The following is a 67,409-nucleotide window of genomic DNA, read 5'->3' on the forward strand; positions in this document are numbered from 1 at the left end:
GTTCTTCGAGTTTCCTAATTGCGGGTTTGTTTTGGACAGATTGCTCCCAGGTGCGGGTCAACCTCTTTAAAACCCATTTTTCGTTGTGCGCTTCTTCCGAGGGGTCATAATTGGTGCAAGCTTTTTGTCCTGCCTCTGTGGCATGGGAGATAAGGGTGTGGGTCCATTTGGCCATGTTGTCTTGGGACAAATGGGCGCGTTCTAAGTTTCCAAAAACGGCTGTAGAATGGATCCACAGGCTTCCAGCAAATGCTGTGGGGTGTTCGGTTTTCTTCTGCCTGCACTTATTCAGGCCTTCTACTGGGTCACCTCTGTTGTAACCGATCGTGTCTAGGATCGCCGTGTGCATCTCTGCAAGGGTGCCTCCTCCTACATTCTGTGGGTCGGGAAGGGCTGCTACAACTGAAGGGTCTAAGCTCAACACTGTGAGCTTCACTTGCTCACGCTCATCCAGGCCGTACATGGTCGCCTGCTGCTTCACTGTAGCAAAGAAGTGGTGGGGGTTTGAGGTGGGGAGGAATGGTGTGATCTTTTCACACACGCCCCGTAATTGGGTCACGGTTAAAGGGGTGGTGTAAAGGAGTTCCGCGTCTCCTTCCGATGTGACTGTGCGGTGGGTAGTGACTGGATTCATGGGTGCCTGATCTATCTGCTCTGTGGGGGGCTGGGGTGCTTTTCTCTTTTGGGGCTTTCCTTGCGCACATGTTCCCTGAACATACCTATGCGCAGTTTCATTTAATACTTGCCAGTCAGGGCCGTCTTGCTCATCTAATTGGGATCTAAAGGTGCTCTGAAACCCATTTTGCACTGAAAGCAAAGACTGCAGTTCCGCAATCTGCTTCCGGCACTTTGCGTGATCTAATGAGCTTTGTCTGTGCTCCGTGGTAGCAGCATGGAGTGCTCTTAACGCTGCCTTTAAATCGCTGCACTGCCTTTGCAATGCCTCTACCTGTTTCTCTGTCTCTTCTCTTACCAGGACTGCACGTTGTGTGTCCTGATAGGCCTTCTCATATTGGGGTTGGAAGCTGCTCAGATGCGCTAGACAAGACTGGTGTGACCGCTTGGCATCATCCACCTCTCCGTCCTTTGCTGCCAACTTCCTTCTTAAATCTATATTCTTCCTCTCGATCTCACTAACATCGACCTTGCTCATTCGATGTCTCTCTTCTACCTCTTTGCGGAGTGTCCGAACTACCTCCTCTGTGCCTCGCAATTGTGACAAAAGGACACGATTGCCATCGGCTTGCGAGCTTTCCCTAAGCTTTTCTTATGGATTTCTGACAGGTTCTCCCACCAAGTATGTCCCATACCCCCGGGTCCTGTTCCCTCATTATCACAGAATTCACTCCAAAGGGGCCATCCTTTCCCTTTGAGATATTTTCTGATCTCTTCTTCCCAAATGGGACACTGTCCTACTCTGTCTCCCCTTTGAGGGGGAGAGATGACTGGTGGTGATTTAACCTGGGGACCATCACACCTCAAGCAAGGGGCAAGGTTGAGAAGGCAGGGCCTTGGTGGATAACCTGAGCCAATACAGGAATTGAACCCACGCTGTTGGTCTCCCTCATCATAAACCAGCTGCCCAGCCAACTGTGCTAAACTGGCCTCCAACTTAATATGTGGACACTGATTCCTTACTTGGCATATGCCAAAATATTGCAACCCAAAACAGATACAAAAACCACACACTTGTGTTCATTTGTTCTTTTCAACATATATATTCATGACCTGGCCTTGCATATGCAGGGCATAGTTCCGATGTTTGAAGCTGACATAAAAATAGGAAAAATAGGAAACAATTGGGAGAATATTGTTATGGGCGAGGCTTTTCAGAACCCCAAAATGTATCATGGCGTTCAACCAACCTCACCCTTTAATGGATTTGTTGCTTTTCCGAGCACACGGCTTTTTCCCTAGGTGTGGGATTACAATTATGGACACGTGGGTTTTTTAAACACAAAACACTGTTTATTCCATGAATTCAACCTGCTCCTCCTGATACACATGAGTAAACTTTACCCACACAAGTAAATTCTTTAAAGACATCTGGCACCTTCTTAACAATTACTTCTTGAACAGGCTGTACAATCGTTTGCACCTCCTTCGCTTCCCTTGGGCTTTCCTTTACCACTCTACCAAACTTGTCTTATCATGTTTTACCACATCAGCCTTCCCAGTGCTTTTCTTCAACCACCAACACTGTGACTTTACATGGCCTGGTTTATTACAGTGAAAACATCTGAAACTTTTCATTTCTTTTCCACCCTCCTGGATTTCTTTTTTAATCTGAGGTACGCTCTCTTTATTGTCTCCCATCAGATCACCTTTACCGTTCCCACTTGAGTATTTCTCATGTCCCCAATTTCCAACCCTCACCGGCTGAAACTGATGTCAGAAACCAAGCTTTGATTTATGAACTAATTCATAATCATCTGCCATTTCTGCTGCTAACCTCGCAGTTTTAACCCTCTGTTCTTCCACATGAGTTCTCACTACATCAGGAATTGAATTTTAAACTCCTCCAAAAGTATAATTTCTCTGAGAGCATCATACGTTTGGTCTATTTTCAAAGCCCTTATTCACCTATCAAAATTACTCTGTTTGAGCCTTTCAAACTCCATGTACGTTTGACCAAATTCTTTCCTTAAATTTCTAAACCTTTGCCTGTAAGCTTCAGGCACTAGCTCATATGCACTTAAGATGGATTTTGTCACCTCCTCATACGTTCCAGATACCTCCTCTGGTAGTGATGCAAACACTTCACTAGCTCTACCTACTAGCTTTGTTTGAATCAGTAATACCCACATGTCCAGTGGCCATTTCATTTGTTTAGCTACCTTCTCAAATGAAATGAAAAAGGCTTCCACTTCCTTCTCGTCAAACCTTGGCAATGCTTGGACATATTTAAATAGATTCCCACCAAGCCTTCGACCAAGACGCTCTTTCTCACTGTCCTCATCACTATCATCCAACTGTACGTTTCACTTTACGTCTGCCAATTTTAACTGATTGTCATATTTCATGGCCATTTTCTGAAGTTCAAACTCCCTCTCTTTATCTTTTTGTTCTGCTAGGGTTATTCTTTCTTTTCTCCTTTCTTCTCTCTCCTTTTCTTTTTCCTCTCTCTCTCTTTTTTTCCCCTCTCTCTCTCTCTTTCTTTTTCCTCTCTCTCACTCTCGTATTCAAGCCGCTTTAATTCTTTCTGGTGTTCCATTTGTTTAATTTGCAACTGAATTTTTGCCATTTCCAATGAGTAAAACTCTATCTCAGGCAACTTTAAATGCTTAACCACTGCCATAATTACCTCATCTTTTTGCATTTTATCAGGTAATGTTAACTGCAATGTTTTTGCCAAATCTAACAGTCTGCGTTTCGTTTCGGCCCGTAAAGTACTACGTATGACATTCTCCACCCCCAAAAACTTCTGAGCCTCTGAAAGAGCCATTGTTCACAACACTCTCCCCACTTAAACTAAAATACCACACCGGAAAAGCAACAATCCTTCACTATCTTTAAGTTCACAAAAGCTAATCCAATAGATCGACTTTTATCCCCCTCGAGCCCCCAATTGTTATGGGCAAAGCTTTTCAGGACCCCAAACTGTATCATGGAGTTCAATCAACCTCACCCTTTAATGGATTTGTTGCTTTTCCGAGCACACGGCTTTTTCCCTAGGTGTGGGATTACAATTATGCAACGTGGGTTTTTTAAACACAAAACTCTGTTTATTCCATGAACTCAACTTAACATCTTAAATCAACATTGGATCTCTTAACACCCCTTACTTCAAAGATAACTCAGAAAATATTAAAACAGTAAATAATTCCTTAAAATGTTCCTTCAAACTTCCAAGAGACTTAATACCTTTAAACAGTATCACATCAGGTTAAAGGATATATATTTTTTCTGTAGAATGGCAGAGACTGTCGCAAACTGGCTTTCTACTTTTAAACTGCTCTCAGCAAAACCAGCCAGGCACTTTTTAGCTGCTCTCTGCAAAACCAAACTGCAAAACTTGCAGTTCTCTGGAAACACACAGACACTCCTTTTAAACTGAAACTAAAAACCTGCAAAACACAGACTGCAAAATGGCTGAACTGAGCTGAGCCCCACCCACTCTCTGACATCACTGTTTTCTTAAAGGTACATTGCTTACACATCCATTTTTTGAAGGCACTCTTGCATGACAATATTAACAGACTTCAGGAAGAATTTAATTAAAGCAAAATACTGCTGGAAATCTGAAACAAAATACAGAAAATGCTGGGAAAACTCAGCAGGTCTGGCAGCATCCATGTAGAGAGAAAAAGAGAGACTCAAAACGTTAACTCTGTTTCTCTCTTCAGAGATGCTGCCCAACCGGCTGAGCTTTTCCAGCATTTTCCGTTTTTATTTCAGGAAGAATTTGACTGACTTGCATACAGGTTAAATTTAATGCAGAAAAATGTAAAGCGATTCATTTTTGTCGGAAGAATGAGAAGACATTATAAATGGATTTGAACAATTTTAAATGAGGTGCAGAAATAGTCCTGGGTGTTGAAAGGACTGTTAGAAAGATATACGCGATCCTTGCCTTTCTAAATAGAGGCACGATGTTCAAAAGACGTTGTGCTAAACATTTATAGAGCATTGGTTAGGTTCCACAGGAGTATTTTTTTAAATATAAATTTAGAGTACCCAATTCATTTTTCCAATTAAGGAGCAATTTAGCGTGGCCAATCCACCTACTCTGCACATCTTTGGGTTGTGGGGGCGAAACCCACGCAAACATGGAGAGAATGTGCAAACTCCACACGGAGAATGTGCAAACTCCACACGGACAGTGACCCAGAGCTGGGATCGAACCTGGGACTTTGGCGCCAGGAGACTGCAGGGCTAACCACAGCACCACCGTGCTGATTGTTCCACATGAGTATTATGTCCAGTTCTTAGCAGCACACTAGTGGAATGCTCATGCCTTAGCTACTGTGCAGAGGAAATTTCCTCGAATGATACCAGGCATGAAAGACTCCTGTAACATGCAGAGAGTAGAGAATTGTTCGATAGAGGTGTTCAAAATCTTGAAAGGTTTTGAGAGAATCAAGAAGGAGCGACTATGTCTTGTGACAGAAAGTCAGGTAATCAGGGGACCCAGATATAAGGTGAATGGCAAAGAACCAGAGGTAACACGAAGAAAACAAAATGAGTTGTTATGACCTAGAATGCACTTCCTGAAATGGTGGTGCAGCAGCTAATAAAAATGAAAAGAGAATTAGATAAATATGATAACTGACATCTATTACGACAGTTGGAATGTCTCGTCCCTCGACTTTAAATTCAATTTCAGGGGGAAAAAAGGGAATTAACAGAATAAAGCCACAGCCAGTTATTTAAATAGGTTGCAGGGCAGATAAAGAGGCTCTGGAATGCAATGTATACAAACACTTCAGCACACAAATACAACTGGATGGAAAATCACAGGCTGAAGGGGTTGCCCATAAAATGATTTTTAACAACCGTTCAGCCCATTTCCAATCCTTCTGTGCCTACTTTGCAATGGCAGAACCAGTGCAGATCAACACAAAATTGGCCCATGAAGATTTTAGTGCAATAAGGTAAAAAAAGGACATGAGTTCAATTCATACATTCGCAGCACAACCCAAAGGTCCTTCGCAGAAAATGAAATATCTTCAGACATTCAGTCACTGTTGTCAGGAATGACAGCTCCCACAGCCAGCAATTTAGATAATGACCAGACTGAGGATAGATGGTAGGATAGTTCCCTTCTTTTCCCACCTCCCAAGTGACCGCAGCAAGATATATTTAAGATACATTTAAACAAAGGGTTTAACCGCTTGAGTGCAGTAACTTTCAAGACCTGACACAAGACACGGGCTCACAAGAAAAGATTATTACAAGAGATTTGGCATGTACTTAGATTTTGTAAAGAATCGAGCAATGTCATGTATATTATCAGACCTCGAGATGGTAATTGGAAATGCTGCAAGCCTAAGGATTCTATCTGGGTCTACTGATGACAATAGAGGTCGGAGGTTTCTGGTGATAAATTCACAGTGGTTTACATTCAAGAAAAAGCATATTTCTAGCTTTTTCAATTGAGGCTGTTTTGGTTGAATAAAGATATAATTCTGCATATAAAATATATCAGGCTCATTTCTCTGCCCATGGGTCAATTTCAAGGCAGAGTTATTGGCTAAGCAATTGTCACACAAAAGAGAATATTTGACAATCAACATCGCAGTTATGGATAAATTTCAAATATGTTTTGTTGCATTTCTATCTCTATGAGACTGGCAAGTGCACCAGGTAAATGACTACTCTGAGTCATTATAATTGAAATGGAGAGGGGCAGTCATCTATACCTGAGAAAAGCCATTTATAATTTCAGCGAATTTCCAGAGACATGCCCAGATATCAATCAGTTCCTGACTGTGCAGAAAACACAAAAGGAGATTACCTAATCTTCCCTGGAATATATCTTGAAAAGTTAAATTGTCTGCATTCCATGCTGCTTTTCAAAGAAAAATGCTCATCTTAATCATAGATTCATGGGCGTTTAACATGGGTGCAATACCAGACCATATTAGTGATGTTGGTTGAAGTATAAATTATATGGCGACTGCAGGATTTTGGATACATTGGATTATAAACATTTGGCAATTTATGGGTTAAAAGCCTGGGTGAGAGTGTGTTTGACTGCAGTAGTCATGTTTTTAAAAAGAAACATGTTTTGCAAGATCAGAAATCTTTTAGGAGCCAAAGGTGAAATTAATCATCCTAAAAGCCTGGGCTAATGCACTGTTGTTTAACTAAAGGGAACCCCTTGGGAGTTCATGAGCTGGATTCTCCGAGCCTCCGCGCCGAAATCGTGTTTGGCGCCGGGGCAGAGAGTGGGCATTCTCATGGAATCATGGCCAGTGCCGCTGAAACGATTCTCCGGTCCCCGGAGAATTGCTCACGAATTGCGCACGGCCTTCTCGGCGAGGGTAGGGGGCCATAGCAGAGGTCCCCGCCCGTGATTCATCGAGGGTAACAGGCCGAGTTTCCGACAGCGTGGTTCTAACCACGTATCGGCCGTCAGGAATCTTGGGTGGCGGCTCCGGACTCAGTCCGCGGCCGCCCTGGTGGGGGGCAGAGGGATCCTTCACCGGGGTGGGCCTCATCGACAGCCAGGCAAGCGATCGGGTGGCACAACCGCTGGCGCGATCTCGGGGGGGGAGCCTACATTTTTGTGCCGCTCTGCGGTGCGAGTGCGCAATGTCGCACGGGATGGCCGCAGCAGGCCCCCGCCATGCGCATGCGAGGACTCCCGACCAGAAGTGCAGGGTCCCGTATCAGCAGGCATTGCTGCGTGGAGTACTCTGGGGCCCTGATAGCCCCCTGCAGCATTACACGTGAGAACACCACCCACCAGGTACGCGGTACATACTCATGCGACTCGGCCAACGTTGTCTACCTCATACGCTGCAGGAAAGGATGTCCCGAAGCGTGATGCATTGGCGAGGCCATGCAGACGCTGCGACAACGAATGATTTAATCACCTGCTAATGCTCGTATTCCAAGCATTGTCTGGCAACTTTGAATCTGCCTATATGTATGTTTCTGGAACATACCTCTTCATTCACCTGAGGAAGGAGCAGCGCTCCGAAAGCTAGTGACATCGAAACAAACCTGTTGGACTTTAACCTGGTGTTGTAAGACTTCTTACTGTGCTCACCCCAGTCCAACGCCGGCACCTCCACATCATAGACAAAAAGGCTTTAACTGGAGGTCAGCAACCAAATGGAACAGGACACCTGCTCAGAGCAGCTTTGCATCTCTGTCCTAGATCTTGAGAAAGTGACCTAAATGCAGCAATGTCTCATATTTGCGAGTAAACAGTATAGTTCATTTTCCTGTAACCCAAGGACACAATAACGACTTGTTAATATTGTGCATATGCGTGACAGCTTGGCCAAGGGATATGTACAAAGCATTGGCATCGTAATGTCACCAGCAGCAACAATCAGAACAGTACACGCAGTATCTCCAAAAAGGCACTAAACTACAGGAACTTTAATATTAAAAAACGGAATCTTCCAGTCCAACAAAATCTGTTTAGTTTGCTACATGTTGAAGAACAATATTAAAATGTCAGCCCACGGAACAGCCTCTCTGGGAGGATGGTGGAAACGGTTAATAATGATTCATTCAGGGAATATTATTTTGGGATGCAGTGGCTGGGATTCTGTTGGCATGAAGGGGTCTCGCCCATAGGGCGGGGGAAGGCCTAATGGAATCAAAAGCCTTTCAGGCTAAGGTTAGGCCTTCCTCGTGGTATTGAGGACCCCACTGGCAGAGGTCTGACCCGCCACAAACTGCTGACCAATCACAAGCTGTTATTATTGAATCTAATTGATGTCCGACAGCCAATGGCCGGGAATCCTGTGCCAGCCTCCCCCCTTGACCAGGGAAAGTTTTGGCATCACGGAGAGACCGATGTGATTAATTGGGCCTGGCCACCATGTTTCCCGCTGTGACAAGGCTGCATTGAATCCAGTCCAACATACGAGTAATTCTGAAGCATAATGTGATAAAAATAGCATGCTTGAAAGGAACGAGCAACTTTGGATCTATCATCCCAAAGCTCTTCCTCACCTCATGTCTGATTTGATTTTAAACTAATTGCTAGAGATTGGGTGCTATTAGTATTCAATAATCCATTATTGTGCAGCACGGTAGCATTGTGGATAGCACAATTGCTTCACAGCTCCAGGGTCCCAGGTTCGATTCCCGGCTTGGGTCACTGTCTGTGCGGAGTCTGCACGTTCTCCCCATGTGTGCGTGTGTTTCTTCCGGGTGCTCCGGTTTCCTCCCACAGTCCAAAGATGTGCGGGTTAGGTGGATTGGCCATGCTAAATTGCCCATAGTGTCCAAAATTTCCCTTAGTGTTGGGTGGGGTTACTGGGTTACGGAGATAGGGTGGAGGTGTGGACCTTGGGTAGGGTGCTCTTTCCAAGAGCCGGTGCATACTCGATGGGCTGAATGGCCTCCTTCTGCACTGTAAATTCTATGAAATTCTATGAAATTATTGTATTATGTGATTACCACAATAGCAATAATGTAATAAAATGTCCCAAATCACTGCAATGGAGCATTATAAAACAACATTTGACACAGAACCACGTAAGGAGCTATTAGTTGACCAAAATCTTGGTCCGGGAGGTAGGTTTTAAGTAGTGCCTTAAAGGAGATAGGTGAGATGAAGAGGTGGAGAGGCAGGAGAAAGAGGTCAGGAGCTCAGGCCTACACAACTGAAGACAGGGCCACATTGCAGAAGTGACTGAAATTGGCTGCGCAAGAGGCTCGAATTAGAGGAGCTCAGATGTCCTGAAGGATTATGGGGTTGGAGAGGAGTACGGTGGTATCAAGGAACCATGAAAGTATTTGAAAACAAGAATGACAACATTAAGATGTTGCTTGGCTGGGACCTAATGTAGGTCAGCGGGCACAACGGTGATGGGTAAATGGGGTCTGCGGATGGCAGCTTTGGTATTAAAGGCTTGAATGAGTGTGTCAATGGCAGATGAGCTGGTATGCACGCTATCGCAATGGAAGAATGCAAACTAAAAGAACATTTTGCATGCCACCCACTGCACTCCTGTTGAATGTAACTAAAAAACAAAAAAGCTGGATATAGGAAATAAAAATAGAAAATTCCTGAAACGCTCACCAGGTCAGTTTGCATGGCTAGTGAGAACAAACAGGTTAACATGTGTTATTGTGCATTGAAATACAAACTTGTCCATTCTCTCTATCCATGCTTACTGAACTGCTGAGTGTTTCCAGCACGTTCTGCTTCTGAAACAGCTGAAGAAAGGTGAAGGTGGCACAGGCTGGAAATAGCCCGAAGGCAGTGGTTTGTGTTTTATGACTTCTGCAGTGGCACTTGCTGACTGGACGTGTTCTCAGGGGCAGTATCAACCCAGCAGGGAAGAAAGTGCACGCAGGGCAAAGCTTCAATCTTGACAGTCTCAGGCTCAGGGCTGCGGGAATGGCTGCTGAAGGCAATGGAAAATGAACAAAGGTTGCACAGTGGCTGGTGCCAGCTGATTGAGAGTCCAGGGACCTCACTGTGGCAAGAGTACAAGGAACCTTCTCCTACATTTGGTCTGCGTTACACCAGGCCCGAGTGTTCTTTCAGCAGCAAAAATGGTCCATTCCCCAGCATGGAAAGTTAAGATGAATACATGGTTATAGAAACACTGCTGTCACCCCCCATCCCCAAGAAAAAAAAACTATTAGTGGGTGAAAAATCATACAGGATTTTAAAACTCCTGTAAAACTTACTCCAAAACAGTAGTGACAAATCAAAGTGAATTGTGCTAGTGAATTGTATTGAAAAACTTGGAATATTTCAGAATTCTAATGGATTTCAGTTACTGTTGATAAAATAGTTGAATGATATTTAAAAGGCACTTGGTAATCCCTGATCCTGATACTTATAAATATAAATCCCACACTGACGCTAAAGCCAATGACTTTTCCCCCTTTTTTATATGTTCCTGATCTAAGTAAGTGCTGTGATTTGCAAAGTTTTCTTTGCGAATAAAGTTTTAAATAAATCGTTATGAAACGTTGAGGGGGGTGGGGGGGGGGGGGGGGGGGGGGGAAATGTCATTACTGGACCTAAAAAGTGTTTGCAACCTTACGTCCTGTGTTGCCAACGGCAAGTTTCCCACTCACATTGAGACAAAAATAGTGTTATTGAAAGAAATCTTTACATCTTTCCTGTTTGGCACAAGCGGAGCTCCCAAACTTGCGAAAGCAGACCAGCAACAAGTTCATTTCTGTGCTTGGAAATTCACAGCGACTTCCCGGGATACACAACTATACCAAAAAAGATTGGGAGGGAAAATTTTCCCTATCCGTGTGTATACATAGAAATATACATATATTTGCACATCAATTTTATGAGTCTCTCCCGAGTCTCCCCCCCCCCCCCCCCCCCCTTAAAAACAATTCTGCCAGTTTTCCATGAACTCTTTTCCGCATATTTTCTGCCTTGGCTGCTTGTGACGGGAGGGGTGGGTTTGCTTGCGGGATTCTCAAGGTGAACATTGAAATTAAGTGTGAAACGATATCAGGGAACAAGGGGGCTGGGCGTTGCTATATGTTTCATTCCAACCAAAAAGTTCAGCCTAGCGTGGCACTTTTTTTTCAACCAACCCCCTGAAAAAAAAATCCTTAATGGTTCAGTGACATCACTGGGAGAGGAGGGGGGTATTACATTTTTTTAAAACTCCTATTTATTTATTTCTTCCCCCATGCCTCGGTCCGCAGGTAGGACCCGTCCGGGGAACTGAACTGGCGAAGTTTTAGTTTGAGTCTGCCCAGCCTCTCTGAGCCCCACTGTTGCCCCGGTGCCTGGGTGTGAAAGCAACCCCGAAATCGCCGCCTTCTAACCCACCGCAGCCCTGTACAATGACCCTCTGACTCCCTGCTCCCTCAAGGTAAGAGATTCTCTTCAACTCATGTATCTACTTAGTTCGTGTGTCTCCCTCTCTTAAAAACATCAAAAAATGTTTTCTCCCCTTTTTTTGTTGTTGCGAATTTCCTTTGAGTAAAATGATTTTGAATGCGTTTGATTCCTCGCAAGGTTGCAACGCTTTGATCTCTTACAAACACTCTCAGTTGTTCTATCATGGGATTCGTTGCAATTTAACCCTGCGGAGATTTTAGTTTTTTTTTAAATTCGCTTGTAAGGCAACATTCATTTCAGCATTGTGGCTAAAATGAATGCATTTCCCCCTTCCAAAGTGTTCCGAAGGTTTATTAATGAATCATTCTGTGTGTGTGTGGGGGGGCGGGCGGGCAACCTCCTCTGATGACGAGTTGGTGGAGTTTAGCAAGTTAGTACACGCTCTAGTTTGTTTACGTCCTGTGCTGGAACTGGAGTAAAGAGAGAGAGATGTGACTACAATGCAATGACTTCCTCATCCCCCCCCCCCTTTCCTCGCTCGCCCAGTGTGGGAATGGAGTTGAATGTGCAGGAATTCCCCTCCCTTCTTCCCACTACCACCAGCAACCCCCCCGCCCCCCAGCAGAAGCTGGTCTATTGCTTGACATGAAGGTGTTGAGATTTCAATCTCTGAGTTGCACCAATGCATGCGGCGCTGGCAGATTGGCGAGCTGTGCAAGTTAAAAGTTAAATATTATCACAACCCTGCCCTCTGCCTTGAAGAAATCCCCTTTTGACCCCTTCTCCATTATCAAGCTTCAATTGGTCGTCAAAAAGAATTTGAGCACTCAGGAGTAGATGTGCCCTCTTTTGGTTTTGCCCGATCAGCAGGGGGCCCACCTGCTCCCACAGATCTCTAAAAAATATCAAAAGACGTTTGGCTGTTCTGTAGCGCCTCTCCCATCCTCCACCCTGCTTTACGGGCCCACGGAGCACTTTTGAAGTCGTGGAGAGAATCGCAGCAGCTCAATTTGCCCACAGCAAGGTCCCCGAAGCATCAATGATAATCATGAATGAAGAACTTGCCAGTTTCCACGGCCAGTGGAAGCCTCGAAGCACTTTACGGGTCAGTGCAGTTATTTTCGTACATTCCGCAGAATCCCTGCAGGGCAGACAGAGGCCAATCGGCCCATCGGGTCTGCAGCGACTCTCTGGGAGAGCACTACCTAGGCCCACTCCCCCACACTAGCCCCGTAACCCCAGTTAACCTGCACATCTTTAGACACTATGGTCAATCCACCTAACCTGCACATCTCTGGCCTTTTGAAATGTGGTCGGAAATGAGGCAGCCACTATGTGTGCACAGCAAGCTCCCACAAGCAGCATTGTGGTAATGACCAGACAATCTGTTCATGTGATGTGGGTCAAGGGTTAAATATTGGCCAGGACACTGAGAATAACTCCCCTGCTTCTCTTTGTAAAGTGCCATGGGGTATTTCACATCCATCTGGGCAGAAGCTAGGATCTCAGTTCACCTTGCACTGTTATGCCGAAGCCCTGGAGTAGGACTGGTTCCAAAACGAGGTGATTCAGAGATATTTATTGCCCATCCCTAATTGCCCTTCAGAAGGTGGTGATGGGCTGCCTTCTTGAACCGCTGCAGTCCATGTGGGGCAGGTACACCCATAGTGCTGTTAGATTGGGAATTCCAGGCTTTTGACCCAGCGACAGTGAGGGAGCAGGAATATAGTTGGAAGTCAGGATGGTGAGTGGCTTGGAGGAGAACTTAAGACGATGGTGTTTCCATGTATCTGCTGCCCTTGTCCTTATAGGTGATAGAGATTTGGGAAGTGCTGTGAAAGGAGCTTTGTTGAGTTGCTCCATCTTGGAGATGGGGTACACGGCTGCCACTGTGTGTCGCCAGTGGAGGGAGTGAGTGTTCAAAGTGGTGGATGGGGTTCATATCGAGCAGGCTGCCATGTCCCGAATGGAGTTGAGATTCTTGGGTGGTGTTGGTGTGACAGTCATCCGGCAAGTCGGTGAAGGATGAATGCTAAATGAGAAAAAGATTATAAGGGAGAAATACAATGAAAATCAGACTGCCAGTCAGGCAGATAAACGTTTATTAGTTAGGGGTAAAATACAAGTAGTCAAAATAAGAATAGAAAATAAAAATAGAGGATGATAAAGTGAGTCTTTTTAATTCAAAAATAATCTTTAAATGATCACCAGGCTTATCCGGGTAAGATTACTGACCTTGACAAGGACCACAATGTGGGAGTGGTAAACTCTAAAAACAATGGCTGCTGCCCCAGGAGCTGAGAAGTCCTTAGATACGCTCTGATTAAAAGGCAAACATTGAATTGAAGGCTAAAGTTCATTGTGGCTTCGCAGAACCAATATGCACTGGCGCTTTCAAAGCAGTTATGTTCCTCCTTCTGCAACTGGTTTCCAAGCACCGTGATGTATTGAAGCTGCTTGGGAATGGGGGGAAGAGCTAGGAAGACTGTGTTCACACTGCTGGGAACTTCCCTTTACCAGGCACAAGTGCGATCGGGACACAGATCAGTTTATTTTATTCTTTATACTTCATCGTTGCAGCAAAGTGGAAACTTTCACTGCAATGATCAATTTAGTGTATAAATGCACCCTGAATGTTAAAATGCCATTAGTTCTATAACAGGTTTTTGGATGATATGGAGATGCCGGCGTTGGGCTGGGGTGAGCACAGTAAGAAGTCTTACAACACCAGATTAAAGTCCAACAGGTTTGTTTCAAACACTAGCTTTCGGAGCACTGCTCCTGTTATGGGAGTCAGGATATACTGGAAGTTTACTCTGAAGCAGTCATGCTTTTGCGTTTGGTCTGATTCAGATATTAGTTTTGGACTGGTGAAAGAAAGTGGTACAAAAGGTTTGCACAGTGGTTAGCACTGCTGCTTCACAGACCCGGATTGAATTACGGCCTTGGGTTACTGTGTGGAGCCTGCATGTTCTCCCCGTGTCTGCGTGGGTTTCCGTCGAGTGCTCACGTTTCCTCCCACAGTCCAAAGATGCGCAAGTTAGGCGGATTGTCCATGGTCAATGGGCAGGGTTACGTGAATGGGGCAGGGGAGTGGTCCAGATAGGGTGCTGTTTCGGAGGGTCAGTGCAGACCCGATGGGCCAAATGGCCTCTTTCTGCACTGCCGGGATTCTACGATTCTAAGAAAATTATACAACACTTTCTCCCTACACCCTTTTACAGTGAACCATTTCAAGGAGCTACACAAATTGAATTTTTATGCAGAAATTTCTAGAGGAATAGAATTGAGGAGCAGGAATTAAATGTTAAACTTATTTAAACATCGGTTAGATCACTCTTAAAGTGCCGAATACAATTCTGATCTCTGTGTTACAAATATTATACAGAGGCACTGGATAAGGTGCAAAAGGTTTACAAGGATGATATCAGAACTGAGAGAACTTTCAATAAAGACCCTTTCCTCGAGAACAGAGAAGACTGAGAGGTGATTTAATAGAGGGGGTTAAAATTATGGACAGTTTTGATAAGGAAATGAAGATGTTTCCTTTCTCAGTGGCTGCAGTTCTGAGAATGACACCACTATTCAACAACAAATAGCCCTTTAGTTGGGCCATTTTGAACGGTTGTCCCGATCTCTACAGCCCCCCTTTTAGGACCCCCACTTTCAGGACACCTCCCCTTTATCCCTCCAACCTTTTCTCGGGCCTCCTCAGAGCCCCCTCACCCCTCATTTCATGGGCATAGCCCCCCAGACCCCAATCTTTGGCAGTGCCAATCTGGGCACCTTGGCACTGCCAGCCTTGCACTCTAGTAGTGCTAGCTGAGCACTACCCTTCCCTGTCCCCGACCACCTGGGGGCTCCAATGGCCTGTGAGACCTCCTGAGTTGCCATCAGGGCTGGTATACAATTGTGGAAACTAGTGCTAGACGGCGCTCGGTTGAGGCCTCAAAGGCGTGGCTGTTGCCTCCCGGGTGCTGGGTGAATAGAGTGTCCGGATATTTAATTAGTCCACTTGCTTATTTAAATATCCTAATCTGGATCACACCCAGTGTGGGCGTGATCCAGATTATGCCGGGTGATTGAGGATCGGTCTGGCGTGAAGCCCGATTTGGGCCTCTCCCGGGATTCAACCGTTGCTCCGACTCCACGTCGGGTGCAACGCATTCACCGAATCGCGCCCATTAACTCTCTTCCTCTCTCCACAGGTGCTGCCAGACCTGCTCAGTAATCCTAGTCTTTATTTTGCAATATATGTAAATCCAATAAAAAAAATTATAAGAACCTTCACTCAGAGTGGTTGGAATGTGGAACTTGTTATCAAAAAGAGTGATTGAGGCATATGGCATAGATGCATCAAAGGAGAAGCTAGGTGAGTGGAGGAGGACGAACGGAAATAGGATATCCAGATAGGGCTCGATGAAGTCAGGTGGAAGTAGGATCATGGAATATGAGCACCAGTTAGGCCTAGCGACTTGTCTCTGTGCTGATAGTTTATGTAATTGGGAAAAACGGATAAGGGTGAAGATATAATCAATATAAGGGGGCGTGATTCTCCGCTCCCGCGCCAGTTTGGAGAATTGCCTGGGTCGCCAAATTTTCCCACGACGCAGGTCCGACGCCCTCCCGCGATTCTCCCAAGCAGCGAGAACGGCCCCGTCGAGTTCCGCATGGCGCAGGCCGGAGAATCACCCGAGACACCCAAAATGGCAATTCTCCGGCACCCCTGCTATTCTCAGGCCCGGATGGGACGAGCTGCCAGCCCAAAACGGCAGCCGTCCACACCTGGTCGCCGTCCACACCTGGTCGCTGCCGGTGGGAACAGCGCGGGAACGCTGGGGGGGGGGGGGGGGGGGGCGGCCTGCGGGGGGGGGGGGGGGGGGGGGGGGGATCCTGCACCGGGGGGTGGGTGAAATGGGGTGTGCCCACGATCGGTGCCCACCGATCGTCGGGCCGTCCTCTCTAGACAGACCTCCTTTCTTCCACAGCCCCGCAAGATCCGTCTGACATCTTCTTGCGGGGTGGACTCGGAGAGGATGGCAACCACGCATGCGCGGGTCGTTGCCGGCCAACCCGCGCATGTACGGGTGACGCCAGTTATGCGGCGCCGGCCGCGTCATGTATGCGTCATGATAAATTCAAGTTATTGTTGCATTGCTGTTTGTGGGATGTCGCTGTGTGTAAATTGTGACATTGTAATGATGCACTTCAACAGTATTGGCGTGGTTTGAGCTTGCAAAATGTATCATATAAATATGTGTTTGTTTGAATAAGCAAGTATAAAGTGTGGTGTACTTTTATTTAAATATATACACTCAGGGCTCTCCTTCTGACTTCCAGCTGCCAGCAAAACTTCTGAAGTTAGGAAGGAAGTGTAGCCATCTGGGATGGCCTTTACGCGGCGCCAAGGCCTGGTGCGCGTAAATGACGCGCCGCCGCTCCTAGCCCATTATCGGGCCCTGAATCCGTCGGGATAGGGGTTGTTTCGCGCCGTCGTGAACCTCGACGGCGCGAACACTCTGCCTCCATTTCGGAGAATCCCGCCCCATGTCTTTCGAAAGGAGAGGTAAAATAGAGGGGCTGAGGCAGAGATTTGATGGGCCGAATGGCCCCCTTCTGCAGGGATTATATGATTATCAGTTTTCTAGTATCTGTAACGTAATAGGTGAAGTCTCTGCCACTTGTGGCAGTACATGGGGAGGAAGGCACATAACCACACAAGGCTACAGGAAGAACTTGAAAATAACGACAAGGGTTTTGAACACAACATGCCGGGAAAAGGAGAGCCAGTGAATGTTACTGCCCACTCAGATCATTATTCACTCATTGCTGTGGCCCTGTGCTCGCAGTCCAGTTTCGAAGGCAGAAGATCATTGCTTCAAGTGTCACTTTGGTGACATGAGTGAAAAATCTAGGCTGACCCCTCACAGTGACACTGATAGAGTACTGCACAGTCAGAGGTGGTATGTTGGAGCTGAGACATTAAACCGAGGCCCTGTCTGCCCTTTCAGGGATGGATGTAAAACATGCCTGCATTAACCCTGCATGGGACCTATCCAGCTGGGGATGATTGTTAGATGGATGAGTCCCATGCATGGTTATAACAATGCTGTGCCATTGTTTCAAAGAGTGTCCTGTCTAACATTTATCCCCTGACCACTATCTGTAACAAATGATGTGTCTCTTTGAACAAGTCTTTGATCATCTACCCGAACATCTTCTTCTGTGTCTAAGTGTCATATCTTATTTTGTAATGCCCCTTTGGAGAACTTGGTGAAAAGGAATGAGATAAATTCAAGTTATTGTTGCATTGCTGTTTGTGGGATGTTGCTGTGTGTAAATTGTGACATTGTAATGATGCACTTCAACAGTATTGGCGTGGTTTGAGCTTGCAAAATGTATCATATAAATATATGTTTGTTTGAATAAGCAAGTATAAAGTGTGGTGTACTTGTATTTAAATATATACACTCAGGGCTCTCCTTCTGACTTCCAGCTGCCAGCAAAACTTCTAAAGTTAGGAAGGAAGTGTAGCCATCTGGGATGGCCACTTACAAAGGATCCTGGGAAATATGGCCACCTGCAAAGGACCATGGCAAATATGGTCAACCCAGGACTCAGACGCTCAGAGCTTATGTATATTGGCAACTCAGATAACTAGGTGCTATCGAACCCCCAGCCCAGAACAACAGACCTGTACTCAGGTAACAGATACAGAAACAGACTCATCGGAGTCACTCCCTTTGCTCAGGGAGCCCAAAAAGCCAAGGACAATGACCGCTCAGGACATGCCCCGCCATCAAGGCACCCGCCCCTTTATTGGCCAAAATCGAAGGCAGTAATCGAAGCCTGCCGAATTATTGGGTCCAAATCTAAGGACCGCCCAAAAGAGTCCGAAACCCCAGAAGGATAAAGAGAGACACTGCCATGTGTTCAGTCCCTCTTGGCCCCGGCGCTCGGTCTCTCCCGGCCTATGCCCAACCAATTGTAGCATTACGACCAGAAGACAAGTTCAAGACCAACGATCGCTACCAGACGGATGAACCAGCAGAAACGAAGTCACTTCTCCAGACCCAGCCACGCAAGATCCGAACAAAGGCCTTGTTCCCCTGCATAAAGCCGGGTGCCTGAAATTAAGTACAGGTTGTTGTAGTGTTAGGTGTAATTTAGCTTGTAGTGTTTTATGTTGCATGTCGAAGTAATCCTTGTGTGTAAATAAACTATCATTGAACTTGAACTAACAAACTGGTTGCTGGGTCTTTGATCGATATCCGGTAAAACCTTGTGGTGGTATCATTTGATACCTGGCGACTCTGAAAAGCAATATCATCATTAATAACTGTCATATCAGTATCCAATTAAAAAGAGCAACATTATTGGTGTCTCCGGTGCGAATTGGCAAAAGAAGAAAGGACTTGTATTCATATAGTGCCTTTCATGACCTTCGGACATCCCAAATCATTTTACAGCCAATTGAGCACATTTTTTAAAGTAGCTGTAATTTGGGATCCAAATTTACACATGGTGAACTGCCACAAACACCCACATGATAATGGTCAGTTACTCTGATTCTTTTTTTGGTTGTTGATTGAGGGATAGGTATTGGCCAGGACATTAGGGATAACTCCCATGCTCTACTTCAAAATAGTGCCATGAACTCTGCTACCTTTTTCAAAATGTTGGTCAGGATTCTCCATTTCTGAGGCTAAGTGTTGACGCCAACGGAGAGTTCATGGACTTTTACGACAGAAAAACCATTACCGCACCTGGACCGATTCCACTACCGTTGAGGGGCTAGCACCGGTGCCGCGTGGAACACTCGATTCCACTGAAAAATGGTGCGGGACACGCCGGGTCTGTGATTGATACTCGGGAGGCTGACGAGCTGCAACCGCACATACACATTACACTCCCCATACACGCTTATCTCAGCCAACACGTTGGCACTGGTTGTGCTGGAGTGCGCTCATACAGCTGGTGAGTCATCTGGGGCCAGAAGGCACCCAGGGGGTTGCCCTGTGGGACAACTATATGACCCACGGCACCAGGTTCAAAGTGGTCTCTCAGTGGGTGCAGCTGCATGGCTGCCTTGCCGGCTGCGGCAATGGTGTTCAATGCCCGTCTATCCTGACCCCACAGCCCACCTCCCAGTATTCCCTCTACCCCTGGCAGAAGCCCCCCCGCCGCCGGCAGCACAACTGTCAGCAAACAATGGCGATGTTGGACACCTTCCGTTCCCCCTCTCTCTGCCTCAGCAGCCGCCACGCCGATTTCACGATTTTTAAAAGCAGAAGTGAATCACACCGTCGGGAACTCGGTCCATCGGAGGCGGAGAAGCGTGGAGGCCCTGGAGAGTACCGTCACGGGCCCGTCACTGATATACAAACCGTGTATACTGTACGTGCGGAGCGAAGCACATTGACCCCGTTTTCGAGGTGATGGAGAATCATGATTTGGCGACACATCGGCGTCTGTCGCGATATTGGTGTCGGAAGCTGTTCTCTGCCAAATCACATTTCCCAATTTTGCCGTTGGCTAACGGAGAATCCCGCCCGTTTTCACTCATGGAACATGAGCGTCTCTGGCTAAGCCAGCATTCATTGCCCGTTTCTAACTGCCTTTAAGAAAGTGGCGGTGAGCTGGCAACTTGAGCCGTTGCTTGCCCGTTTGATGTAGGGATACCCACTGAGCTGTTCGGGAGAGAGTTCCAGCAGTTTGACCCAGCGACAATGAAGGAACGGCGATATATTTCCAAGACAGTGAGTGCCTTGGTGGGCAACTTGCAGGTGATGGGTGTTCCCATGTGTCTGCTGCCCTTGTCCTTCTGGATAGTAAGAGAGCATGAGTTTGGAAGGTGATGTCGAAGGAGCCTCGGTAAGCTTTTGCTGCCACTGTGTGTTGGTGGTGGAGGGAGGGAATGTTTAATGTGGTGGATGGGGTATCAATAAAGCAGGCTGCTTTATCCAGATGGTGTCGAGCTTCTTGAGTGTTGTTGGAGCTGCACTCATGAAATGAAAATCGCTTATTGTCACGAGTAGGCTTCAATGAAGTTACTGTGAAAAGCCCCTAGTCGCCACATTCCGGCGCCTGTTCGGGGAGGCTGGTACAGGAATTGAACCGTGCTGCTGGCCTGCCTAGGTCTGCTTTAAAAGCCAGCGATTTAGCCCCGTGAGCTAAACCAGCCCCTTGTCATCCAGACAAGTGTAGAGTATTCCATTACACCCCTGACTTGTGCCTTGTAGATGGTGGACAGGCTTTGCGGAGTTAGGATGTGAGTTACTCGCTGCAGAATTCCCACCTAAGAAGACAAACGGAACCTCTGTTTAACATCTCATCGAAAAACCGCCAACAGTGCAGCACTCTTCCTCACTGGAAGGTTAACCTAGGTTTTTATCCTGGATTGGGATTTGAACCCACAATGTTCAGACACAAGTAAGGGTGACACCAACTGAGCTGTGGATAGATCCTCTGAAAATGGATTTTCATCATTAAAACCTTGATGCACGATCAATTACTATTAAAGACAAGGTAGTAACATAACTGAAGGCTTTAATGGACTAGATCTGTTCCCCAGCAGCTTCGGTACAGAATGTGGGCTGCTGGGACGGCACCGGTTCTTATACCCTGCCTGCCAGGGCGGAGCTACATACCAAACAACCAATGGTAAACTCCTAGGTTTACCCAATGGTCTACAGCCTCTCGGGTACTGCAATACCTGATAATACCACATTCACCCCCTGTTAAAAAAGAGTCCGGGGGGTTGGTGGCCAGTGGTTACAATTGCATTTAACATGGTATGATCAGATATGGAGGTACCGTGATACCTCCTTACAGGGTTGTCGAGAATATTTACAAGCGTGGAAGATATACACAGTGAGTGTTCATTTACAGTTACAGTTACAGTGAAGTAATCAGTCGGTCGGGTGGCCTGGTCGTTCTCCTGGATCGTCTCAGCCTCAGTGGTGATTCTGGTGGGGGTCCGGGCGTCTGCGACTCCGGGAGCCTGGCCTCGGCCTCAATGGCAGCTTCGTCACCCCTAGACGGCACTGGTGGGGCAAACGGTTGACACGAGAGGGGGGCGCCTGTAGGGGGCATCGGTGGGTGGGAAGGCCTAGGCAGGAGCGGCGGGAGGACTGACACCCTGTGAGGTGCTGTGGAGGGGGAGGGGGGTGGGGGTAATGGTTCGGGTGCGCGGCAGGTCCCGAAGGGAAACTGTATCTTGCCGGCCGTCATGGAACGCCACGTAGGCGTACTGGAGTTTAGCGTGCAGCAGGTGGACCCTCTCGACCAACAATTCCGACTCGTGCGCCCGCAAGTGCTTCCGGAGCAGGATGGGTCCGGGTGTTGCTAGCCAGGTTGGGAGCGTGGTCCCGGAGGAGGGCTTCCTGGGGAAGACAAGGAGACGTTCATGAGGTGTCTGGTTGGTAGTTGTACAGAGCAGCGACTGGATGGCATGGAGGGCCTCCGGGAGGACTTCTTGCCAGCGGGAGACTGGGTGATTCCTGGATCGTAGGGCCAGTAGAACGGTCTTCCAGACCATTCCGTTCTCTCTCTCTACCTGCCCGTTTCCCCGGGGGTTGTAACTGGTCGTCCTGCTTGAGGCAATGCCCCTGTTGAGCAGGAATTGACGCAGTTCGTCGCTCATAAAGGAGGACCCCCTATCGCTGTGTATGTACGCGGGGAAACCGAACAGTGTAAAGATACCCTGGAGGGCTTTGATGACGGTGGTTGCGGTCATATCTGGGCAGGGGATGGCGAATGGGAACCGGGAGTACTTATCAATCACGTTCAGGAAGTACGTGTTGTGGTGGGTGGAGGGGAGGGAGTCTTTGAAGTCCATGCTGAGGTGCTCAAAGGGACAGGAAGCCTTTATCAGGTGCGCCCTCTCTGGCCGGTAGAAGTGCGGTTTGCACTCCGCACAGATTTGGAAGTCCCTGGTGGCTGTCCTGACCTCCTCGATGGAGTAGGGCAGGTTGCGGGTCTTAATGAAGTGGAAAAAACGAGTGACCCCCGGGTGGCAGAGGTCCTCGTGGAGGGCTCGGAGGCGGTCCACATGTGCGGTGGCACATGTGCCGCGGGACAGGGCATCAGGAGGCTCGTTTCGCTTCCCGGGACGATACAAGATCTCGTAGTTGTAGGTGGAGAGTTCTATCCTCCACCGCAAGATCTTGTCGTTTTTTATCTTGCCCCACTGTGCATTATCACACATGAACGCCACCGACCGTTGGTCAGTGAGGAGAGTGAATCTTCTGCCGGCCAGGTAATGCCTCCAATGTCGCACAACTTCTACTATGGCTTGTGCCTCTTTTTCGACAAAGGAATGGTGAATTTCTGAAGCATGGAGGGTACGGGAGAAGAAGGCCACGGGTCTGCCCGCTTGGTTGAAGGTGGCAGCCAGAGCTACGTCGGACGCATTGCTCTCGACCTGGAAGGGGAGGGACTCATAGATGGCGCGCATCGTGGCCTTTGCAATGTCTGGGGAAGGTTGTGGATTGGATTAGGGGTCGGGCTTTGTCTGCATAGCTAGGGACCCACTGGGCGTAATAACTGAAAAACCCGAGGCAGTGCTTCAGGGCCTTGGGGCAGTGAGGGAGGAGGAACTCCATAAGGGGGCGCATGCGTTCAGGGTCGGGGCCTATAACTCCGTTTCGCACTACGTAGCCGAGAATGGCTAGACGGTCGGACGCATTTATCCTTATTGTACGTTAGGTTAAGGATCTTTGCGGTCTGGAGGAATTTTTGGAGGTTGGTGTCGTGATCCTGCTGGTCGTGGCCGCAGATGGTGACGTTATCAAGATACGGGAACGTTGCACATAAGCCGCACCGGTCAACCATTCGGTCCATCTCGCGTTGGAAGACCGAGACCCCGTTAGTGACACCAAAGGGAACCCTTAAAAAATGATAGAGCCGCCCATCTGCTTCGAAGGCAGTGTATTTGCGGTCACTAGTACAGAGGGGTAGCTGATGGTAAGTGGACTTTAGATCCACCATGGAGAAGACCTTATATTGCGCGATCCTGTTTACCAGGTCGGATATGCGGGGGAGAGGGTACGCGTCCAGCTGCGTAAACCTGTTGATGGTCTGACTGTAGTCAATGACCATCCCATGTTTCTCCCCGGTCTTTACCACCACTACTTGAGCTCTCCAGGGGCTGTTACTGGCTTCAATGACCTCTTCCCTCAGTAGCCTTTGGACCTCTGACCTGATGAAGGTCCAGTCCTGGGCACTGTACCGTCTGCTCCTGGTGGCGACGGGTTTGCAATCCGGGGTGAGGTTCGCAAACAGGGAAGGCGGGTCGACCTTAAGGGTCGCGAGGCCGCAGACAGTAAGGGGGGGTATAGGGCCGCCGAATTTGAAGGTCAGGCTTTGCAAGTTACATTGGAAGTCCAACCCCAGGAGTGTAGCCGCGCAGAGGTGCGGCAGGACATAAAGGCGGAAATTGTTGAATTTCCTGCCTTGGACAGTGAGGTTTGCTAGGCAGAACCCCTTTATCTCCACCGAGTGTGACCCAGAGGCCAGAGAGATTCTTTGGTTTACAGGGTGGGTAACAAGTGAACAGCGCCTTACCGTGTTGGGGTGTATAAAGCTTTCCATGCTCCCAGAGTCGATCAGGCAGGACGTCTCGTGGCCGTTGATGAAGACCGTCGTTGTTGCTGTTGCGAGTGTCCGAGGTCGATTTTGGTCCAGAGTCACCGAGGCCAGATGAAGTAGTTGCGGGTTTTGATCGGGCAGCGTGTAGTCGGCCGTACTGGGGTCCTGGGGCCCCATCCAAGATGGCGCCTTCCATGGGTCGCACATGGTGGTCGGGGATGGACAAAATGGCGGCTGAGGTGGACAAAATGGCGGCGCCCATCCATCCAGCGTGGTGTCCGAGGGGCAAAATGGCCACGCTTGTGGGTCACACGTGGCCCTAGGATAGGGGGGGTGGCGGTGAGTGCTGGCCGCCTGGGGCCCGAAGAGAAGGTTGCTGCGCCGTTCCGGAGTCGCTGGAGACCGAGGCCACGGCTCGTGCATGGCAGACCCCCACAAAATGGCCCTTCTTGCCGCACCCTTTGCAGGTGGAGGTGCGGGTCGGGCAGCTCTGGCGGGGGTGCTTCGCCTGCCCGCAGAAGAAACAGCGGGGCCCGACGGAGTTCGCGGGCCGTCTTACAGCGCAGGCCCGCTGGGAAGGTCTGTGGGGCTGCCGCTGCGGGATGCCATGCAGTCCAGGGGGCCGCCACGCGGTCGGGCGCGTAGGATTGTGCGTTTCTGGAGGCAACATCCATGGACCCTGCCAGGGCCCGTGCCTCTCTAAGTCCCAGGGTGTCTTTTTCTAAGAGCCGCTGGTGGATCTCTGAGGAGCTTATACCTGCTACGAAGGCATCCCGGATTAAGAGTTCCGTGTGCTCGCTCCCCGAAACTTGCGGGCAGCCACAGTTTCTGACCAGCACCAGTAGCGCGCGGTAGAACTCCTCCAACGATTCCCCGGGGCTTTGCCGTCTAGTTGCAAGCAGGTGACGTGCGTAGACCTGATTTACAGGGCGGGTATCATATCCTTTTAACAGTTCGATCGCAGCATCGAAGTCCTCCGCCTCCTCGATGAGGGTGTAGATCCCAGGGCTTACTCTCGAGTGTAGGAGATGCAGTTTCTGTTCTCCTGAGGGGGTGCCTCCGGCCGTCTCGAGGTAGCATTTGAAACACGCCAGCCAGTGCGTAAATATCGCAGCCGAGTTCTCCGCGTGGGGGCTGAGTTGTAGACACTCCAGCTTGATTCGGCGATCCATCCTTTCAGCTTAAGAGTAGTCTATTAAATTGATGCACGATCAATTACTATTAAAGACGAGGTAGTAACATAACTGAAGGCTTTAATAGACTAGAACTGTTCCCCAGCAGCTTCGGTACAGAATGAGAGCTGCTGGGACAGCACCGGTTCTTATACCCCGCCTGTCAGGGCGGAGGTACATACCAAACAGCCAATGGTAAACTCCTAGGTTTACCCAATGGTCTGTAGCCTCTCGGGTACTGCAATACCTGATAATACCACAAACCTTCAGTGAGAGCTTCTTAAATTTGAGTTTAAAGGTTTAAAAGTTGGCTTTACAGTGGGTGGAGTTAGACTGCAGCTCACTCAGTGCATACCCAGTGCCAGACCATTTGGGTCTGCAACCATTGCAACGGTTCAAACCCAGAGAAGTTACATTCTTACTGAAAACTGCTTTGCAACAACACAAGGTCTACACCAGTAGAAAGGAGAATAATGTGTGTGGTTATGAAAGGATGCTGGAAATTTGGATTCATTAATTATTCCTACCTAAAAACCTACTCCATATTGAAAGTCTCTATCATCTGCGTTAATTTATTTATTGGTGGATTACAGCTCCTCCCTCTCTACTGTAATCTCATTGAATCATGGAATTTACAGTGCAGAAGGAGGCCATTCGGCCCATCAAGTCTGCATGGGCCCTTGGAAAGAGCACCCTACTTAAGCCCACACCTCCACCTTATTCCCGTAACCCAGTAACCCCATCTAATCTTTTTGGACACCAAGGGCAATTTAGCATGGCCAATCCACCTAACCCGCACATCTTTGGACTGTGCGAGGAAACAGGAGCACCCGAAGGAAACCCACGCAGACACGGGGAGAAAGTGCAGACTCCATACAGGCAATGACCCAAGCCAGGAATCGAACCTGGGACCCTGGAGCTGTGAAGCAACAGTGCTAATCACTGTGCTACCGTGCCATCCACGACACTCGACATTTTAAGATTACAGGTGAATTTTTGATGTGCAGAGACACGCAACTGATTGCAAAAGAAGATGTTTACTTCATTTGGCTGGATCTTGCGCAATCAATGAAGTTGTGCGCTTATTATTTAATTATCTCTATGCATTCTTAAATATCTGATTGAGGAGATAGAGTCTTCCTGCCTTCATTGGCTGAATGCATGCTATTTTCTTATTACTTTTCACACGCTCTTCTGAAAGTTCTGTGTTCAGCATCCAATAGGCACTCAGTCAGGATTTAAAAAAAAAGGCCCAAAATCTGAAAATGCTGAAGTAAAGATGAGAGATATGCTGGCAGCTGGTTAATCAGCATCTGAAGGTGAAGGATATAAGATACTGCTTTGTGTGTGAGCCTACTTCACATCTAGAACAGTACATGTGGAACGCTGATGTAATCCCAAAGGGACAAATCAGAACATGCTCAAGTGAGTATAGCTCTTGCATTCCTGGGCAAGCCCTGACTTTTCTTGCTTCAGGGACTGCTCCTCCTGGACTGTGCTACTCGCGATGAAAGTTCACACCTGAAGGGTTATGTTTTTAATCACTCTGCTGACGTGGATCCGCCGGCTCTTCGTTTCCAAGTGTTTTCCGTATTTGACTCCAATGTTCACTTTCCTTGTGCCCTCTTATGTGGCAGAAAAAGTGACACGGTAAGCTCTTTTTAAAAGTTTTCAGCTTCAAACAGTTGCACCGCTCTTGTTTCTGAGTCAGAAACTTGTGGTTTCAAACTCCATTCCAGGATCCGAGCACATAATCTAGGCTGACACCTCAGCGCAGTATTGAGAGAGTGCTCCTGCACTGTCAGAGTTGGTTTTTCAATATTAAACCAAGGTCACACTTACCTGTTCAGGGAGATGTACAAGATCCCGTGGGGAGATTTGAAAATGGAGGGAGTTCTTGTGGTATCATGGACAAAAGTCAATCTTCAGTCAACATCATATGATATAGAAGCCCTGGAAAAGGCTCAAGGCTGATCCCACGTTCAAAGCTTTTGGTCATCAGAGAGAACAAAATAAGCATTGACCTTGTTGTGTTTTCATGGAAGTATTTAAAATAATTAAGGGATTAGATTATGACCTGAGTTTCATGTTGCTGGTCAGCGAGGTTTTAGAATCATAGAATAGAATAGAGCGTGACATAGCACAAATGGGCTTCAATTTAGCATCATTTAACAGTTAGCACAGTTGCTTCACAGCATCAAGCACCTAGGTTTGAATCCTGGCTTGGGTCAATGTCTGTGCGGAGTCTGCATATTCTCCCATGTCTGCGTGGGTTTCCTCCGGGTGCTCCGATTTCCTTCCACAAGCCCCGAAAGACGTGCTTGTTAGGTGAATTGGACGTTCTGAATTCTCCCTCAGTGTACCCGAACAGGCACCGGAGTGTGGCGATTAGGGGATTTTCACAGTAACTTCATTGCAGTGTTAATGTAAGCCTACTTGTGACAATAAAGATTATTATTATTCCTGCTGGGTTCCCAGCCTACCCCGACTCATCGTGATTTTATGCTAGGGTCAGCAAGGCCTCCACACAGCCACCTGCCCTTATTCTCGAAGCGCCAAGCCCCTTTCTGACTTCAGGTGCCCCCCCCCCTCTCCCCCCCCTCCCCCCCCCACCCCACCCCCCCCCGCCCCCCTCCCCGCCCCCCCTCCCTCCACAACCTTAAGATCTGGTGGCCACGTGACCTCCCTCCCCTCCCGGCCTCTCGCCCGACTGCCAATCCTCCACTATCCACCTGTGCCGTACTGGGACCGGTGTTCTTCCAAACTGCCTAACTAGGGAAGTAGAGAGGGGTTTAAACTAAATAGAGGAGGTGGGGCTGGCACTGGAGAGGGGATATGTAGGTTCACAAAACAAAAGGATATGGCAGAATTGTAAGGCAGCTATTTAGGTAATGATACCCAGACAGGAAGGGACAGAGTGACAAACATAAAAAACAGCAACAAATAGGATCAAAGAGGGAAATAATGGGGGGGGGGGGGGGGGGGAAACAAAATTAATGACTTTTCAATACATGTAGTATTCAGCACAAAATAAATGAATTAACTGCTCAAATTGAGGTTGATCTTATAGCCATTGGTTATAAGGAGATCAAAACTGGGAACCAAATATTCAAGGTATGTGACTTTTTATAAGGACAGGCAGGAAGGACAGGTGGTTGGGAGCTTCATTAAAGAAGATGGAGTAAGTATAATAGCAAGTCTTGGATCGGAAAATATTGAATCCATGTGAGTGACAATATGATATAAAAAGGGGAAGAAGATACGGGTGGGATTAATCTATAGGCCCTCTAAAAGTAGCTAAAAGGGCAGAGAATATATCAGGAGATAATGAGGGCATTGAGAAAAGACAGTACATTAACCATGAGTGGCTTTAATCTCCATTTGGATTGGGAAAATCAAATTGATAGAGGTAGCCATGAGGAAAAATCCATTGAGTGTATTCAGGACAGCTTCCAAGAACAAATATGTTGTGGATCCAACCAGGAATCAGGCCGTTTTGCATCTGGTAACGTTAATAAGGCGGGTTTAATAAACAATCTCAAAGTAAAAGATTCCCTAGGAAACAGTGATCATAACATAGTAGAATTTTGCATTCAGCTTGAGAATGAGAAACTTGGGTCAGAAATAACTGTGCTAAACTTAAATAAGCTAATTAAAAATGAATCAGGACAGAGTTGGCTGGAATGGACTGGGACTGGGAAAGGAGTTTAGCAGTGAAGATGGTTGATCAGCAATGGCAGACATTTTGGAAAATAGTTCATGACTTACAACAAGATATATCCCAGTGAATATTCTAGGAAGGGAATAAACCAACTACGGTTAACTGAGTGTTAATCTAAAAAAAACATTAAATGTGACAAAGATTAATGGTAATCAGAGTTTTGGAAAAGTTTTAAAAACCAACAAAAGACGACCAAAACAATAATAAAGAGGGAGAAAATAAACTATGAGGGTAAACTAGCAAGTAATATAAAAATGGACAGTAACAGCTTCTTTAAATACGTAAAAAGAAAGAAAGAGGCCAAAGTGAACATAGGCCCCTTAAAGAATGAGACTGGGAACCAGGAAATAACACAGGAGTTAAATAAATAATTAACATCATGGAATCATAGAATAGAATCATAGAATTTACAGTGCAGAAGGAGGCCATTTGGCCCATCGAGTCTGCACAAGCCCTTACAAAGAGCACCCTACTGAAGCCCACGTATCCCTGTAACAGTAGCCCCCACTTAACATTTTTTGGACATTAAGGGCAATTTAACACGGCCAATCCACCTAACCCGTACATCTTTGGACTGTGGGAGGAAACCGGAGCACCCGGCGGAAACCCACACAGATGCGGGAAGAATGTGCAGACTCAGCGCCAAGAGCATCAGTGCTAACCAGTGCGCCACCGTGCCACCATGCAGAGTATTATAAAAGAAACATTTGGAAGGTATTAACAGCATGGACAAATCCAGCATGAATTTATGAAAGGCAAATCATGCTCAACAAATCTACTGGTGCTTTTTGAGGGTGTAACTAGTAGAGTAGATAAGGGAGAGCCAGTGGATGTGCTGTATTTGGACTTTCAGAAGGCTTTTGATAAAGTCCCTCAGAAGAGGCTAGTGAGCAGAACTAAAGCACATGGGATAGGGGGTAATGAATTAGCATGGATCAAGAATTGCTTTACAGACAGGAAACAGAGTGGGAATTAATTGTTCTTTTCTAAGTGACAGGCAGTGACTAGTGGGGTACCACACAAGTGCTTAGACCCCAGCTGTTCACGATATATATATATATAAATGACCCGGATGAGGGAGCCATATGTAACATTTCCAGCGGAATTGTGAAGGGGTGCAAGGAGGTTTCAAGGTGATTTAAACAAGTTGAGTGAGTGGGAAAACACACGGTGGATGCAGTACAACATGGCTAAAGTGAAATTATATACTTTGGGGTGAAAGACAGAAGAGAAATGGTGATATATTGGGAAGTGTGGATATACAAAGGGATCTGGGTGTCCTTATACGCCAGTCAATTAAAGTGAAGAGGCAGGTGCAGCAAGCAATTCGGAAAGCAAATGGCCTTCATTGCGAGAGGATTTGAGTTCAGAAATAGGGATGTCTTACTGAAATTATACAGGGCCGAGGTGAGACCACACCCAGAGTATTATGTGCTGTTTTGGTTTCCCTCCCTAAGATAGGATATGCTTGCCATTGGGAGAGTACAGCAGAGCTTCACTACGCTGATACCAGGGTTGGCAGGACTGTCCTATGAGGAGAGATTGGCACTTCTGGGCCTGTATTCACTAGAATTTAGAAGGATGAGAGGAGTTCTGATTGAAAAATATTAAAATTCTAAAAGGGCTGGACAGACTAGATGCAGGGAAGATGTTTTCACTGTTTGAGGAATCGAGAACCATGGAACACAGTATCAGGATACAAGGTGGACCATTTAGGACGGAGATGAGGAAAGATTTCTTCACTCAAAGGGTAGCGAACCTGTGGGATTCTCGAGCACAAAAGGCTGTGGAGGCCAAATCACGGAATATATTCAAGAATGAGATAGGTAATATTTGAGCTTTTAATGGCATCAAGGGGTATGGGGAGAAAGCGGGAAAATAGCATTGAGATAGAGGATTAGCCATGATCATATTGAATGGCGGAGCAGGCTCGAAGGGCTGAATGGTCTACTCCTGCTCCTCCTTTATATGTTTCGAACACACTAACAACATTGCAAAAATACTAAATAATCAAGGAGAGGAGGAAATAAATACAATAACTATCACTAGAGAAAAAGTACTAGGGAAACTAATGGGGATAAAAGCCGATACGTCCACTGGACCTGATGGGTTGCATCCTAGGATATTAAAGGAAGTGGCTACAGAGATAGTGGATGTACTGGTTGTAATCTTCTACATTCTGGAAAAGTCCCAGAGGAGTGGAAAACTGCCTATATATCTCCCTTATACAAAAAGGGAGGGAGACAAAAAACAGGTAACTATAGGCCAGTTGGCTTAACATATGTAATTGGGAAAATGTTAGAATGCATAATAAAGTATGTAATAGGAACATTTAGAAAAATATTATATAATCAAGCAGAGTCAGCATGGGTTCATGAAGGGGAAATCATGCCGTACACTTTTATTAGAAGTCTTTGAGGTGGTAACGAGCAGGATAGGGGACCCAGTAGATGTAATAAACTTGGATTTCCAAAAGTGCTCGATAAGATACCGAATAAAAGGCTACTTAATAAGATGAGTCCATGGTGTTGGGGGTTGTATATTAACATGGGTCAAGGATTGGCTAACTAGTAGAAGACTTGGGACAACAGGGGATTTTCCGGATGGCAACCTGTAACTAATGGAGTGCCACAGGGATCAGTGCTGGGGCCATAATTATTTACAATATATTAATGACTTGGACGAGGAGTGAATGTACTGTTGCCAAGTTTGTGGATGACACAAAAATAGGTGGGAAGACAAGAGGTGAGGATGTCACAGTCTATAGAGGAATATAAGTGAGTGGACAAAAACTTGCAGATGGAATATAATGTTGGAAAAACTCATATAAACCAACAAAAATGTCCCCGAGAGCTGGGCCTCGAGGGGCACCCAGAGAAGCACATTTGGTGTGATTGAAACTGAACTCAACTGCACGCGTTGCTGATTGATAAGAGCAATTAATATAGATTCAAAGCATGGTGGCGTGTCTGGATTCAAACAGCATCGTTTGTGGTGCAAATGTCGATGACTTCCTTGAGCAACACAAGGGGCTGGTTTAGCACAGTGGGCTAAATAGCTGGCTTGAAATGCAGAACAATGCCAGCAGCATGGGTACAATTCCCGTACTGGCCTCCCCGAACAGGTACCAGAATGTGGCTACTCAGGGCTTTTCATAGTAACTTCATTGAAGCCTACTTGTGACAATAAGCGATTATTATTAAGTGAAAAACTTAATTCTGGCTGCATCCCAGAATAGCTCCATTCAATTTAGTGGAGTCCACAACCTTGGGACTTAACACGGGCAAATCTAATACAGTTACTGACTGAGTATGTGGCCCAACAAATTTCCTTGAGTTCTGATTACTAACCCATTTGAATGAAACTTCTCTATGAGGCTCCTCCACATCAACAGCATCTCTGGGCAGATCACGAACTGAAGACAACCAAGTTCCTTTGGTCCCATCACATTTGAAGTTATATTTTTAAATAAGGTAAAGACATTATCATAGTTAAAGACTAGAAATAATACGATTAAATGAGAATGCAGTCCCATAATCTTTATCTACCATTTTAAATCTTTATCTACCACTGGGGTGACACGGTGGTTAGCACTGCTGCCTCACAGCACCAGGGACCCGGGTTCAGTTCCAGCCATAGGTCACCGTCTGTGTGGAGTTTTCACTTTCCCCCTCGTGTCTGCGTGGGTTTCCTCCGGTTTCCTCCCACAGTCCAAAGATGTGCAGGTGAGGTGGACTTGCTAGGCTAAATTGCTCTTTAGTGTCTGGGATATGTAGATGAGGTGGGATTATGATGTTCCGGGGATAGGGTGGGAGAGTGGGTCTAGATTGGGTGCTCTTTCAGAGGATCGGTGCAGACCCGGTGGGTTGAGTCGCCTCCTCCTGCACGATAGGAATTCGATGGTTATAAAAGCCATTACCTACTTAACCTGAATTGGTTAATGCCTGTATTAAAACAAGAGATGGATGATTGCCTTTTGAATGGATTAAACACCTATCTGCTAATATGAGCAGTAATATTTGTTAGCCTTATTTTTAACAGTGGGACAGTACTTCGAGCATAAAGCATTCGTCTCCCATTTTATGTGCCCTTGCTTTTTATGCTAAATTACTTTTGGGCTGATTAACTTAGTCTTCCCGGTCTACTGAACGCTAAGGGCAGTCATGTTCACAACCATGGCAAGTATCCCATCATCTCAGCAATCTAAAAGCATTTATTCAAAGTTCTCCACACTTTCGTAGCACATCCCTTTCTGATTGGAATAGCCAGGTGGGAGGTGTATTCGCTGTGTGTGTGTGTGTGCTCCATTCAGAAATGCACAGGCGGAGATCTCTCCAGAACTATGGTACAGAGTGTTCAGTAGCTGTATTTCTTAACACTACCAAATATTATCTCAGTAGCCGATGGACATTTACCAGATTTGATGATTTAATGCATGCAACAATGACTTGTATTCATATCGTGCCGTAACCGCCAAAACATCCCGGACCACTGCATTATGAACCAAAATTTGACAGCGAGACACATGGCACACGGCCATATTAGGGCATTTGCCAAAAAACCTGGTCAGGGGCAGGTTTTGAGGAACATCTTAAAGGAAGAAAGAGAGGTCAACAGTACGAGCTTGGGGCTGGCAGGCAGCTGTAGATACCGCCACCAATGATAGGGCAATTAAATAAGTGCTGCACGAGGGGTTGGAATTATAAATTGCACATTGAGGATTAAAAGGAAAATATCACAAATGCTGGTAACATAAAATAAAAACAGAAAATGCTGGAAAAACGCAGCAGGTCTGGCAGCATCTGTGGAAAGAGGAAAGGAGTTAATGTTTCGAGTCCAATGTGACTCTTCTTCAGAGTTAAAGAGAGAGAGAAATATGATGGATTTTATTTTGTTTAAGTGGAGCAGCTGCTGTAAAATAGGTCACGGGCCAGTGGGAGCTCAGGAGAGATTTGACAAAGATGTCATTGTCACAAGACAAAAGCAGTGATACGGTTGTGGGACTGGAAGAGATTACAAAGAGACAATAGGAGACATGGATATTCGCTTATCCCATTCCTTCCTTTTCATGGAATGTGGGTGGTAAATTGTTCCTTTAGGTATCATTCACACCTCATCTACATTTTGTTAAACTTTGCCTGACAACATCACCCCTTTTGTGATTTAATCACTCCTGCGTTCCACCCTATCACAGACCTGTCCATTTGTTCTTTCCATCCCGCCCCCATTTCTCGGCCATGGCACTTGATTGAAACCTGTCCTCCCTCTAACGTTTTCCCAGTTCTGAAGATGGCCACCATCCCGAAACATTGGGTGGGAGTATCCATGCCCCCTGCGGTGTGTTTCGTCGAGGCGGCCCACCATTGGCTGGCAGTAGAATCTTCTGCTCCCATCACTGTCACCGGGGTTGCCCGTTTTATAGACCAACCTCCCCCGGCTGTCGGGATACCCGCGGAGGGTGTTTGCCGTCAGCGGGACCAGAAAATCCCACCAGAGGGAACAGCTGGAGAATTTTAGCCATTGATTCTGCGTGCGGTCTACCGGCCACGTGGCACCAAAAAGACAGCACAGCGCTCTGGCAGATGCCTGGAGATTCCTCTTCCAGGACCTACCTGACTCGCCATTCCTCCCGCGATCAAACGTGATCTTGCGAGATGCCGCGATCTGAAAGCCGCCCATTGTGGGTGGGATCACTACTTTGCAAATCTGCATATTAGAGTGAGACAGCTAGTCTCATGATCTGTCTGAGGTGTTGAGGTCTAACCCCTTCGCCTTGGAGACCTCAGGCGAGCGTTGTTCAATACTGGTCTCCACAAATGGAGACCTGATAGAATGGGACTTATGGGGGTCTGCCAGGGGATTGCCTTGCGCTGTGGGCAGGGTGGCACCCTGGTACTGCTGGTGCCACCCAGGCACCTTGGCGCTGCCAGCCTGGCACCCTGGTGGTGTCAGGCCGGCACTGAAGGGTGACCACGTGGCACTGGCAGGGATATTGCAAGGTTGGCAGTGCCAAGCCGGCACCTTTCCTGCGACGGGGATCAGACCCGGAGGTGTCCAGTGCAGGTGCTGTAGTGTGTGGGAGGGGGGTCAAGAGCAGAGCTCCTCCGTGCAGGAAACGGGACTAAGTGTGGCCTCGGCGGCCCCAAATAGAACCAGAGTCCCGGTAGATAGCGTGGTGTTTCTCGACACTGCGAGCGCACCTGTTGCAGGACCCTGGTTCCCATTCAGTTAGATCACGGCCTCTGATTCTCTCTCTACACCTGATGCATCTACCGAGTCTTTCCAGCACTTTCTGCTTTTATTTCAGAATTCCAGCATCCACGCTAATTTGCTTTTGATAGAAAAGTTTGTTCCAGAAAGTTTTTTTCCTCTGCTTTTGGATACTCGCTTCGGGCCTCTGCTGACTTTATTCCAAATAGGGTGACCACCTTTGATGCAATAAAATAAGGGACACTTTGGTCATGGGGCTGGAGGGGGTTCTGATGCTGGTGACCATAAGATTGGGAAGGGTCATCGTAAGAGGGTGGTAGAGGTGACCATGAATTTGGGGGTTCATAAGAGTCGGTGGGAGTTGAGCATATGCCCCCTGGTGGCCGACAGGGTAAACAGTCCAAATAAGGGACCGTCCCTGAAAATCCAGACAGTTGTTGACCCCTGGGTTCTTTTGACTCTCCAACCTCGCTTCAGTTGCTTGGTGACCGTTGCTTCTTCCTCTGTCACTCAGGCTCTGTTAAATTCGTGTTGTTATTACTTGACAGCAGCTCAAGGGTAAAAAGTCTCATTCAGCAAAATGAACATGCTGTAATCAGTCTGGTACAGAATGTCCTCCTAGTGGGTGCGGGTTATGCAGAGGTTCCAGGAAACGTTGGAAGAGGAGGAAGTTTTAAAAACAAAATCTTGCAGCAGCTATAGGGCATGGCAGGATTTAGCCAAATCTATTAATGATTCTTCTCGTTAGGCAGTAGATCAGTTTTCTAACGAAAATAGTTTCATGTTTCTGTGTTGCAACTGGGATTGCAACAGGGGCGGCCATGGTGGCACAGTGGTTAGCACTGCTCCCTCATGGCACCAGGGACCTGGGCTCGATTCCAGTTTTGGGTAACTATCTGTGTGGTGTTTGCACGTTCTCCCCATGGCTGTGGGGTTTCCTCTGGGTGCTCCGGTTTCTTCTCACAGTCTAAAGATGTGCAGGTTAGGTGGATTGGCCATGCAAAATTGCCCCTTAGTGTCCCTTAGGTCAAGTGGGTTTACAGAGAGAGTGCAAGGGTGTGGGCTTGGTAGGGTGCTCTTTTGTGAGGGTCGGTGCAGTCTCGATGGTCAAATGGCCTCCTCCTGCACTGTAGAGATTCTATGATTGCCTTTATGTATAATTATATATGTGTTAAATTTTTATGTCTATATACATTTAAATTGCGAAGAACAGCTGGGGAATAAAATATCCATTATATATATATACATATACACACACAAACTTCTGTTTGCAAATACGATTTGAGCTGTAATAATAATAGTCTTTATTAGTGTCACAAGTAGGCTTACATAAAGTTACTGTGAAAAGCCCCTAGTCACCACATTCCTGCACCTGTTCGGGTACACAGAGGGTGAATTCAGAATGTCAAATTACCAAACAGCACGTCTTCCGGGACATGTGGGAGGAAACCGGAGCACCCGGAGGAAATCCACGCAGACACGGGGAGGACGCACAGACTCCGCATAGACAGTGACCCAAGCCGGGAATCAAACCCGGGTCCCTGGCGCTGCAAAGCAGCAGTGCTAACCACTGTGCTACCATACAAAACTACATTGAAGAATTTTTGTCAGGGTTCAATTATTGATTTTTTTTTTTTAAATCATTTGCTGTGCGTGGACATCACCGGCAGAGCCAGCATTTAATTCCCTCCCTAATTACTCTTACCCGATTGGTTGTTCGGCCATTTCACTGGGCACTAATACAAAAGCTGGAAACGTGAAATAAAAATAGTGAATGCTGGGAGTTGTCAGTAAGTTGGGTGGCACTTGTGAAGAGAGAAACAGAGTTAACGTTTTAAATCGATGTTCTGCTGCGTGTTTGCTGCATTTTCTGCTTTGATTTCAGAGGGAGGGCAGTTAAGAGTCAGTCCACGTTGCTGCAGACAGGAGTCACAATAGACCAGGTTAAATAAGGACTGCCAATTTCCCTTTTTCCAAGGTCATAAGTGAACCAAATGGATTCACATTTGCAACCACCGGTAGTTCCATGGTTCCCAATGCAGTACAGTCGTGTCTCAAATCCAGCTAGCCAAAAATTGAAATTGTCCACCGCGTTGTTTTTAGGATGGCCATGAATCAATTTTAATTGAGTAAAATAAAATAAAACTTACTTGGATAATTGGTTTGAGTGCTGCATTGGCCTGATGTGGCGCCTGACTTGTGCGCCAGTCTATTCCCGCTCTTCGTGTGACCCTTGAGCTCACCTGATCCGGGTTGACCTGAACTACCCATGACCCTAACCGCAGACTCGAAATCTGCCCTGATCTGAAATGTGGCACTGCCTCGTTCCTGAGGTCCCCTGTTTGAGACACTGCATTATCCTTTTTATTCCAGATTTTATTTATTAACTGAATTTGAATTTCACAAACGCCACTGTGGAATTTAAACTCATGTCTTGGGATCATTAATGCAGGCCGCTGGATGACTGGTGCAGTAACATCCCGACTGTACGGCCATTCCCAATAGCAATAGCAAATTTGAGGCCGCAGTCTATGGCTGGGGTTAAGCTAGATTTAAAGCAAAGGCAAATTGATGTCAGACAGCCCCCTGGAAGTGGATCTGATATCTCTGGGCTTTCCTGCCCTCAGTAGTCTGAGCTTACCTGCACTTCTCTGTTGAAAAAACACTTTTCATTGATACACAAGTGGCTATACAAGTGCAACCTAAGAGCATCGCACATTTATTAAGGTTTGTTTCCTTAAGTGCGATTTTTCCTCTATCGCCAATAACGCTCTAAGTAAGTTGGCTATCCGCCTGTATTTGTGTGTGAAGTGATTACCAGCTTAACGTGCCCCATACACTGGCATGCACACTATATTGACATGACCACATGCTTTGTCGCACTTTAAATACAGCATGCAATCACTTGAAGCGATGAATATTGTTGAACACACTTCAAAAGTTTTGTTTTGAGGCAACATTTTGGAAAATCAATCATTTGTTTTTATTAGATTTACATTTCTGTGAGTATTATCTTCCAATCATGTCGCACTAACTTTCCTCACACAGATTTTTGTTACAAGGATGCTTGTTCTGCTGCTCACTATTCCAGTTTACAGGGTTGAATTAGTGAAAGTAGAGAAAAGGAAAGATAGTTAGAACATTCCTTCGAGCCAATGAAGTACTTTGAAGTGTGGCCACTGCTGTAATGTAGGAAAGATTTATTATGAATTAAACGTTCCACAAGTATATGGCAAACGTATCTCAGTAAAGTATAATGCATACACCCCCCATTATACATGGAACTTAATGCAGTGGAGAGAGGAGAGCTAAATGCCTACAAATATCTAGGGCACCAATCTACTCCTAATGTAAAGGTTTATGAGTTCATTGTGAATGATGAGGAGTAGACCTCATTTATGTACAGCCAAATAACATTTTTGCCAATGGTGTGGCCAGTCATGCTGGTGAAAACTATGGTAGTAAAACTTGCCTGACCAGGTCGAGCCAAGCCACTCCAGAACTCACACATGTTAAAAAGAGTCAAGGTCAAGAAAGGGCTTACTGAAGTCAGCCGCTCCAGTATTCTAGTTCTTCAAACCTAGCTAACATTGTACTCTGTATTCTGAATGCCCTGATGCGATTTGAATTTGCTTTTTGCATTTAGGTTTATACCCTCTAGGCTTGACATAGTTTTAAATAATATTCTGGATTCAAAACAGCTATCATGATCATAAAATATTTGCATTTAATAAGTGTTTTATGGTGTCATCAGAATATCTCATGGTGCTTTATCAGGCAAATCACTGGATACATAATGACCAATTCAGTTCAATAGTAACTTCTGACTGCCAAGATCCGAGATTTAGGAGCAGGAGTAGGCCATTCAGCCCCCTTGAGTCTGTTCCAGTTTGGTCATTGGCTGCTCTGTCCTTCAACCTTCCCTAGTCACTAACTTACAGAAACAAATTTACAGGTAATAGCTTTGCCCCATACCCATTCATGTCAGATTAGACACTGGAATGCAAGTTATGTTTCAGTAATCATGAGCCCTGCTGCTTTGACTCCCCCCACCATCCTCAAACCCCTCCCCCCAACCTGATGCTTGGACTCACCCCCCCCCCCCCCCGCCAACCCTCCAACCCCCTGACCCTCAGACCCCACCCCCAAACCTCTGACTTCTCCTGTTCCTCCAAATCCCCCCCAACAAACTTATGACCACCCCTGACCCTCTGACCTCACCAACCTATCCACCTTGCCACCGTACCCACCCTAACCATTCTACCACTTACCCTATCCACCATGCCACTCATCCATCCTACCCACCTGCCACTTACCCACCATGCCACCTGCCACCCTACCCACCCTGGCATCTACTACCTTACCACTCTGCCACTTACACGCTTCCCTCGCTCACACTCATTCACTCACACATTGAAAATGTCCCAAAGCTTTCCAATGTGTTAATGAATGAAGACTCTCCAGGATACACAGCTAGCAGAAACACAGCCCGGCGCTGTGCAAAACAAAAGAGCAATCCGACAGTAATTACTATTCCTTGGCTCATCATTCCTGAGGACTTGTGCTCAGAATAGCATGCAGTATTCCAAATGGGTCTGGCTAAGGCTCAGAATAGCTGAAGTGTAAGGTTTTCCTCTTTGTATTCCAGTTCTCTGAAATGAAACTTTAGTGTTGCACTTTGGAAAGGCCATCCTTTTGCTTGTCATATGAGGAGTGGTTGATGACTCTGGGTCTCTACTGGTTGGAGTTTAGAAATATATGGAGAGAACTTATTGAAACCTACAGGATACTGAGAAGCCTAGATAGAGCGGACGTAGAGAGGATGTTTCCACTTGTAGGAAAAACTAGAACCCGCGGGCACAGCCTCAGACTGAAGGGATAGTCCTTTAAAACTGAGATGAAGAGGAATTTTGTCAGCCAGAGGGTGGTGAATCTGTGGAACTCTTTGCCGCAGAAGGCTGTGGAGGCCAAATCACTGAGTGTCTTTTAAAACAGAAATTGACAGGTTCTTGATTAATAAGGGGATCAGGGTTTATGGGGATGAGAAAAATATCAGCCATGATTGAATGGCGGAGCAGACTCAATGGGCCGGATGGCCTAATTCTGCTCTTATGCTTTATGGTCTTATGATGAAAGCGAAGTCCCACTTGCCCTTTTGGGGGAATGAAAAAGATCCACGTGGCATGGTTTGAAGAAGAGCAGGGAAGTTCTCCTAATGCCCTGACCAATATTTGGGCCTTAACCAAACCAACAAAACAATTTAATTGATCATGAGATCAGGTGCACACGTGCAAATTATCTGCCATGTTTTTTCTACTTTCCAGCAGTTAATCATTGGCCTCAAAGTATTTTGGAATGTTCAAAGGTTGTGCTATACACAGGCAGGTTTTTATTCTCCCCGAAGTGGAGAATCATTCTGCACACAAGAATACCCTACAAACCAGGTTGAGATAAGCAAGCAGCTAAATTGGTTCTGGTGCTGTTGGTTAAGAGAGGAGTATTGGGCAGTTCATTGTGAAAACTCTCGGCTTTTCTTTGAACAGGGTCACAGAATCTTTGAGTGATTTGACAACGGACGAGTAGCTGTGTGGGGCGCACTGCTCAGCATGATTAGGGAGCTCATCTGTAACTATGTAAATGTGGGGACCCAATGCAGGGATCCCACTACTTAAAAAAAAAATTGCATTGACATAGCACCTATCTTGACCTCGATCTTCCCAAGTGCATTAGAATCAATGAAGTAATGTTGGAAATGTAGGAGCCAATTTCTGCACAGCAAGCTCCCACAAACATTAATATGATAATGTCCAGATAAGCTGCTTTTGTGATGATTATATCCACCAGAGAGAGCAGATAGGACTTTTATCCTAACAAAAATGTGTCAAAGTAAAAGCACCTTGAGTAATTCAGCTGGACAGGAGTTCAGGTTGACATGTCACCTGGAGGATGGCACCTCTGACAATGCGGCACTCCTTCAATACTGCATTGGAATGTATCGACTGGTTGTGAAATGCTGAACAATCGATGAAGTCAGTGATTGTGCAATGGCTTAGAGATGGGCTGCACCTTAGTCTACATTTTTTGAAATCCTTACATTCCTGAACATTCATTGTAAGTTTTTATCAGGGCCCATCAGGTAACCTGGGTTGTAGTCATAACATATGACTAAACATATTCAGAAGCCCTGGGATGGGACTTATACTTACAGCCCTTTGGCTGAGATGTGAACCTGTTACCAACTGAGCAAAGCTGACCAGCCCAAGCCACAGTTCTGTTAAATTTCAATCTATTCCTTCATTGCTATTGGGTCAAAACGCAGGAAGCTCCTATCTAAAATTAATAGAGCGAGTAACTTCACCACTTAGCTAATCAGACGTTAAACTCTGTCATGGAGGGCAGTTCTCTTTGAGATGGAATTTCTGCCTGCCCCTCAACATCAGTCCCAACCCTGAATATTTTCAGCAGGAGGTGAATAGTCGGAGGTGGGGGAAAACTCAGCAATGTTGGTGAAACAGTGGCAGACTCCCCCACAAGAGGAGAGGATTGCTTTTTTAGATTGCCTTTCAGGAATCTGGCAACATTTAGAGAAATACTTATTAAAGACTGAAGGAGTCCATGCCTGGGATCTGAGTACAGCATTGAGAAGGAATAAATACATTTCAGGCAAAGATTCATTGTGGGCCAGGGCAGCACAGGGCAGTGGTTAGCACAGCTGCCTCAAGGTCCCGGGTTCGAACCCAGCTCTGGGTCACTGTCCGTGTGGAGTTTGCACATTCTTCTCGTGTCTTCATGGGTCTTAGCTCCACAACCCAAAGATGTGCAGGCTAGGTGGATTGACCACGCTAAATTGCCCCTCAAAAAAAAAGATTCCTTTTTGGCAAGATTCCTGCCAATAGATTTTTACTTTCTTGAATTTTTAGAAATTAATTTACGGGATCCCTACTTGCTTTGGGAAGGTGGTGAAGAGCTGCCTTCTTGAACCATTGCAGTTCCTGAGGTATAGGTATATCTACAGTGCTGTTAGGGAGGGAGTACCACAGATTGGATTACAGAAGATTTTGGAAAAGGTGACCTTTCGACTAAGGTAAATTAAAAAGAAATTGTTTGGAAATAATTTCTGAAGCCATCAGATGGGACAGTCATAAAAGCAAATTACTGCATCTGCTGGAATCTGAAACAACAACATCAAATATTGGACAACCTCAGCAGGTGTGACATGTGGATGCTGGAATCTGAAAAAAAAGAGGCAGACACTTCTTTTGTAACATTTTGGATAAAATGGGGAGTTGGTAATGGTGAAGTGAGATCCCTTTGTGGGGAGGGGAAAGAAAGGGAGGGAGGGAGGAGTAAACCCGGACAGGGCAGGCGCAGAAAGGATGCGGCCCTGTAAGGGAGCGCCTGGAGCGAGGGGACACAGGTGAGAAATAAGGGGTTTCCCAGGTGACACTGATTTGAGAAGAAAGTGCTTCTCTCTGAGGCTCGTGAATCGTTGAAACTTTCTTTCCCAAAGAGAGGTGGAAGCCCACGGTGAATATTTTTAAGGCAGAGATAGATATATACAAGGGAGTCAAAGGTTATTGAGGATCGGCAGAATGTGCGGTTGACGCCAATATCAGATCAGCCTTGATCTTACTGAACAATCAGTCACAAGGGGCCGAATGGTCCACTCCTGTTTGTAATTTATATGTATAAAAGTAAAGTTTTAGGTTAACTCAAGGAAGGCAAACTAGGCCCAATGCAATAAGATGCTGAAGGAGATGAGAGAGGGAAATGACAAGGCCTTAAAAATATATGTGGCAATTCTATTTGAGTATGGGCCTGTGACAGAGCACTGCAGAGTAACTAACTGGCAAAATTTAAAATAATATAGACGGAGTAATATGGTAATTACAGGCTGATTAGCTTAAACACTGTGGTAGGGAATATTTGAGCGGTTATAATAATAAATCAAATAACCACAAATCTAGATAAGAAGTGAATAGAACAAGCCAGCATGGATTTGAAGAGACTTGTGAAATACGAACCTCACAAAATTTGTTCAGCAGGTAACAAATATAAATTTGGGAAATGAAGTGATTGTCAGTATCGTACACGGACATTTGGAATGCCTTCATCAGTGTGCGACATGGGAGATTACTAACGATAAACAGGTGGTAGGATAGCAAATAATTGGGTTGAAGGGAGAAAACATGAGGAAATGTAATTATGGATCATTGCCTTATAGGAGTAGCACTTAATACAGAATCCTATAACAGATGTGTTTATTAATTTGCAAGGATGCAACAGGAAAGATAGAAGCAGACTGCTTCCAGTTTCCAGTAGTTGAGGGGTCAAGAACGAGTGTCCATTGATAGAACTGAGGGCACTTTACACAAAGGGCTGAATTCCACAGCCTCCCACCAATGTATTTGAAGGTGGGGAGGGGTACACGTAAAATAAAGCAGCTGGCCAACTTAGCGCCCTCTCGCCCACCCCCGCCATGTCACCATATGACGGGAGTGGGTAAGGTGTCGGGCAGCCTGCCCACCCTTACGCCTTTTGAGGCTGATAAGTGATCAATTAACCGCTGCTTTAAGGTCTCAATCTGCCTCTGCTGTCATTTTCTAGTTTGTTTGCGACGGCAGGGGAGTGGCTAGATGTCTGACAGCTTTCATAGGACAGGCTGCTGGCAGGCAGGAAGGGGAGGGGAGTACTTTTTTTGAGGGTCCCCTGTTCCCATTGGGAGGAACCCCCTCCCCCACCTCAAGATCATGCCCCTCATTGCCAGCAGCTCTCTGGGGTCGGATTTCCTGTCCCTGAGGGGTAGAAGTCACACTCTTAATGAACTAACACTGCCTCAAAGGTATTACCACTACTGGGCAGCTGAATTTCTGGTTGGCGGACTTTCCAACATGTGGGAAGGGGGCAGCGGGGGAGGGGGGATACGGAGGGCCGCTGGAGGGGGGTTAGTGTGGGTAAACCGTACCTGCCCATAAAAGTAGCGCAAACAGTTTTGAGGCTGTGGAAATCATTTCCAGGGTCGGTGGTTGAGGTCAGGATTAGCTTGAATAGGTGAGTGAAGTAAAAGGGGTGTAAGGAATTCGGCAACCAAGTGGATAAGTGGGAATTGAACTCTGTAGAAGGAGGATTGGATTGGATTTGTTTATTGTCATGTGTACCGAGGTAGAGTGAAAAGTATTTTTCTGCGAGCAGCTGAATAGGTCATCAAGCACATGAAAATACATAATATTGCAACACCAAGTACACAATGTAAATACATAGACACTGGCATCGGGTGAAGCATACAGGAGTGTAGGATTAATAAGGTCAGTCCATAAGAGGGTCATTTAGGAGTCTGGTAACAGTGGGGAAGACGCTGTTTTTGAGTCTGTTTGTGCGTGTTCTCAGACTTCTGTATCTCCTGCCCGATGGAAGAAGTTGGAAGAGTGAGTAAGCCGGGTGGGAGGGGTCTTTAATTATGCTGCCCGCTTTCCCCAGGCAGCGGGAGGTGTAGATGGAGTCAATGGATGGGAGGCAGGTTCGTGTGATGGACTGGGCGGTGTTCACGACTCTCTGAAATTTCTTGCGGTCTTGGGCCGTGCAGTTGCCATACCCAGGCTGTGATGCAGCCCGATAGGATGCTTTCTATGGTAATGGTGACATGGACTTTATAGGGTAAAGTGGTACATTTCTACATGAGTTACTTTACTGTCTTTGTGCTGTATAGGTTCAATACAATATTTCCCGATAACAAACGTCTTTGTTGTCCTTGTATCCTTGTAGATACTGGCCTTTCAAGATGGAGAATTCTGAGCACATTAGCATGATCTCCCAAGTTGCGAGACGACGTGTCGTGTCAAAGGACGGCCACAACAATGTGAAAATTGATCAAGTGGATGGCTGGGCCTTCCTTTACCTACAGGATCTTTGGACAACCGTTATTGACATGAAATGGCGTTACAAGCTAACTCTCTTCACAGCAACATTTGTGATAACATGGTTCCTTTTTGGGATTCTTTGGTATGCCATAGCATTTGTGCACGGAGATTTAGAGTTACTGCACCCCCCAGCTAACCACACACCCTGCGTGGTGAACATTGAAACCCTAACAGGGGCGTTCCTGTTTTCCCTGGAATCCCAGACAACCATTGGCTATGGCTTCCGCTGCATCACAGAGGAGTGCCCGTTTGCCATTATCCTGCTAATCGTTCAGTTGGTCATTACCACCTTAGCAGAGATCTTTGTCACCGGTACTTTTCTGGCAAAGATCGCAAGACCAAAAAAGCGTTCGGAGACTATCAGGTTTAGCTACCACGCTGCTATCGCCATACACAATAACAAGCTTTGCCTCATGATCCGTGTGGCAAACATGAGGAAAAGTCTTCTGCTTCAGTGCCAGCTTTCTGGGAAGTTCCTGCATAACCACATCACCGAGGAAGGCGAGACCATCAAACTCAGACAGGCAAATGTGAATTTCCGGGTGGACACTGGCTCTGAGAGCCCCTTCCTCACCTTCCCCTTGACTTTTCATCATATTATTGATGAAAAAAGTCCACTGAACAGATACGCATCAGCAACTCTAAGGGATAAAGACTTTGAGCTAGTTGTCATTTTAAATGCCACAGTGGAGTCCACAGGTTCTGCCTGCCAGATCAGAACCTCATATGTGCCAGAGGAGATACTTTGGGGCTATGAATTTGTGCCTCTTATGTCACTGTCCCCTGGTGGGAAATATCTGGTTGACTTCAGTTTCTTTGACAAGCTTAGGAAGAGCTCAAACCCTTACTTTGCCTCTGAAGTACTGAGGTATGGAGACATTGATAAGCTAAAACTTGAAGAAAAATATCGAGAGGACGAACAAAACAAATTGTTCAGTAGAATCCAAACTGTTCAGAGCAATGTCTAGCAAAACATTTATACAGGATATAATATGAATAATACCAGTGTCCCTTGGAAATTTCATATTCAATAAACATCTGGTACATAATAGGCCTTCGGTGAAGCAATTAGCATATTCGTCCAAAGAGTGCATTTAGTCATAGCCAATATCAGGAAATTCCTAATCACCTTATGTGACAAGAACAACATTAGTAATAATGTTACGGAAAAATATATTCTTTTTATTTGATTGCTCACTCTATCAAAACATAATGATACAACGGATCCAACAGTATCTTCAGATGTTGCTCTGGATCCTGCTGCTCAGAACCCTTCTCCCTTATTCCTGCTAAGTTACAAATATGCCATCCTACTTATTGTCTTCTTCCTCCTTACACCCTTGCTGTGTTTATGCCATAGCTCTTCACGTTGTCTCATCCTCCAATATATTCTTTCCAAGGACCCCAAAACTGTATAACCACATTCCACCCTCAATCGGACGTTCATTTTACATTCTACCAGCTTTTAAAATCCAGGGTAGGCGTTGCCTAACTCAGTGCTGTCCAATCGAAATTGTTGACTAGCCAGTCTATTCCTCACTTTTTTAGCTACTAATCAGAACTGTCATTTGCCACATCTAGATTCTTCATCATTCACATCATACAACTCATAGTTAATGTATTGGATCACACTGACCTAACCACAATGTCTTAATTTACCTGGTCATTCCTTACTTACTCCGTTCAATCTTAATGGGGGTCCTTTACTATAATGTGTAGCCCAATATTTCTCAATTGGTAGAATATAAATATGATTTATGTACCTGAATACGAGATGTTTAAAAAAATGTTTAATCTCATAGAAATATGGTGACATGTTGGTGGGACGCATATTTGTCGAAGTCTTGTATTGATCTTGATAAACAACTGATGCGACTAATTAGAATATCCTGTTAGTGGCAAGTCACATTGTTATTAAATGGAAAATATTTTACAGTTCCTTTGATATGTATGGTTATTGTTTATTTTTACTTACTCCAACTTGAGAGATTTATTTAAATTACACTTCATGCTTTCACCTATTTATGCCAATGCCTAATAAACTGAATAATTAATTGTAAATATATGGAGCATTATTCTCTGTGGACTACAATAGAAATTGAAGCCTATTTGTATATCAAGTTCTGATTTAAATGTCATCTTACATTGCTTTCAAAAGGAATAGGAGAAAATGTGTTCTGTGTTTTGTCATCGCGAGAAGCAATGCTTTGGTTTTGGTGTGTTTGTATATATCATTGTTTGCATGCTCAATGCAGGGCTCTTACTTTGTAATATAATTGATCTGATTTAGAAGTCGCATTAGAGGAGGAATTCGAATTTAGGGTACCAATATGAAATTGGCTGGGCTGCTCATAATACAGTGATTTGGAGATGCCGGCGTTGGACTGGGGTGGGCACAGTAAGAAGTCTTACAACACCAGGTTAAAGTCCAACAGGTTTATTTGGAATCACGGGCTTTCGGAGCGTAGCTCCTTCATCAGGTGAGTGAAGAGGTAGGTTGCACAAACACAGCATATATAGCCAAAGCCAATGATACAAGATGATACTTTAAATGCGAGTCTTTGCAGGTAATTAAGTCTTTACAGGTCCAGACGGTGCGACTGGAGAGAGGGATAATCACAGGTTAAAGAGGTGCGAATTGTCTCAAGCCAGGACAGTTGGTAGGATTTTGCAAGCGCAGGCCAGATGGTGGGGGGTTTAATCTAGTCAGACATGAATCCACCGTCCCAGTTGAGGCCGTACTCATGTGCGCGGAACTTGATTCTGCTCGTTGATTCTGCATTGTTGCACGTCCTGAAGGCCGCCTTGGAGGACGCTTACCCGAAGATCAGAGGCTGAATGCCCTGGACTGCTGAAGCGTTCCCCGAATGGAAGGGAACATTCCTGCCTGGCGATTGTCACAGGATGTCCGTTCACGCGATGTCCGTTCATCCATTGTCGCAGCATCTGCATGGTCTCGCCAATGTATCATGTCTCGGGACATCAGACCATTGTTTGCTCCGAAAGCTCAATATACAATGGTCCTGGTTCCACTGGTTTGTTTCTATTGACCACAATCAGGCGAGGTGTTTAATGTGGACAGGTCAAGCCAATATCATTCGGTTTTTAAAATAAATTTAGAGTACCCAATTCATTTTTTCCAATTAAGGGGCAATTTAGCGTGGCCAATCCACCTACCGTGCACATCTTTGGGTTGTGGGGTGAAACCCACGCAAACACGGGGAGAATGTGCAAACTCCACATGGACAGTGACCCAGAGCCGGGATCGAACCTGGGACCTCGGCGCCGTGAGGCAGAGTGCTATCCACTGCGCCACCGTGCTGCCCTTAGTTTTTGACTATAGATGGTCAAACTGACTAATTTGCTTTTGATGTATATTAAAAATTCCATTTCAATGCTGCAGCATGGGATGTGTATCCACTGTGTACTGCTATTGTTGGCCTTTGCAAAATGTACAGGCACTTTTTAAGTGTCCATTACATTGCTCTCACAGTAGAAGGTGGAAATGCTGAGGATGTGCTGCTACAGTGGAGTAGTTACTGTATGCAAGTGCGAGCAAGAGATGGAAGCATCTGTATTCCTGTCCAGCGAGCCATTGAATTGATTTCGCAGTTTCTGCTCAGAGAAATCAGAGGTCAAATGAGTTTATATTTTAAAATATAAGTTATTGAAGCAGGGATTTTCGCAATAGTACAAAGATATCAAGCGCAGATGTGCCCTAGCCCCTGTGAGTATTGGTGTTGCAAAGGCTTTCAGGGAGCAGATACATAATCAAGATTTGTGACACAGAAGAAAACGATTCAGCCCATTGTGTCCCTGCCTGAAAGCATAGATGTGATTCTTCCAGCCTAAAACACAATTGAATTCTATGCAAAGATGGATTTAATAATAAATATTCAGAGTATTCTCACTGGTCATGTGAGGCACCTGGAACTTTCTTTGATGGTCTCCAAGTGGTTTGTTACTGTCGCAAACTTTTACAGACTAACATGCACCCTGCCCATTTACTGATTATTCTGGTTACTTACTGTGACATTTCTCAGTCAGTGTATTGTTGCCTGCAATGTATTTCCGTTGCTGGCTGTGCACTGTGCTGACTTTGATCAACTCATCAATTTGTTACAATGCAGAAGGATTGGAGACACCGAACTCGCTCTTCGAATGCTCCTTATGTCAGTTGTCTGACTGAAAATGTCTTTAACACATTTTCCCACCTTTTATGCCTCTCCGCTAAATTATTGCTCTATTTGTTACATTCTTCACTGCACTTGTTGCTTCACATGTGACTTTAGCCCAGATCTTCCGGTCGCTGGAGACCAGTGTACGACCCAAGATTGACATTGGGAGCCCGCAGAATTCCCAATGCACAGACTATCACAGGAATTACTCAGCAAGATTGAACTTCCAACGGGTAATTGCCCTGCTCTATGGCACCCTCCACCAAAGCCTCTGACTCAAAGGGCGGATTTTACTCTTCCCCCAAGGCAGGTTTTGATGTGGGAGAGTGTAAAATTGAATGGACACCCGCCCAAATCCAGGAGGCTCATTCTGAAGGTCCCTCAGAGTTGGGATGCTATCCCTCCCAGGAGGTTGGAGCTCCGGCACCCCCTCCCCACTCCGCCGTCGCAATCACCCCATCCGGACGTCCGCTGCCCTCCCGCTCTGGGACCTCCCTTCTCCAAGGTTTCAGGACTGAGCAGCAGGCAGAGCGACGCAGTACCGCCTCTGGCCACTGCAGCGCTGCAGTACCGTCTCTGGCCACTGTAACGCTGCAGTACCGCCTCTGGTCACTGTAACGCTGCAGTACCACTTCTGGCCATTGCAGCGCTGCAGTACCACCTCTGGTCACTTCAGCGCTGCAGTACCACCTCTGGCCACTGTAACACTGCAGTACCGTCTCTGGTCACTGCAGTGCTGCAGTACAACCTCTGGCCACTGTAACACTGCAGTACCGTCTCTGGTCGCTGCAGTGCTGCAGTACCGTCTCTGGCCACTGCAGCGCTGCAGTACCGCCTCTGGCCGCTGCAGCGCTATGCCCGGCTGGATTGAAGAACTTTCGGTCAATCTGATTTGCTGACAGCTCTCACTGGCGGGACCTCCTTCCAAGGGAGACAGAAGTCCCGCCCACTGCCAATCAATACTCAGTAAGAAGTCTGACAACACCAGATTGAAGTCCAACAGGTTTGTTTGGAATCACAAGCTTTCGGAGCACAACTCCTTCATCACTCACCTGTGGAAGGAGCTGTACTCCGACAGCTCGTGATTCCAAACAAACCTGTTGGACTTTAACCTGGTGTAAAACTTCTTACTGTGCTCACCCCATCCCAACGGCAGTATTTCCACATCATCAATGTTCAAGGCAGCGTCAAATGGCAGTGGAGGTTTGAAAGTCGGCAGCTGCGCATTGGGCGCCAACTCTCGAGATGGCACATGCCGATTGGATCCTCAAAATTGTTCCCATACAGTTAGAGTCAGAGACTTTGTACAGTTCCAACTTGCTTACCTGGGTAGTTACCTCACGAAACGTTAGAAAATTCTTCTCTAACTCCTGGTTAACAACTGACCCCCTTCCCCATCACACACTGACTCCCACCAACCACGTGCTGACCCCCTGAATACAGCCTGACTCCCCCATCTGACCAAACCCCGCCCTGACTACCCCTCCCTGCCATGCTAACCCCCGACTACCTGACTACTCTTGACCAGACATTGCTACCCTCACTACCCTACTACACCAATGATCCAACCTGACTAGTCCTGAAATGACTACCCCACATGACCCAAATAACCCCACCGCACCTGCCCACATCACTCATGTGTTACCCTAAACAGCTACCACCCTCCCCAGCCACCACCTCACCCACCTAGCGCCCTAACCAGCTACCACCCTACCCAGCTACCACCTCACCCACCTCGCACCCTAACCAGCTACCACCTTACCCACCTAGCTCCCTAACCAGCTACTACCCTACCCAGCCACCACCTCACCCACCTAGCGCCCTAACCAGCTACCACCTTACCCACACAGCTCCCTAACTAGCTACCACCCTACCCAGCCACCACCTCACCCACCTAGCACCCTAACCAGCTACCACCGTACCCAGCCACCACTTCACCCACCTAGCACCCTAACCAGCTACCACCCTACCCAGTTACCACCTCACCCACCTAGCACCCTAACCATCTACCACTCTACCCAGCTACCACCTCACCCACCTAGCACCCTAACCAGCTACCACCCTACCAAGTCACCACCTCACCCACCAACACCCTAACCAGGTACCACCCTACCCAGCCACCACCTCACCCACCACCATCCTAACCAGCTACTTCCCTACCCAAACACTACCCTACCCACTTGCCACCCTACCAACGTACTTCACCCACCTGCCCACTCTACCATTCACCCATTCACTAACATTCACAATGGACTTTTAAACTTACCATGCAGCAGGTCGTGCTGTAAAAAGGGAATGTGGCTGGTCTTCCTCTCGACACTCCAGCACTACGATGATACTCTTCTATTGAAGGGGTGCTCTGCATTTCTGAAGAATCTGATCTGAAAAGACCCAACCAGAATTGCAGTGAGAGCCAGGGTGCAGCAAAGTAGGAGTGGTGCGGCAATCCAATGATGATTGCTACTTTGTGTTTGCCAATGGCTGTGCCACCACCTTCTTTATTGACATGAACCCAGTGGACAAAATCGCGTAGATTTAATCCGTCTGCACTTCAATGCAAAAAGGATTGTCATAGCAATCTAATGTAATACCTGCCAAAATATTTAAGAACAAACTTGTATCTCAAAGTGTTTCACAGCCAACAATGTACATTTGAAGTCCAGTCATTGTTGTAATTCAAAGAACAAAGAACAAAGAAAAGTACAGCACAGGAACAGGCCCTTCGGCCCACCAAGCCCGTGCCGACCATGCTGCCCGACTAAACTACAATCTTCTACACTTCCTGGGTCCGTATCCCTCTATTCCCATCCTATTCATATATTTGTCAAGATGTCCCTTAAATGTCACTATCGTCCCTGCTTCCACTACCTCCTCCGGCAGCGAGTTCCAGGAACCCACTACCCTCTGTGTAAAAAAACTTGCCTCGTACATCTACTCTAAACCTTGCCCCTCGCACCTTAAACCTATACCCCCCCTACCCTGGGGAAAAGCCTCTGACAATCCACTCTGTCTATGCCCATCATAGTTTTGTAGACCTCTATCAGGTCGCCCCTCAACCTCCGTCGTTCCAGTGAGAACAAATCGAGTTTATTCAACTGCTCCTCATATCTAAAGCAACCCCATACCAGGCAACATTCTGGTAAATCTCTTCTGCACCCTCTCCAAAGCCTCCACATCCTTCTGGTAGTGTGGCGACCAGAATTGAACACTATACTCCAAGTGTGGCCTAACTAAGGTTCTGGTTCAGAATAGACAGAAGCTAATTTGCACAGAGCAAGATCCCACAAACAACAATGAGGTAATGACCAGATAATCTATTCCAGATACTCAACATTGGTTGAGACATAAATACGGGCAGGACAGCAGGAAACCGCCTCTGCTGAAAATAGTGTCTGAGGATTTTTAACATCTGCCCGAGTAGGCATCAGCTTTCAGTGCAGTGCAGACCCCCTTCAGCACTGCGTTAGAGTGTCAGGCTAGATTATGTGCTCAAGCTACTGCAAATGGCAGGGCCTGACGTTCAAAAGAAAATCTGATTTCCGACTTTCTAATGTACACTATTTGTACGGGTCAGTTGGTACCAGCAGCTCTCTGCTAACTTAGCTAAGTGGTTTATCTTCAAGTGACAGCCAAGTTTGTGTTCTTAGGCTATTTTGTTTGTGGAGCCAGATTGAAGGGGGATCAGGCACTGACAACAAGGTAAGTCGTCAGGAATGGGGGGTGCGAGAGGCGTAGTCAGGTCATGGAATCCCTCCCTTCATCTGCCGGGTTTCACAATGCCCAATGGCCTGTTGGAGACAAGAAACATAACATTAAACTTGAGGCACTCAGCCTCTTTAAAGTGCCAATCCACCTCCTGAGAACCGATAGGTTAGCGGCGTTTGTTTAAACCGGAATTGGGCTCGTTGGGATCTGGTTGCTCAGCTTATTATTTTTTATGTTGTAATAAAGGATAAATTAGGAAACAATTTAAAAAGATAGAATGTGGAGCATTGTATCTGCATTAGAATTGTGACATTCCATAATCTATTCATTTGTATTCTAATAATTAAAAATGCCAAATCAGATGAACTTTCACTCTTTATTAGCTAAATGACCTCAAGGGAAGGACAAAATTTGGTTGAACTGAAATTGTCTCCACAAACATATAGCCTAAGAACACAAACTTGACTCCCACTTGAAGATAGACCACTTAGCTAAGTTAGCGGAGAGCTGCTGGTACCAACTGACCCGTACAAATAGTGTACATTAGAAAGTTGAGGGAGAAAATGTACTTACAAACATGGAAAATGATCAGATCACAAGGGGCAGCCATCAGTAAGGTGTTGTAGGGCATTGCCAAATTCTGATGAGAACCATTTGTAAATGGCTTTGCGATTCCTGTCCTGTAAGAATGCACTATATGTTATATGATGTAAATCAGGTCTGTATGTCTGCCAAGATGGTCTTCTGAAGACAGTCAAGGTAGTTCTGTGAGATGATCTTATTGAAACAATCTGAGGAGGTTTGACACACTGGGAGGATGTTTCCCCTTGTCGGCAGACTAGAACTAGGTGGCACAGTTTAAAAATGAGGGATCTCCCATTTGCGATGGAGATGAGAAGCAGTTTTTCTGTCAGAGGGTTATTGAATTTTTGAATTCTCTTCCCAGAGAGCAGTGGAGGCTGGGCCATTGAATATAATCAAGGTTGAGTTGGACTGATTTTTGATTGACACCGCAGTCTTATGGGGTTGGACAGGAAAGTGGAGTTAAATCCATAATATATCAGCTAGTGCAGGCTCGAGGGGTCGAATGGCCTACCTCTGCTGTTCCATTTCTTGTGGCCCTTGATGGATGGAGGGGGAGGGGAATTGGGAGTGTAAGGGTGAGCTCCAAGAGATATAAAAACAATTCATCAATCCTCACTTATCAAAAACAGCCAGTAGTATAAGAGTGTTCTTACTGCTGTAACTCAAGGAGCTTGAAAGTCAATCTATATCATGAATATTAGCAGAAGTACAGAATTATGTAATAATTAATGTAGCAAGAGTATTTCGAAATGGCTTATTGGGCCAAGAGATCCTTGCATTTCATATCAGGGAGTGTGTGTTTCTGTTTAGTTTAACAGTACGATCTGTAAGAATGTACATGGCATCGTGGACTCAGATACTCTGAAGGTGTTTTCTGCATGCCTGCTGGAACTTCAGCTCGAAGTCTGTGGAACGCTCGGAAATATGTTGGTAACCAAATTCTTTCAGAATTTGAAGAAATCTGAAGAAATCCAACCTCTCCGTCTCAAACTGAAGGGTTCAGTAAGAAGAAAATATCCTCAATTCACATTAACAATGTAGCATGTCACAAATAGATGTATCATTACAAAGCAAAAATGTTTTCCTCAAAACCACACCATGTCTCTTATGTTCGGACCAGGTGAGAAGTAGTCCCCCCTTTTCCCACTACTCATTTGACCATACCATGTCACCGTGTTTTTTTGCCCCAAAATAAATATGTTTGCCAATTCAGTGCAGGTTTAACTGTTTAAGTGCTGAAGCTCAAAAAGACAGACGGGTTTCCTTATAGGTTCTTCGAAGGAGAGTAGTATTTAATGTACTTAACACCCGATCCAAGAGAAACAATCAAATGCTCCAACTCTCAGAGACGCATGCATTTACGGGTTCTCTCACGCACACATACACAAGTTACAAAATGGGAGGACAGATAAAATGGTTTTAAAAGTCCCCAAAAAGTCCATGGCATACAGATCTTGTAGACTGATGACTTGGATGGTTCCTGACTGGGTTTGGTGTCTCTGGAAAAAATGGTGCTGACCTTGCCAGAGATGCTCATATCCCAACAATATATAAAAGAACTGTCTTCAAGTTGCTATTTATAAGGGGTGGAGAGAACCAAAGTCCTTTTCTACTTTGATTTACTGTCTATAATCAGCTTGCTTTTGGAAATAAACCCCTGTGTTTATGGTTAATTTTTAAATAATCAGCAACAAGCTTTCATGGATTTGAATAATGAAGAAAACAGTCTGAGGAAGACTGGGGAGACCTTTAAGATGTAACGTTTCCCAGGTTTCAACAAGTGTATATGTCCTGCCTTTATCTGTAGCTGCTATATCTTGCTGTGTTTCTGCAGACTGACCGGTTTCTCCCTGGTCCTTGGGATAATAAAACTCTTGTCTGAGACAGTTTCAGTCCCATGATCAACTGCTATTCTCCACCCAGAATGATTTGGACGTTTGAAGACTTAGGCACACAATGGGAGATAGGTGATGACCATTCACACCAACCTGTTGTTAACTGGTTCCTGCAGCTCTCCCAAATTTCAAAGTCTATTGACAAGCAATAGCTGGTTTAAATTCCACAGTTGGACCCTGTCTGGGTATGCCCATTCAAGGGGGAGGCCCCAGCCATGGCTATTCAATTGAGAACTTTCTTGAGACTTGAAACAAGAAATTTCAAAAGTCACCTGACCCTCGGCAGCCATCTTAGCCATCCTATTACGGTTGATTTTTTAAAAGAGACAGTTCCAGGGAAGTATATACTGAATGCAGTCCAACTTTAAAGGCACAAATAGGACATGCCTTCGCTTGGCATGAGATGGCAGCATCGATATGCAGTTTACATTGGCAAATGAAAAGAATGCTGAGTTTTACTATGAAGAGAGATTGAATAGGCTATGGTTGTTTTCCAAGGAGCAGAAGAGAATGAGGGAGAACAAGATTGAAATGTATAAAATTATGAGGAGTATAGATAGAGCGGACTGGAAGAAACTTTTCCCTGAGGAAAATCTAAGATACCTTAAGATGTAAGGTAAGGGACAGGAGGTTTAGAGAGGATGTGAGTCTGGGACTCACAGCCTGAAAGGTTGATGAAGTAAGTGGATGTGCACTTGCGATGCCAAGGCATACAAGTGCTCTCCTCAAAGTCCCCCAGATTCGTTGTATACCAGGTGGAGCCACCTTGTCTCACTGAACTCTGGCTTCCACACAAGAGCTTTCAAAATCTGCTTTCAAATCTTCGTTTAAATTATGCTTTTGCTTCATTGCTTCCATCAAGGTTTTGCATTCAGGTTTAACACCTCTCCCGTCAGGTGTATTTTGTCTTAAAGGCTTTTACACAAACGCCAAGATCCAGATACCGATTTATTTCACATAATGGCGCTCAAACTGTCGTAATTCCTCACAAAGCTGAGCACTACTGTGCATATATTTCTGGTCTCTCATGATCCAATGCAGTATAATGTAAACAATCAGAAGTTACAATATCAACAATTAACAAACACAACAGTCAATAAATTAGATGTTTTGGAGGCCTTTGATTCCTGTGTGGTTTTCGGTGAACCTCAGGCACCTACTTTCTGCTGTTGACAGTAACTTCTTCTGTTAGGTTGAGTCTTGATGTTGGCCGTTGTTGCCTCAACCAGAGTCGATGTAGGATTTGGAGGTAAGACTTGATGTTGAAATAGCCTCAACTGAGGTACTGTCTTCCACAGTTGTTTCCGGTATTGTCAGGTTCTCAGGTATGTACAGGTCTTCATTTGGCAGTTTGTTGTGGACTCTCCGTTGACTCTGTCTCTGGCAAACTTGTTTTTTAAAAAATTAATTTACAGAATGCAGGTGTCGCTGCTTAGGTCAGCATTTATTGCCCATCCCTAGTTGTCCTTCAGAAGTTGGTGGTGAGTTGCGTTCTTGAACCGGTGCAGTCATTGAGGTGTAGGTACACCCACTGTGCTGTTAGGGAGGGAGTGCCATGATTTTGACCCAGCGACAGTGAAGGAATGGCGATATATTTCCAAGTTAGGGTGGTGAGTGACTTGGACGGGAACCTCCAGATGGTTGGGTTCACAGGTATCTGCTGCTCTTGTTTTTCTAGATAGTAGTGGTCGTGGGTCTGGAAGGAGTACCTAAGAAACCTTGGTGCGTTACTGCAGGGCATCTTGTAGATGGTACATACAGCTGCCACAGTTTGTCGGTGATGGAAGATTTGAATGTTTGTGGAAGGGGGAGCAATCAAGCGGGCTGCTTTGTCCTGGATGGTGTTGAGCTTGTTGAGTGTTGTTGGAGCTACACTCATCCAGGCAAGTGGAGAGTATTCCATTACATTCCTTACTTGTGCCTTGTAGATGGTGGACATACATTGGGTGGTCAGGAGGTGAGTTACTCGCCATAGGATTCCTAGCCTTTGACCTGCCCTAGTGGCTGCAGTATTACCAGCTCTAGCTGCTAAACATTGATTTGTGTGTCTTCTCCACACAACTTCATCCTGAGTTTGAGCAGTATTGGACACTGGTCCTGTCTGTGCTAAGACAGGTATCCACTTCTCACTGATGGTATAGTTCCTTGTCAATACGTCCTGACCTTTCTGAACAGCATGGCGTTTAGCCATGTTCTCACGTCACAAAACCTGACTTTGCTGTTTCCTCTCAACAATTTCTCTTGTTTTCGGCGGCTTCAGCAGATCATTTAGCCTAACTGACATTTTATCATGAGTAATGTCGGAGAACTTTGGGTTGTCAAATGTGGTGTATTCCTGTACATCATCGGGAATTGGCTTGGTTGTTTAAACAATGATCATGAATTGCTTTCAATGAATGCTTCATTGCCTGAGAAAACCTTTTAGCCAGCCCATTTGTGGCAGAATGATACGGAGCGGATTGGATGTGTTGGATTTCGTTATACTTTGGATAATTTGTGAATTCTTGAGAAATAAACTGTGGCCCATTGTCGCTAACAACTTGCTGAGGGTAACCGAATCTTGCAGAAATCTCACCCAGTCTTTCTATCGTTCTCTCCAAGGACGTAGTCTTCGTAATGGCCACTTCAGACCATTTTGAATGCATGTCGACCACAATGAAAACACTCATCCTTTGATGGTCTGACTTAATCTATATGAACTCTTTGCCATGGCCCTTCCGGCCATTTCCTTGGGTGTAAGTTGGGATAAGAGGGATATTTTCCATTTGGGTGTAAGTTGGGACAAGAGGAGTATTTTCAGGATGGTGATCTGTAATGAGTTGAGTGCCACAGTGGTCAGTACTGGGGCCACAATTATTGACAATATATATTAATGACTTTCACGAGCGAAGTGAATGTACTGTTGCCAAGTTTGTGGATGACACAAAAATAGGTGGGAAGGCAAATGGTGAGGAGGACACAAAGAGTCCACGGAGGGATATAGGCAGGTTCGGTGAGTGGGCAAAAACTTTAGCATAATGTCGGAAAATACAAAGTTATGCACTTTGGTAAGAAGAATAAAGGAATTGAATATTATTTAAATGGAAAAAGATTGCAGAAAACTGCAGCACAGAGGGATTTGGGGGTTCTCTGCATAAATCACAAAAAGCGAGCCTGCAAGTTTAGCAGGTAATTTGGAAGGCAACTTGAAGGTTGACCTTTATTTCAAAGCGAATGGAGTATAAAAATAGGGAAGTCCTGCTGAAACCATATAAAACCATAAAAACATACCATAGTTAGACCACACCTGGAATCCAAGTAACAGTTTTGGTCCCCTTATCTAAGGAAAGATAAGTTGGCATTAGAGGCAGTGCAGAGAAGGTTCAATAGGTTGATCCTGGGTATGGAGGGCTTTTCTTATGAGCAGCGGTTGAGCAGATTGGGCCTGTACTCATTGGAGTTTAGAAGAATGAGAAGCAACATTATTGAGCCATATCGGATACTCAGGGGGCTTGACAGGATAGATGCTGAGTGGCTGTTTCCCCTTGTGGGAGAGTCTCAAACCAGAGGGCATAATCTCAGAGTAAGGGGTCACCCATTTAAAACAGAGATGAGGAGGAATTTATTCTCTCAGAGGGTAGTGAATCTGAAATTCTTTGCTGCAGAGAGCTGTAGAGGCTAGGTCATTAAGTATGTTCAAGGCTGAGATAGACAAATTTTTAATCAGTGAGGAAATCGAGGGTTATGGGGATAAAGTGAGAAAGTGGAGTTGAGGATTATATCAGATTAACCATGAACTCATTGAATGGTGGAGCAGACCCGATGGGCCGAACGGCCTACTTCTGTTCCTACGTCAGGTGTTCAACAGAACGTTTGAAGAATTTACATTTATCCGTCCATGCTCAAAGTCCGTAACCTTCTGGTCTCTGGAGTGTAGCATCTAAATTTTGAAGATGCTCTTCTCCATTCTTTCCAGTAACCAAGATATTGTCTAAGTAGCACTGGGCCCCTTCTAGTCAGATGAGAATTTGATACATGGCACACTGGAATAACACAGGTGCGGACGTGATGCAAAATGCAAGTCTTTTATACCCAGAATAGCCCTTTGTGTGTCCCGATTGTCAAATATTGTTGTGAATCTGGATCCACATTTATCTGGAGATAAGCTTGACTTAGGCCAACTTTACTGAAACGCTGGCCTCCAGCCAACCCTGCAAATAAATAATGAATTAAAGGCAGAGGACACTGTTCTGCACACAGTACTGGATTGATAGTGACATTAAAATCACTAAGTATTCGTACTGAACCATCTTCATTATGGGTGCTATGGGTGTGGCCCAATCACTTACATTAATGGGTTTGAGGATCCTGCCTTGAGCAGCCTCTCCAACTCTGCCTTGATCTTAGGCCTGACGGAATGCGGCACTGACCTAGCCTTTAAGCATCTTGCTTTGCTTTCATCCTCAAACTTTAGCTTGACTGAGATCTGTTTCATTATTCCCAGCTCTCCATTAAAGACTATGGGTGGGATTATCCGACCCCCCCCCACCGAGTTGGGGAATCGCCGGGGGGCGGCGTGAATCCCGCCCCCGCCGGCCGCCGAATTCTCCGGCACCGAAAATTCGCCGGGGGCGGGAATCGGCGGGCTGCCCCCGGCGATTCTCCGGCCCGCGATGGGCCGAAGGCCCGCTGCTGTCATGCCAGTCCCGCCGGCGTGAATCAAACCACCTACCTTACCGGCGGGAATGGCTGTGCGGGCGGGCTCCAGGGTCCTGGGGGAGGGGTGTAGGGCAATCTGGCCCCGGGGGGTGCCCCCAAGGTGGCCTGGCCCGCGATCGGGGCCCACCGATCCGCGGGCGGGCCTGTGCCGTGGGGGCACTCTTTCCCTTCTGGCCATAGCCTCTGCGATGGCCGATGCGGAAGTGACCCCCGCCCCCCCCTGCACATGCACGGGGATGACGTCAGCAGCCTCTGACTCTCCCGCGCATGCGCGGACTTCCGCCGCCCGGCACAGTCCCTTCAGCCCCTGCTGGCGTGGGGCCAAAGGCCTTTCCCGCCGGCCGGCCGTGCGCCAACCACTCGGGCGTGGGGCTAGCCCCTCAAGGTGAGGGCTTGGCCCCTAAAGGTGCGGAGAAATCCGCACCTTTGGGGCGGCCCGACGCCGGAGTGGTTCGCGCCACTCCATCCCGCTGGGACCCCCCGCCCCGCCGGGTAGGGGAGAATCCTGGTCTATCCCATGTTTCTTTACAATCTTTGGTAGACCTGCTCAGACTCTGCTATGAGATTCACCTCAGCCCAGGTTTGATTCTCTCCAACCAAGTTCTTCCCATTCGGGCTGGAGTGTTATTTTTATGCTGAGACAGGTCTGTCTGCAGTCTGTCCGTTTAGCTGCACATTTACCTCGATACAGCCCCTCAATGGCACTATTTCTCCAGTGCGTTTTGAGTATTAGCATTGAGGGTTTCAAGACGATATGTTGCACCAGCGATGGTCATTTGACTGTGACACTGGTCCTTTCGCATGTCCTTTTCCTATCACGTGGATACTTTTCCCTCTATCCAATTTTTCACTGGATGTATTTAGTTCTTGCTTTTTATCATTCTTGTTTGAATGCTGCTGGCAAAGGTGGTGACTGAGCTGAGCAGGCTTGAAGGATTAGGAATCATCCGATCCATGCGTTTCGCAGATTGGGTGGCGCCAGTGGTTCCAGTGCTGAAGCCAGACAATACAGCCCAGTTATGCGAGGATTATAAGCTGACGGTGAATAAAGTTTTGCGTTTGGACCGCTACACAATGCCCCGCATAGAAGACCCTTATGCTGAATTGGCAGGCGGACGATCATTCATTAAACTTGATATGAGTCATGCTTGAGTTAGACTGAGCCTCCCGAAAATACGTGACGATAAACATGCATCAAGGCCCGTATGAATACACCCGGCTACCCTTCGGCACGTCATCGGACTGTGCCATATTCCAGAGGGTGATGGAGAACATTCTGCATGGACTACCGAAGGTAGTGATTTATTTAGATGATGTATTAGTCACCGGGGCAAACGAGCAGGAACACCTCGACAACCTGGTGAAAGTACTTTAGCATTTCTCGGAATCGGGCATCTGCCTGTGGAGGAGCAAGTGTGTTTTTCATTTGAAGGAGGTGGTGTACCTGGGTTATCACGTGTACACGAGGGCTTACACCCGGTCGCAGAATAGCTGTGTGCCAGTCAACAGAACCCCCCCCCCCCCAAAGAACGCAGCGGAACTTTACTTGTTTTTAGGATTAGTGAACTATTACGGTAAGTTCATCCTGAACCTCGCGCCAATGCAGCCCCCCCCATCTACCTTTAAAGCCAGGTATGAGTGTGGAGGGGGTCTCCGGAAGCGGCTTTCAGACAAGTGAAGCATTGCTGGGTTGTTGACACACTATGATCCCTCATCGTCACGTGTGACCAATTGCCATACGGCATTGGGGCCATTCTGTCCCATCGGATCGCAGATGGCAGGGATCGACCAATCACTTTCGCCTCCTGGACTTTGGCCATAGCCAAGCAGAAGCACACACATATCAAAAAAGAAAACCTGGGATTGGTTATCACGGTGAAGATATTCCACCAATAAGTGAGCGGCTGCCAGTTCACCACCATCATGGACCACAAATCGTTGCTCAGTCTTTTCAAGGAGACAAATAAATGTCACCCATCCCTTCTGCTTGGGCCCAGCGGTGGGCCCTTTTGTTGGCCGCCTACGAGTATTCGTTTGAACATCGTCTGCGCACTTAGATAGCAAACACTGATGCATTGAACCGACTGTCCTTGCTGACTAGCCCTCCATCTCCCCCCAGGGAAGACAAAGTTGTCACCACTCTAAACTTTATGGATTCATTGCTGGCACTGCGTCTAGGATCCGTGAGTGGACCCAAACGGACCCAATTCTTTCAAATCTCCGGCACCGTCAGCTCCTGGGCGAACTGAGGGCTTTCTCATCAATGATGTCCGGGTTGATTGTGGAGGATGGTGTCCCGCTGTGGGGTACACGCGTCGTCATCCCAGAATGGGGCCAGGATTTGATTTTGAAAGACCTCTACAACTGGCATCCGCCTGCTGGTCGACGCCCATTCCAAATGGCTGGAGGTCCACAAGATGGCGGCGACAACCTCCAGAGCAACAATCGAGAAGCTGCGCTTGTCCTTCAGCACGCATGCCATTCCCGATGTGCTGGTTGCGGACAACTTTACGAGTGAGGAGTACTCTGGTGTTCTGAAGGCCAATGGGATGTGGCACATCCATACAGCGTTGCCCCGTACCACCCAATAAGGGGTCGGGGAACTCTAAACCACGTGCAGTTCATCAAAATTAAACTTTGTTTCGTTTAAACTACTCGGTGTGGACTCCTCCACGGTCCACAAAAACTATTAACCCCACATCTAAATCCCTGTTAGCAGCTGCTGGTTAAAAGAAACACCAGATTAACAATTAAAAAATCCCACGTGGGCTGCATGAATGGGCTACCTCCAGTAGATGGCAGTATCAGTCTGCAACATCAGCTCCGGCACACCGATCCGATTAAATACCCAAACACTTCGCAGTTAACTTTACGTGGAGTACTGGATTGTCCAGCAAACAGTGGACTTCATATTGTTCTGATTACTAAAAAGCTATTCACGAGGCTGCCCTGAGAAAGCAAATCCGTGTGCCATGGCTTTGACAGATGCATGCAGAATAATGCAGCTGCAGAGCAAACGGAGAAAGGGGTTAAAGGACTGTGGTGGTGCGAGAGATCCGCAAGGTTTTAAAGAGTAGCAATGAGAGAATGATGAAAGGTTTGGGCAGATTTCACGGCGAGAGATTGTTTCCACTGGCACACTCCAGTCAGCCATTGTGTCCAAGTAGTCATAAGTAACGGTGATCAGTGATTAGTCTGCTCAACTGATGTGAAGGGGGAGATCTGAGGGACTGAGGCCAGGCTCAGGAAGGTGATTCTGACTGAAATCTGCCACGTGAGTCAAAAGGCGCTGTCGAGTCTGCCCGCTGCGCCCACGGTTTCGCCAGAAGCAGCCTGGCTCGCCGCTGCTCGAAACAACGGCAGGGTGGTCAGTGCAAACACCGCAAGGGCGCCCTCAAAAGATCCTTCCGGACAGACTATCTCTCGCTCTCTACTAGGATGCACTGGTCTGCGGCCAACTGGCCAGCTTTGAGGCAAGCACTGAAATGAAAATCGCTTATTGTCACAAGTAGGCTTTAAATGAAGTTACTGTGAAAAGCCCCTAGTCCCCATATTCCGGCGCCTGTTCGGGGAGGCCAGTACAGGAATTGAACCGTGCTGCTCGGGGAGGCTGGTATGGGAATTGAACCGTGCTGCTGGCCTGGTCTGCTTTCAAAGCCAGCGATTTAGCCCAGTGTGTTAAACAGCCCCTAAATAATCCATCTGCTAACCCAGAGTTCAGGACCAAATACACAATGCTCTGATTTGGTTATCTCACAGAGAGGGTGATGCACAGGGCATCACAGCTTCAAATATCTCCTGGGCAGCCCCTTTCAATCATTCAGAAGGTAACTGAAGCTTTGACATGAGATACAGTTAAATAGATGTCAGTTATAGTTGGCAACCCTCCAGGATTGGCCTGGTCTCCATGGGAATTAGCCAATTAGAGGCGGGAGCTAAGCTCCTCAGGGGCAGTAAGTACCATTCAAGAGACCAATCAGAGGCTGGCAGGTCTTCAGTGTTAGCAGCGCCACTGGAAGGGGTGGCCACTGCCAGTATTACACTGGGATCTTAACCAGGGAACATCATTGGATCTCTGGAGAGAGCTAAGTGTGGATGGAATAGGGTAGCAGAGAGTGGAAGTGGGTGTAAACGAGGCGGAGAACAGGGGGCCTCTTTCCCCCCCCCCCCTTCCCTCACCGCCCATCACCAGCCCACCAGCAGGGAAACCTGCCAGGTGGCCTCTTGGCTTGGGTCTCTGCTGTCGCTGATTAAATTGTGGCTGGCAGTGACAGGATGAGGCCTTGAATTGGGAATTAATTGTCTATTTTCTCAATTGGTTCAATGAAAGGCAGGCTGCCTAATCCCCTCCCCCCCCCCCCCCCCCCCCCCACACACACACACCACAACCCCCTATCCCCCCGCCCCCCTACCCCACCCCAGCTGGTATAATTGCTTTGGGGAAGAGCGGGTGGGTAGCTGGCGGGCAAGATTAAACTGCCCATTGGATTTAATGTGCCCCCCCCCCCCCCCCCGGCCCTGCCTTCAAACCTGTCAGCGGGAAAATGTCAAAGTTACAGCTTCCAGACCGTTGATGGATATATTGCCTACAAGGCACATTTGCAGACAGTGCAAATTCTGGTCATTTAAGATTGCTTGGTTAAAGCACTTTTCCAGCTTGCTCATTTAAATTGTGTATTTTGAGAAAAATGCACTGAGTGAAAATATTTAAGGCTGGATGGATATTGCTAAATCTCAACAGCGGCTAGGGGCATTGAATGGGCATAATGCACACACTCATGGACAATACCGCTTATTACAAGTGCCATAACTGGGGCCAGGGAGCAGGTCAAGCAACAAATCAAACTTTACATTTTACTGTACAGAAAGAAGACAAATGTTTCCCTATCCTCGGACCCTGGTCCCAGTGAACATATTTGCGGAGACTCGTGGCACAATGGTGTCCTTGATCTCCTTCCCCTGCAGATGCTGTTCCTAAAACATTGACATGCCAAAGAACATAGGAAGAGTGGCTGCTGGGACTTAACAAAGACATTTCTGTCAGCAAAAAACAAAGTTGTTTCAACATTAAAATGGGTGTTAAATGAGAATAAAAGTTACCCCGCACCAACTTAAACTGATATGTCCAGGGCCATCATGTAGATCCCATGCTATATCATTATAATAAATTTGCTGATCATTATCATATTGATGTTTGTGGGAGCTTGCTGTACACAAATTAGAGGCTGTGTTTCCGACATTACCACACTTCAAACTTTGGCTGTAAGGGGATCTAGGAGGTCTAGAGGCTGAGAGAGACATTATAGAAATTAAAGTCCTTTTTATGTTGTGTTCTGAATGTGCAAAAGTGTCCCGAGAATCAGTCACTGAGCAGCAAGTGGAAGAAAAATGGCTGGCAGGGGTCGATATTAATGCCCCCAGCTCAGCGTTAGCGGGGCTGTAACAGCCTCAGTATGGAGTCAGTGGCCTTACTGCAGCTATAATGCTGGCACAATGGTGCTGGTGCCATTTTAAAAAGGAGCTTATCACTGGGCCCGCAAAGTTTTCTCCTAAAAGGTGGAGTTCGGCCCATTTTGATAGGCAAATCATTGTCCAACGGCACACACTGACTTTAGTGTAATAGATAACCAGTCAGTAAAATGAACTGCATTTGGCTCCAGCACAAAAAAACCAATTACACCACCGATATTTTAAGGAGTTATTTGAAGGTTGGCGGAATGACACCACAATGTAAACTCAACCTTCCATTTCCCCCACATGCTACTTTCTGCTGTCAGATGCAGCCAGACACAGCGACATTACTACAGTAGCCATCAACACCTCTTCTTGATTAATTTATCAAGAGGGAGAGCTCCATGCGCCGACCCTTCCTCCCCGCCTCCCCTCTGCTCAGAAGCGCTTTTAGCACACAGACTGTGGTTGGCATTGTTGCATCCTCTGAGGCCTGGGTATTAATGTTTTTGTGTGAGTAGAATTCTCTCCCACCCCCGCTTACTGTGGCTAACCTCAAATATTTCCAGTCTATGCACGAATCTCAATAAATGTTGTTTACATAGCGAAGGGGAAAGAAAATACCACTGCAGCTCTTTATTTCAGAGAAAAACATTGGTCTCTAATTCCAAAAATGATAGACATTTTGGTGTCTCGAGTCAACGTTCTGGAGGCTTCCAGTAGTAACAAAGATGTTTATTAATGGAAGCGAAAGGCTGGTATATACTCAGGTACAGAACACAATATGATGGGTCTTATCTCTCAGGCCCCGGGGTCCACACTGCCCGGGCCCCTGCTCCTAGGTCCCCGCCCTAACTCGCTATTGGCCAGGGTTCTCGCACTCCCAGTCGCATGGGCCGCTCGGCCATCCTCCTTAAAGGGGCCACGCTACCGCATCCTTCCCCCCTTAAGTCCCTTATTACATTTTACACAATAACTATGTACAGGTTCTATATCCATGCAAAAGACATCAGGGGCGAGAGAGTTTATCAAAGCGTCAGTTGGCCCGGGGACCTTCAAGTACTCCTGGACCTTCATAATCCTCCCATAGGTTCAACAGCCTCCGAAGTCACCATGTTGTCGGCAGCGTCAATTCAGGAGACACCGCCTCATAGGGAGAGAAACTGGTCTCAGCACAGCTGGCTGGGATGACTCAGGAGTTCTTAGCTCCCTCTGCTCAGGAACATTCGCGCGAGTGTCGGCAACACTAGTGGGGCTCATCTGCTCTGATAGAAGGTGATGTCACAGATTTGCGATTGTAGGTAATGTCACAGGTGTGCGGTAGTAGGTGATGTCACAGGTGTGCAGTAGTTGGTGATGTCAGCAATGGGGTGTAGCAGGTGATGTCACAGGTGTGCGATAGGAGGTGAGTTCACAGGTGTGGGTAGTAGGTGATGTCACAGGTATCTGATAATAGGCAATTTCTCATGTGTGCGATAGTAGGTGTTGTCAATGGTGTGCTCGAGTAGGTGATGTCAGGGGTGTGGTGTAGCAGGTGATATCACAGGTCTGCGATAGGAGGTGACGTTACAGGTGTGCGATAGTAGGTGAGGTCACAGGTGTGGGTAGTAGGTAATGTCATAGGTAAAGTAAAGTAATCTTTATTGTCATAAGCAATTACATATTACAATTACAATTGTCATAGGCTTACATTAACACTGCAATGAAGTTACTGTGAAAAGCCCCTAGTCGCCACATTCCGGCACCTGTTCGGGTACACAGAGGGAGAATTCAGAATGTCCGAATTACCTAACAGCAAGTCTTTTGGGACTTACGGGAGGAAATC

The 67,409-nt window shown here is 46.5% G+C and overlaps 1 protein-coding gene across 2 annotated transcripts; it reads left to right on the forward strand.

Moving 5' to 3' along the window:
* Window positions 1-11,144: 11,144 nt before the first annotated feature.
* On the forward strand, window positions 11,145-47,133 carry LOC140427712 (ATP-sensitive inward rectifier potassium channel 15-like). Of its 2 annotated transcripts, none has more exons than XM_072513246.1 (2): window positions 11,145-11,492; window positions 44,918-47,133. In XM_072513246.1, exon 2 carries the CDS (start codon window positions 44,934-44,936, stop codon window positions 46,038-46,040), a length of 1,107 nt encoding a protein of 368 aa, XP_072369347.1. In that variant the 5' UTR covers window positions 11,145-11,492; window positions 44,918-44,933; the 3' UTR covers window positions 46,041-47,133. The 2 variants fall into 2 exon arrangements, with proteins under 2 accessions (XP_072369347.1, XP_072369346.1); XM_072513245.1 differs by lacking the exon at window positions 11,145-11,492 and adding an exon at window positions 26,717-26,874.
* The last annotated feature ends 20,276 nt before the right edge of the window (window positions 47,134-67,409 follow it).

Source organism: Scyliorhinus torazame, chromosome 8 (assembly GCF_047496885.1).
Source record: "Scyliorhinus torazame isolate Kashiwa2021f chromosome 8, sScyTor2.1, whole genome shotgun sequence".
Classification (NCBI taxonomy): domain Eukaryota; kingdom Metazoa; phylum Chordata; class Chondrichthyes; order Carcharhiniformes; family Scyliorhinidae; genus Scyliorhinus; species Scyliorhinus torazame.

Coding starts and splice junctions, on each gene's coding strand:
- LOC140427712 (XM_072513245.1), top strand. CDS start 26,756: ATGTTTTTAATCACTCTGCTGACGTGGATCCGCCGGCTCTTCGTTTCC. Junction 26,875..44,917: donor GTGGCAGAAAAAGTGACACG/GTAAGCTCTTTT, acceptor GTATCCTTGTAG/ATACTGGCCTTTCAAGATGG.